This window comes from Protopterus annectens, chromosome 16.part0 (genome assembly GCF_019279795.1).
Source record: "Protopterus annectens isolate FY-2018-M chromosome 16.part0, PAN1.0, whole genome shotgun sequence".
Taxonomy (NCBI): Eukaryota; Metazoa; Chordata; order Ceratodontiformes; family Protopteridae; genus Protopterus; species Protopterus annectens.
Genome location: NC_056750.1, coordinates 686446897 through 686518985, shown reverse-complemented (window position 1 = coordinate 686518985; position 72089 = coordinate 686446897).

Here is a 72089-nt window from a genome sequence, read left to right as displayed (position 1 = left end):
CTAGGGTGCATACTATTGTAGCACAATAATGTATTTTTCCAACAGGACTTTCTGTACAACGTGGATTCTAGATGATTCTCATTCGTGATGGTAAGATTAATGTCCAAAAAACTAATAGTGGTATATGACCATTCCATAGTGAATTTTAAAAATTCAGTCGTGGATTCTAAAAATATTAAAAAATCTTTAAATTCATCATGAGTCCCTTCCCAGAGAATTAGAATGTTATCTACAAACCTTTTATACATTTTAACCTTCTTCTGATAAATATTGTTGTTAAATTATTTTTCTCCCAATTATATAATAATAATATTTATTCATATATTTAGTTTTATTTGTTAAGAATGGATTAATAAATAAATAAATTGAATATATATATATATATATATATATATATATATATATATATATATATATATATATATCATTTTAGATACACTACAGATGTAATTTGATTATATATAATTTTGATAATATATATTTGTGCCATATAATAAGCCTGCCTCACAGGGTTTTAGAACGAATTTACTACCTCTTCTGGTTCAGTGTCTCATATTGGATTCTATGTTTCTTTAAAGAAGTTTTTAAATAATTGATTGTTTAATTGATTGAGTTTTAATTGATTGATTGAATATACTTGACTGACTATATATATTTTCAGTGAACTGCCATTATATGTTAAGATCTGATGAAGCGCACTTTGGTGCGAGAAAGCGCTTGTCTATTTATGAATAAAGGAGTTTGTTTGTGAATTAATGGAAGAGTATTTTCATTGCTCCGGGTGCTGAATCTTGCAGTGTTTTTGTTGGTATTGCCTCTTTATTTGACTGAAAGATTCTATTGGGACTTTTCGGTATATTTTACTTATATTTTTAAATTCTGTTCATTTCTTTTCTCTAGGACCATTGCATCATTTCATTTTGCAGAAAGCATTATATAAGGCTACATTAGAAGAGCAATATATTCCACTCCCCCCTCTCCATCCACATGCAGTGAAGTAGTTCCTCAGGAATAATGTTAATTACAAGTTATTTCCCACAACAAAAGTAAATAGTTCTAGCTTTAAAGAACAATGGCTTAATTATATCAACTCAGAAACAATACAAAATAGCAGTATATGTATATCTTTTAATATGTATGTTAATGCCTTCCTTGTTTTTACAGCTCTAGACACCTACTACTATGAAGTAGACTGTTATTACAGTTTGTGAACTACTAGCAGAGGAAATGTAGTTGTTTTGTTTAAAGAACTCCATCCAAATGTTAAGTTTTTCTTTCCAAAAAGTGATTTTCCTTCCCTATAATTCAACATCTCAATAGTCACATACAGAAAAAGCATTATTTAATAATGATCCCATTTGCTTTATGTCTGAACTTATTTCTGCTTGCCTTTCTTTCCAGTGGTTGTCTCATCTGTTACATCATGAAGTTGAGTGGCAGAGTAATTAGGTTAGATCACTTATTCTAGCTCAAGAGCCAGTAAGAAAATGGCATTTAAATGTGCCCATGGCAGCATCACAACTTCAACAAAGTGTAGCCTGGAAGACAGTAAAAAAGCAAGACTTCCAAGTTTAGTTGTCAGATGCAAAAAAAAAAAAAAAAAAAAAACCTCACACTTGGTTTATTTATCTGTTTTCAAATTAGTTGTCTTTCCCTTTAATCAAACTGAGTGCCCCAAAGAAAGACAATTTTCATCTTATTTTCTATCAATATTTGATTTTGCATTTTTTCTACACTATATTTTCTGTAAAAGTATATGTTTCTTCTGGTGTTTTATTACAGCATTTTTGCATTTCATTCAGTGTTCTGTTGAGACAACTCAGTGAGTTAGGGAAGGAAGAGCAACACAAAACACATACCATTTCAGCCCACATAACCCCTATTAATCCCAGGGGTCAGATTTGTCAGACTTCAACACTAAGTTATAGTTACTTTGTAAAGAACAATTAACTCTGCTACATTTTCAAGCCTGTCATTCAGACATTCCTTAAATTGTAACAAAAATGCCATTTGAAAATGAAAGGAAGCAAAGTAATTGTAAACTGCAGTTTGATGCTGTTAATCAAATGTAAGCAGTCACAGTACTGTTGCATGTTGCTCAGAGACAAAACCACAGTAAATGATCCTCATGTCTGTCCCTCTAAAATGACAGCAGAAAGGCAAAGGTATTGACTGGAAATAAAATTATGCTACCCATGGCAGCTCCATTTTCAGGCATTTTGGGTTGTAATAAATTAAAACATTCCCACTTACTCTGATACAAATACATTAGTAATCAAAAAGTTCATGATATACTGAATTTTATTTTTCAGTTTTGGTGTGCAGTTCTCCTTTTTAACTTTCCAAACAATAGACCTGGCCTGTGCATGCAAGTGGTCTATTATCAGTGATAAAGAAACTAAAGTGAATAGATTCACGAATTTCCCCTTCCTTTCATCTACTTTTACATTTACAAGAGTGTGACAAGGTGGCACACACTTTGGAGACCAAATGGGTTACTAGTAGGAAATAAGTTAAGGATACTATGTATGTTTTTTCTGGTATCAGTCCTAGCACCACAAGGTGAGGAACAGCAGCATCTATAGGGTCTAAATTCGACCACTGTCACCAATTATGTGATTAACAGTTGTATAGGTGAGATTGAAAAGCCATCCATACCACTGGTCATCACAGACCATAGAATTCATCAGGATTTTAGTGATAAGGATTACATCACAAACATAAATCAAATACTGGAAATTGTCATAGCAGGTATTTGGTCCATTTGGCTTTTGTAGGGCATGCCCATGTTTTTATATTGGCAAAACAAATAGGTCATTAATGGAACGTATAAGGGGACCTTCTTATTGTATTAATATTAGAGATGCACGTAATGCACTTGCTAAGTATCACATGGAAAGTGGGAATGAACATTGCTTTGGGTTTAGAGTTATTCAACTTATTAATATTGATAAACGTGGAGGAGATCTTAAGAATTTTACAGAAATTCGTGAATGACACTGGATTATAACTTTGCAAGCAGATAAGCCTCCTGGCTTAAATGGAAGGGTCTCTATTAAACCTGCTCTAAAGCCAAGAGATCTCTTTAAATGAGTTTTTACCTTTGGTTGTTTAGTTTTATTGGCTGTTTTTTATTGGTTAGCTTGAACTAATTGCACTAATTCGTTTGTATATTAGCTAGTTGTTTGCTAGTTGGATTTTATGGACTGGAAAAGCATTATTTTATTGTGTGAAAGCACTTACCTGTTTCATTAAATAACTTGTTTTTTATGCTCCTGGCCATGTTTCTGAACTTTATTGTATTTTCTTGTACTTTGCTGGTTTAATAGCATAGTTCGTTCCTTGGGGGAGTTCTTTTTAACTGGAAAAAAAACTAAAAATCATCAGAGTACCTGGAACCCAGTGGCTTCTGGGGGCTAGTCCCCAGGCTTAATTCTATTACTGTTTCCAGCAAACCCATCTTTTATGGTCTGCCTCAGAGGGTAAACACTGTATCATTGTCTTGGCCACATTTGCAATTAAGTCAAGTTTTTAGCCACACTCCCTTGTGTCCTGCTTGGACCATTGAAAAATAACACCTTAGAAAGTCAATAAATATGTTTTAGGTGCATATCTGTTTGATCTGTATGCTGTTTCCTTCTGTAGCTGCACTTCAAGTGGATTGGTGAATGAAGTAAGATTTAGGGAGCTGATGAGTGAGTAGGAGACTGTCCTAGGGAAGCGAGCTCCATTAGTACAGACAAATGAATTAAGTAAAATGGTAGGTAACATGGAAAACTCTCAGGTTATCCAGTTCTACTGAAGTATTGTTTAGCAGAAATTAGTCCATACAAGTCCCTGCAATTGCATATTACATCAGTTTTTATATATAATTCTGCTTCTGAATACAGTGAGTCTGTAGACAGTTGGATCCAGTCAGTGTGCTTAATTGCAAGACAAACCTGCAGTTTTCTGTCAGCCAGTTCCAGAAATAAAATAGATGCAATTCTGCATTGTATATAGTCTTTGCTGATTTTTGTAAGAAAACTGAGACATTGACAGCAATGCAGTAGAAATCTTTTTTGCTAGCAGCAAGCCTTCCCTTAGTAATTACTTCCCAGCAAATACCACCAAATCACCATAAAGTTTATTTTCTTACACTGATAACTTCTTCTTTCGGCTTTTCCCGGTTAGGGGTCGCCACAGCGGAACTCCAGTCCGCTAATGATTGGCAGTAGATTTTTACGGTGCTGAGGTGCCAGCCCGACACTGATAACTAATCTTTCCTTTTCTGTCCTCTCAATCCATTTTTATTAGCATACCTCAGTGTTCAATTACTTTCTAAAGATCCCAAAGCTAAACAGCATAAAACAACCGCATAAAACAAGATAACCAAATAAGTATGCCGTACCAGATGTCACTTGGACTGCAAACCAGGTTTAATGTTTAAAAACAATGGAGTTTAAATGGTTCATTCCATTCAATTCAAAAGGAACTTCTTCAGAAACAAAGTAGCAAGTCTTCCGGTGAATTGTATAACCTTAAAGGTGCCAAGCCCTATTCCATTTAAAGTGATAGTACTTAAAAACAAGTATAAAATGGGCAAAAAAATTTAGCAGCATACAGCATTAAAACAACTTGGTAAGCTTTAATAAATATATTAAACTTATAAAAACCTTGTCTTTCCTATATTAGCAGCCTTTGTTTTTAAAACTGGCTTAATTGAAATAAGACCATTAATACCAGGGTGGCTGCAATCATTAAGCAATATTTGCCAGTATAGTTCCCTTCTTTCAAGGGCTAGCCCCCAATCACCAGCCCTGTGAGAAGGGGTAACCTGCTGTAGTATAGTGAAGGCAAACTTTTTAAAATTGTGACATTGGGTAGAATGTCTGTACAGTGGATTCACATCCATAGCCTTCTTGATAGCATACACATGTTAATAAATCTTGTTTTTTTAAAAGTCCCATGGTCTTATCAATGTAGAAGGCTCAACAGGAACTACAGAATGCAACATAGACAACCCTTTAGTATTGCAGTTATAATGCCCCTTCAGGGAAATTGCCTTGGGATAACATGAAACAAACATGTGGGTGCCTTACAGTATATACCTGCACTGCACACAGGCACCACATCATTTCATCCTCATGTTGTAGTGCAGTGTAATCTAGTGGTCATTATTTCTTTCCAAATTTGCTTTTAAATTTTTGTTTTTATACACATTTGGGCAGGTTTCCCAAAATATCCAAGAGATCATAAGAGACAAACACAGTGGACCAAGGCATGTTTAGAATCTTCTTGAGAGAAAACAGATCTGTATTAAACTGAATGACAAAACTTTGTGACAAGTTGATGTCCACTTTTCTTTCACTGGTTGCCAGGCAATATAATTGCGGTCTATAATGAGTCTGTTTTGTTTCAGATATCCATTTCAGGACTTCATCCAATAAACTGACTGGGTGTCCCCATTCTCAAAATAGACCACAAAGCTTGTCAGACTCTTAGTTACAAGTCTGCCTAGCCTTTTACGTTGCCCCTTAACTATGTTTTTCTTTTGCCACCTAGGGTGTTGATTAGTAAAGTGCAGATACGTGTTTGAAAAGGTGGTGTTTCTAAATATTGTCAGTTGATATCTGCCAGCAGTTCAATTTTTATACAGTGTAATATCCAAGTAGTTGACAGTCATTTTGTTCACCTGGTAGGCAAACTGCAAAAAACTCATGGACTGGTTGAGGAAGCCTATAAAGAGCTTCAGCTCGTTGATGCTTCCCTTTCATAAGAAAAAATATTGTTCAGGTATCCTAAATAGTGGCTTATGTTGGAAAAGAGGGGGGAGTTAAAATACTAGTTGTTTCCCAAAACCACAATACCATATTGGCAAATATTAGGGCTGAGATAGCACCCATAGCTTTCCTCCTATGTTTGTAGTACTCCCCCTCGTAATACACACAGTTGTTTAGAACAAGTTCCATACACTGATATAAAAAGGATTGATCAAACTGAGTACCCTTACTATTGCCAGTTAAAACCATTCCATACCTCCTTTGTGTGGAATGACAGAAAACACATTTTTGCTGTCCATTGTGACAAATAAATCACCTGGCAAAAATTCACTATCAGCTAAAATTTTGAAGGAAGTGCTACGAATATATATAATAAACAAATTGGCATATTCTGTAAGACTTTCCAGAATTAAGCTCTATTATATCTGATAAACAGATTTTTACATATAAAAGATGTCAAAATTTAAAGAATATGCTCTGTTGTAATGCACACATTTAGAGCATCTAATAAAAAGGGTACTTTTAAATGTGGTAGATGCTCATTCTGTAAGTACATATGTACTTGCAATTCTTTTGTTCATCCTGTTACAAGCATGGTATACAGACTGTGATTATGGTAACTGTGATACCAGGAATCTTGTTTATTTAGCCACATGTCAACTTTGCCAAGCATACTATGTAGGGCAAACTAATCAGAAATTTAAAATGCGTATTGGGAATCATATTTTTGATGATAGAAGGGAAAATCCAGTAAATGCTGCCATTAAACATAGAAAAGAAAAGAAAAAGGCATAAATCATAATTTTAAGTTTCTCTTATTAAACGTGATACCTGATCAATGCGAGGCGTTAATGTACTATACCGCGCAGACACGGAGGAATTTTACTGGATACTTCATTTAGGAGCGCATTTACCACCAGGCCTAAATGGAAATGTTTCTTTAAAGCTTTTATTAGTGAAACTTCAAAAGAAGGTCTAACTGAATGTGTGAGTTACTGCTTTAAATAGTTGCACAGTTACCTACTCAACTGTTACGCTTGATGAATCCTTACTAGGCGAAAGTTTTCTAACTTGCAAGTGAAGTTTGTTATAACAAGTGGATTTTACCTTGCTGTGTGGATTTGTGATTATATGTAGATTTTATTCTGGATAATTAGAGGGTTTAAAGTGGTTTGTGGTTCCAGTGAAGTTTTATTCTTTTATTTATTTATTCCTTTGGAGTTCACTGGATTTGCTTATGTTACTGGCTGTTATTTCTGTCATCTTGAGAAAAATTCTCCTGAAACAACCTTCCTGATCCAGTCAGTAAACCTAAACTCTCAAATTAGATAAACCTGTCACAGATGCAGCAATATTTTTAAAATTAGTACTAACTTAAAACTGATTCTTCTTGTAGACCTAAGAATTCTGTCTATACTAGCAGAGAGAGAAAACTATTTAAATAAGAATTCAGCTCTGATCTGGCCACCAACATGTAACAATTACTATACAACAAGCCCATTTAGTTCACCCACGCTGTTGGACAAAGTCAAGGCTGTACAGTTATCGACTAATAAAGCAAAGTTCCTACTAAGTGCCTCACATACTCCCCTCACAGCTCTGTCTAGCAGAAGTACATATTTGTAACTGTATAATCCTACCATAGTAAAACATGCAAGCATCTTATTCACTGAAACACAAAGCTGTATAATCATATCATCCTTTGGGTGTACATATTTATAAATGCTACCACATAACTTAATAAAACATATGTTTCTCTTGTTTACTGAAACATGAATATATAATCAGAGCATCCTACTCCGAAATGCTGTATTATTTCCAAACAGCCTCTAGAAAAGACGAGAAGACCCCCCCCCCCCAGTCTCATTCATCTATTAAATATGTACAGTCCTGGTTCAATGATACTGATCCTAGACACATTTTAATCTTGCTAGAAATCTCCATATGTGTAAGAATGTTAGTCCCATCATTTCTAAACTTTATTGCCAAATCATTCACTGCATTTATGTAACTTTTTTTTCAGGTTGTATTTCTGAAGTTACACATTGTACTTATAGGTTCATAGGTTCATAGGTTCATACTAGGCTATCTGCCCAAGGGCATTTATAAGCCTAGCCCATAGTTATGTGGCTTTCGCCACCCCTTTAGTTTGCATAAAAACTATGCCTATCATTTTGCTGTGCCTCTGTCAAGCAGTGACGCTGAAGTAATCCCTGGGGTATATCTGCAATCTCCCATCCATTGGTCAAGATTCCTCTTGAACAAGACCAGAGAGGTGCTCTGCCTCACATGTACCGGGATTTTGTTCCACAGCATAGGGAGTCTCTGGGTGATGAATCTGTCCCTCCAGCACGTTCTATTTATAACCGTGTCAAGGTTTAAGTCTCCCGCCCTTGTGGTTCTGAGGGATCTAGATTTTTGAGGTGAAGCATATTCATCAAATCTGGGTTTGACATGGCCTTATATGTCAGGCACAGGTCACCTCTGAGCAAGCGGTATGAGACTGAATAGAGCTGGAGTTCTTTCAGTCGGGCAGCATAAGACATATTTTTGAGACCCTTTATCCTTTTGGTGAGGAACTTTTGGGGCCTTTCAAGCTGCAGCAGGTGTCTGGTCAGATACATTCGAACGGGCATTGTACTCAATCATAGGTCTAATAAGTGATGAGTACAGGGGACGATGACCTCCCTTGATCTAGATGTGAATCCCTTCATGATCAGGTGGGTGATATAGAAGGTTTTCCTAACTACTTTAGCAACATGAGTGTCAAACGAAAGGCTACTGTCAATCTGGGTCCCCAGATCTCTGATGACTTTTTCTGTGCTCAGTGGATTGCCACCTATATGGTAGCTAGGGGTAGCCTTGTTTTTCCCAAAGGGTATGACTATGCATTTTTTGGCGTTTAACTTCAGGCCATGGCTCTGGCACCAGTTATCCATTTCTGTGAGGCCCTTCTGGAGGATATCTGTGTCAGATGTGTTTTCGACTATGGCGCCCAGTTTGCAGTCATCTGCAAACTTTGTCAGCCATAACCCTCCTGTGTTTGCTTGTACTTCAGAAAAGTAGATGCCGAACAAGAGTGGACCCAGGACTGAGCCCTGTGGGGCATAACTGCAGTTACCTTTGTTGTTTTATTAAATGTCATTAAGATTATAATCATATTTTCCAGCCAAGTGTGAGGAAAGCAGTAGTCACTCCTCTCCACCCTTCTATAGTTTGCTATTTTTATTTCATGCATTTGTTAATTGAGTAAGTTAATGGACAAAAGTGTCCATTTTCCTTTGCAAACTGGGAGCAATGCTTGCTCAGTTACGTGCTATAGGCAAATGCAGGTGGAAGAAATGAAGTCCAGGAACTTCTCTTTTGTTTCACCAGAATAGGCTCTGCAAATATAAATTATTAGTGACACTAAGGGGCGGACTCCTGGCAACTTGGGTACTCTAACGCTGAACTAAGTGGCTTTGTTTAGTATGCAAATGTGCAATGATGTACAATTGCCCTGTTACACAGTAGTATAACATTGGTCATTTGAGCACAGTGTGTGTTTACATATGTAAATTAAGTATTCTGTGAGAATGGTCTATGCAATGCTAATTAGGTCCTTTTGCATCTTAAAGACCTACTCTTTAAGAGTCTTGCATAGAGCTGTGAACTGAGAACATTTGTCCTATGCAAAATCTGTGAAAAGTAGAGCACAAAATGTATAAATGGACAAAGCAATTTGCTGTTCTGAACCTTTGGAAAATCTGAGCAGGGTAGAAAAGGTACTCCAGATTATTGATCCATGTAAGTAGAATAGTACAGTGTGCATATTGATATCCTAATTGATAATATGCAAAGCAGACTATCACAGGTAAACAGCCGTACAACTAGTCATCATATATCACACTTTGACAGGTGTCAGAATAGATTTCATACTGTAGCTTATGGAGGTTACCCAAAGGTTAAGCCAATTAACACCTAGCATATTATAAATGAAACTCCTTTTGTTTTGTGATTGTGATATTGTAAATTGCAATAAGGTGTCTCCGCTCTAATCATACCCGCTCACCATCTCTCAGTTCCAGTTTGAAGAGGACAGCATGGGTAGATACCTACAGAGTTTCTTTTAATGCCATAAAAGGTGACATTAAATAAGACTACAATGACAAATACTTAAATTATTGTGTCTCGCCCCCTGGGATTCAGGTTACTGGCTAAGGCTCTTGCCACCCCTATAGTGCCTTTTTTAGGCAAAGTTCAAAGAACACCACCACCACCGTAACAAGCATGCAAAATCTGAAGGTAATGCTACTCAATGCTAGAAGTCTAAACCTCAAAAATGTACTCTCTCGAGGCACTCCTAAAAATGGAGAACATCGATATCTGTGCAGTAACTGAGACCTGGCTCAAGGATCCAGAGAGCACCCCTGCAATACCAGGCTACAACTCTTACCACACTTTTCGGCCACCAAATCAGGACCGAAAACCTAAAGGTGGAGGAGTGTCCATATTCACCAAGGATATTCACACCACCAGGCTAGTTGCCCAACAGAATGCATCTGAAATTTTCCAGGTGCAACTAACTCTAGGTAAGGCTGCAATCCAAATTGTAGCTTACTACAGATCCCCCACCATGCCCCGAGATTCTCACTACACCTTTCTAAACATACTGGAAAATATTACGATACAACCAAACACCTAATACTGGGTGATTTCAACTACCCTGCCATTAACTGGGAAAACTACACGTGTACCAACACCTTTGCCCAACGGTTCTTGGAATTTATAAATTCCAGTGCCCCAGATTAACTAATCCATAGTCCCACTAGGGGCTCCAATATCCTAGACCTGGTCATTATCTACATGAGAAATCGATGCTCCACACCTATGGTCACCCCCTCATTGGTCAGGTCTGACCATAAGCTAATCACCCTTGACATCCACATCCCTCCCCCACCCCACAGTAAGGAAACCACCGTAAAGAACTTCTCCAAAGCCAACTTCATGCTACTCAAGTCAGAAGTGACAACCTTCATGAAACCCAAGCAGACGGAAACTGAAAGTTCGACTGCTGAATCCTAAACTAGTTTGCATGTTCTCCCTGTGTTCGCGTGGGTTTCCTCCAGGTACTCCGGTTTCCTCCCACATTCCAAAGACATGCATCTGGAGCATTTCTCCCCGGGCCTCCGCTGAAAACAGGCTCTGTGGAACCTAGTCGGACTTTCCCGGTCAACAAATGATAAATAAATAAATAAATAAATAAATAAAATAAACTAAGGCACTGTATGAGCACATCTGCTCATGTATGAATCGTGCCATCCCAAATAGAACCAAGATGCTCTCCTCCAAAATGAGGAAGCCAATCTAGTGGTCCCTTGCCATAAACAAGCTTTACAACAAAAGGAAGAAACTGTTGCAGAAGAGGAAAATCCCAGGATGCAAAAAACTCCCTTACCAGCCTCAGTAAGAAGCTGAGATCCCACATAAAATCATCCAAAGCTAGTTACAAAAATAAAATTGCCAAAGATTCCAAAGACAGCCACAAGGCATTCTATAGCTATGTCAAAAATCTAAATGGCAATGCTCAGATCTGCTCTGAGCTACAACAGAATGGCATTAAATATACTGATCCCAAGGATATTGCCAATATCCTGCCAGATCGATTCAGTGCCAACTTCACCCACCTCTCACTCCCTAAAGGGCCCATCTCAATACCAAAAGATTGCCAAATTCCGGTAATGGCCACACAGGTAAAAACTGCACTCTGAAGCTAAGAATACAGCATCCATGGGACCAGACAACATCCCGGGCTGTGTATTACATGAACTACAAAATGAACTGGCACCTCACCCAAGTGTCATGTTTAATCATAGCCTCACCTCAGGCTTCGTGCCCACTGGGTAGAGCACAGCTATAGTTATCCCACTCCACAAGGGGGGATCCACCTTGGATCCTGGGAACTACCACCCCATCAGTCTGACGAACCTGATTTGCAAGGCCATGGAATGTAGTATCATGGAACTTAGACATATTGGCACCCTTCAAACACTGGACCCCACCCAGTTTGGGTACGTGAAGGGCCGATTCTGTCTCCTGAACCTGATTGAATTCTTCAAATCAGTCTCCAGAGCTGTGGATAAGGGTAAGCTGGTCCACACAGCCTATCTGGACCCTCACCAAGGCCTTCGACACCGCCCCCCCACTGAATCATAGATAAACTTACTAAGTTGGGCATTAATCCCTATATCGCTCAATGGGTTGCCAACTGGCTTACTGACAGAACCCACACTGTAAAAGTAGCCAACTCCAAATCCATCTCGTGACAAGTGGGAGTACATTAGGGTTCAGTCCTGGGACTGCTATTGTTTGGCATCTACCTCTCTGAAGTACAGGCTAACACTAAGGGACTCTGGCTAACAAAGTTCGCAGATGACTGCAAACTGGGAGCCATTATTGAATCGCCAAATGATGTGGATATTCTACAAAAGGGCCTTACAGAAACAGATGCTTAGTGCCAGAGCCATGGGCTCAAGCTCAATGCCAAGAAATGTATAGTTATCCCCTTTGGGAAAAAACATGTACCCGTGAATTACCACATAGGTGGCAGTACACTAAACATCGAAAGTATGATAAGAGACTTGGGGACACAGGTGGACAGTGGTCTCACCTTCGATAACCACATCGCCACAACAGTCAGGGAATCCTATGTGGCACACCTCATCACTAAGGACTTTTCATCCAGAAAAAAGGAGGTCATTGTCCCACTGTACTCATCCTTCATCCCTCATTAGACCCATTATAGAATACAATGCCCTGTTTGGTATGTACCTCTCAAGACATCTGCAACAACTGGAAAGGCTGCAGAAATACCTCACTAAAAGAATCACAGGCCTAAAGCAGATGCCCTATGCTGACAGTCTAAAAAAAAAAACCTCCAGCTATACTCTGTTGCATATCGTCTACTCATAGGTGATCTCTGCTTAACATACAAGGCCATATCAAACCCAGAGCTGTTGGACATGGTGCACTTAAAGAAATCCCAATCCCTCAGAGCCACATGCTCCAGGGATCTAAACCTTATCATCATAATGAACAGAACATGCTGGAGGGATAGGTTTCTGACCCAGAAACTCCCCAGAGTGCCTCATTGGCCATCTTCAAAAGGCACCTTGATGATTGGATGGGAGCTAGGAAATTCAGCTCGGGATCATGTCACTCACCCTGCTAGACAGGGGTCCAGGGAAGTAAATATTATGGGAAGAAATAGCCAAAGAATTGTTATGGCTAGGCTTGTATAGGCCCTAGGGCTGATAGCTTGGTACCAACCTATGAATATAGGTTGTGCAGGTTTGTAAGGCATTCAATAAAGCAGTTCTTAGACATGTAAACTAGAACTTAATGTCATTCACTAAAGTGCAGAGGTTGCATGTCTCTGAATCACATTATTTCTGATCTGCACGACTCTCCTTACATCAGCAAGGGAGAATTGCGCTGATCAGAAGTCCTCCTTGTATGAGCAATGTGAGTTGCACTGCTGTGTGGGACTTCTATGAATTCCACTCTATTTCCAAATGATACAGTTGAAAAAATACATTCCTTTTATATGACTGTAATTACAATTGAAGTACATTATTAAATAATTCCACTTAGAACAGTCTAAAGTGTGTCCATCACTATACATTTCAATTTATCATCCTGTCTGCTATACTATATAATGCATTACCTTTTATCACTTAAATAGGTTTTAAAACTAGGAAATTCTTAACTTTCTGATTTTCAAAAGACTTTAAACTCGTACAAAGTTGATCTTTTTGATCATGCTAAATTTTCCAAGCATCTATTTCAGCATCAGATTTGTAAATCGTCATGCTTTATTCATTATTGGGTAACTCATGCTCTTGAATAGTGACTGGAGCTTCCTGAGTGCCCACAAAAGCATCTGATCCATGTGGAAATTATAGTCTGAAAAGTACTTAATGAAACATCTCACAACGTGTAAAGAAACAGCAAACTAAATAACCAGTATTAGAAGAAGCAAGCCAGGACCCACGAACCAATATTTATTGAGCGCTTTCGTTTTTTGGAATAAAAAACTTCATCAGAATGATTACAAATGAACAGTGACTGACCCAACTTATATAGCAATCTTGCTTACAAAAATGTTAATTAGCAATCAGCTTAAAGGTGTAGTCTCTAAAACGCAAATACAATAAATACATACCTTAAAATACATAAAATGTATAATATATAAACATACATGATCTGTTAAAAACATATATATGTAAACTCACAGAAAACGTTTCATTGTAAATAAATATTTGCTTATATATAGAAATAAATATATGTTAGGAATTGCATATTAATCACATATATCCTTCAGCCCTTAGTCTAAGTATAGGGCTGATGGAAATGTTACTATTAAGGCCTGGGTATTCGGTAGCATTAGTCATCATCTGCCACCTTAATTCATAAAACTCTAAAAAGTCATTAACTAGGCCCCCCTATCCCCCATTGATACCTGCTCTAAAACTGTGAACTTAAAATTAAGAGTTTTATGAATTAAGGTGGCTGACGAGGACTAATGCTACCGAATACCCAGGCCTTAATAGTAACATTTCCATCAGCCCTATACTTAGACTAAGGGCTGAAGGATATACGTGATTAATATGCAGTTCATAACATATATTTATTTTTATATATAAGCAAATATTTATTTACAATGAAATGTTTTCTGTGAGTTTACATATATATGTTTTTAACAGATCATGTATGTTTATATATTATACATTTTATGTATTTTAAGGTATGTATTTATTGTATTTGTGTTTTAGAGACTACACCTTTAAGCTGATTGCTAATTAACATTTTTGTAAGCAAGATTGCTATATAAGTTGGGTCAGTCACTGTTCATTTGTAATCATTCTGATGAAGTTTTTTATTCCAAAAAACGAAAGCGCTCAATAAATATTGGTTCGTGGGTCCTGGCTTGCTTCTTCTAATACTGGTTACTTAATGGAACATATGAAAGGTTGTTACTTATTCTCCACTTTCTCATAGGAGTAAAAAATTGTGTTTTTGTTTTACAAGTACTGTAGCCATTTTTAACAGATTTGCCACAGACTTTTATGACTTGCCAACTGTCAAAGAAAAAAAAAACACATTTCTTTATTTTGTTGATCAGTTTAAAATGTCTAAAAATCTTCAGTGATCTAAACCTAATGATCTATAATGTCTGAAGTGTATAACTCAAGTTTACTTGTATTATTTACTGCCTCTGAGCCCACGTCACAAGAGAAAAGGGTCTTTGGAACAGCCCACCTACTCTGTTACCGAACAGTGAATAAACTGATGGGTTAGTACAAGACCCTTTTCAGCCATTACTTGGGCCAAAAGACACAACAAATTAGAAAGCATATAAACAGTATACATAGGAAATAGGCAACATACACATGCAAATATGTATAAAGATATGTAACTTGTGGTAATGTGCTGCCTAAATATCAAATAAAGAGCAGACAATTGAGGTTTAACTACAGATTACATATAATCATTTTATACAGACGAATACTATTTGCACATATGAAACGTATATACATTGAAGTATTCATTGTGGAGCAACAGTTTAGTGAAATTAACAAAATTAATGCCAGGCAGTTGAATTAACATATTTAATAGTTTGTTGGAATTACTTTAAAGGCAAAGGCAGTTATCCAGTATCTTTGCAGAAACTGCATTGATATTCCTTGTATAGAATTTCTTTTAACATTTTCCTAAAAAAAGTCATTTGGTTTTTCCTGGATGGGGTCGCCACAGCAGATCACCGTTCTGCTAATGACTGGTAGTGGATTTTTATGGTGTCGAGTTGCCAGCCCAGCACCCAACCTTCAAAGAAGGAACACCCACACATGCACACATCTATCTGCATGTCTTTAACATTCACTCAGCTGTGGGGAGGACATGCGGACTCCACACAGAAGCACTCTAGCCGAGAATCAAACCGGAGAACCTCTCACTGTGAGGTGACAATGCTAACTGCTGCACCACGGCGGCCTCTTCTTTTAACATTTTCTAAAACATTGAAAAATCCAGTAAATCTGTAATATCTTAGGTAGACTGTCCCAGGAAGTTTGGATTAGTTTTGTAAAAGATCTTTCAGACAGGGTGATGGTAACAGGGGACTGTTTAGCTTATTGGTAATGATGCTATGAAGCATATAAGAAAATTCATGAACTGCCAGTTTATTAACTGAAAGAAGGGCGGTAGCTTTCATGAAGTGACTGTATTATGTATGTAGGTAAGTCTACCTTAAATAAAGAGAAATTTATCTCTCTGGATAGAGGTGCAGTTGTATTCTTTACAATTAACTGGGTTTGTAAAAATGGAAGGCCATGTTTTCTGTTGTCTGAAATAAGGATATGTGCATAGAGATGCTTGCTATTGGGGTAAGGCTTATTCTCATCTGGGGTTAAGACATTTATTGCAAAGGCAATAATATACAGGCAAAGATATACTTCATATGTGAGTAGATTAGAAACGTTTGCCATTTTAGTTGATGGGAGACTGAAGGCTGTGTTGATGTAATAGTGAAAAGAGAGGGTTATCTAGTAAGATTAGCAAATATTTTTGTTTGGTGAGCAGAGCTCATTGAGGATGATAAATGAGGGGTGCTGATATGTTAATTTTCTTGGTGAACTAAAACTCATGACAGTGGATGCTACTGTTGACATAGATTTTATTATCTGTAAGCCAGTTGAACTGAATGTAATGTTAATATAATTTCAGGGTATTTTTGTGAGCTGAGGTGAAAACAGTATCTGTGTACACTGTGGTAACTGGGTGAGAAAGGTCTCATGGCAGACATTTTATAAATAAGAATGGTGGGGGTGACTAATGCTTTGGGACCTCTAGATATGGTGTGTCTAGCAGGTAAAGGTGAGTTAGGTGAAGAGACAGAGATTTTTTTTTTGTTAAATAGCTGTTAAAGCACAATACCAGAGGGGAGAAGCCAAAGTCAGATAATTTGTTTCACAGAAAGTTGTGGATTTCGGAGAAATGCTCCAGTTTCATGTCCTTTGTCTATATTACAGAACATTTCTGAAGTGAGAGTATAAATTGCAGTCCTGATACTGTACTTTGAATGAAAGCCATGTTTATTAGTGAAGTGGTCATATTTTTGTATGCAATCGAGCAGCTGTTTATAAAATATTTTTTCCAATATTTTAGGTAGACGGCTGTGGCTGGCTATGGGTCTATAATCAGGGCAGATTTTGGGTTTGGAATTTTAAACCTGTTTAAAGTTGGGTAGCAAGTGTATTGTAATCAGTGACAGTGAAGATATGGGACAGAGGTTCACAAAGAAATGTGGCTCTTTCATAGAATTTTCAGAATGGAAAAAGTGGGTTAAACTTAGTTTATTGTCAAGACATTTCTCAATTTGTCATGTATAGCTTTAAATAAACTAATAGTAATCACGAGGCTTATGAAGAGAAGTGGATGATCCTGGACAGTGGTTAAGTAGAAATTGGTTGTTGGCCTGAGGGGAGGATACGTCTGTGGTTATTTCATATATCAGTTCAGGTTTAAGAAAGGTGGTAAGCTGTGCTTTAGGAAATTTACTGGAAAAAATAGATTTGATGGCGCATTCTTAAGAAGATGCCATGTGAACTCATTGCTTATAAAATGATGCATCCTTTTAAAACATCTAAATTCCTAACGCACATCTTTTCAATCTAACATAGCTCCAGGAACACCTAGTGTGCAATCTTTTCCTCTCTTTATCCAAACTTCATTTTCTTTTATGTCCCACTCCTAGACTTGTTTGCCAGACTCCTGCACTATTGCCTCTCTCTCGCCTCCATTTTCTATCTGCCATTTTTGACAGCATAAATATTGGCACATTGCTGCTATAAATTTTGCAAAACTTTTGTCACCACAGGCTATAATCCCATGTTTCTAGAGCTGCCTCTTCTGTTGTTGCTGCAGGCTGGTTTAGATCCTTATTTATTTTCTTGATATAAGCTGAGGTTTTACTTTTGGGTAGGAGGGAGGAGACATAAAGCTGAATGGCCGAAATGCCAAATAGAAAATACCAAAAACAGAACAGTTCAGGAGATTGTGCTACAGAGGGTCAGGAATTTGCCTTTTCACCACTGTAGTCCGATCTTGGAGTTGGCATGCATAACTAGCAGTGGGTGTGGGAGATGCAGGGGTGGGGTTGGCTCTCTGCTTAGAATGTTTGCCAAGTTTTTGTCTTTTGGAGTTTTGTCATTTACTGTTTGGTGTAATGTCATTTGGAATTGTATTTCTTTTTTTTTTCTTTCCATAATCAGCCTTTCCACAGAACATTAGTGCTGATGTGTATGTATGCTGATGATAAGGTTCTATAAATTTCACTCCTCTCCACTGCTGGAGTTTCTTAGTTCAGTAGAATTATGACAGCATTTAGCACTCATTCCAGTACTGTCAACTGGCACTCCATATCATACCACCTTTTTTGCATAATTGTTAAAGGGCTGTAGAAAATCTGGTTTCCATTGCACACTTTTCACAACACAAATGGTACACAAGTGATTAAGCCTAAGAAACATTTTCGATCCCTTTTTCTCTTCCCAGGCCCTGGGTGATGCACTGATTGCCCATGTGTACCACATTTTTCTCGTGTCTGGAGTAAACACTGATGGGCAGAACCTAGAGCTCATGTTGATAGGATGGGTTACTGTGTTTCCAGATTTTGCTGTCTTAAGGTATAGAATATGTAGGTTTCAGTGCAGAAATTTTGTTTGTAGTTGGTCATGCATGCATTACTAGATGTCTTGCAAGTACACACTTTATTTGCATGCTCATATCCAGACAGGCTTGCTTGTTACCAAGACAGCAGAAGGACGCTGCTGTGAAGTTCATGTACTCATTTCTTTACCTGCTGTCCCGGTGAATCAAACCCAGTTCACAGGAAGCATGCAATACACACCTGCCTTGCACTATCAAGTCAGGCACTGCTTAGTGGCTTGGATGAAAAATTACTAAATGCATTCTGTCTTCTTTCAAGAATGTGATTCACCTCCTTATCAGTGGGGTCTCTTCTATTGCAGTATCAGCTACCATTCATCTATTAATGCGCTTCTTGTCTGAGTTAACAGCTTCAGCCATATTCTCCATGACTTCCCAATATGGAAGAGTCCTTTGGTGCCATATACCAACCAAGGCACAGGTAACCAGGGTTGAGTGAGTACATGATATGTTCACTGAGTTGTTAGATGACTTAAAGACTAAAGTACGGCAACTGGATGTTCTCAGTTTGTTCATCTAAATACTGAGAATTTAATGGAGCTAAGCCTGTGTGTTATGGAAACATTTTTTTTTTGGATGTCATTTTCAAGACAACATTACTTTGTGAACTGTTCTATAATTTGATTAGCCACTTGTATTTGTAAGAATCACTTGTATTAGATTTCACTTTACAACACTAAATGGATTTTAAATACATCAAGCCACTTGTTTTTCAGGTATTGATTTATTTAAAGATGTACTATATTCAATTGATGACTTCAAATGGTTGAAGTTGTAATGAGCAATACAGACTTGTCCTAAAGTTTGAATTATCCTGTCTTCCTCGCCTCATATGCATTTCAGATATTTCTCCTTTCAACTTCCTGAAAGATGGCACTCTACCGCCACCCTTTCAGCTAATAATAATAATAATTTTCCATCATCTTATCTTCCATGATCTAATTCCTCCATTCTAGCTCATACTTGTTTTCTTCGCTCTATACACACACTGTCCTGTTCCTTACATCATTAAGATATCATCATGAATCCATCTTGCTATGCATGTACACACACTGTCCTGTTCCTTACATAGATTCATAGATTCATAGATTCATAGATTAGTACTAAGCTAACTGCTCTTGTGAGCCCTTTGAGACTCAAACCCTGCACCTTGTGTTTATAAGGCAAACACCTTAACCATTAGGCCACCCTCCCAACCCTAAAAAGTTCATTGAAGCTTCCCTGACCGGGAATCGAACCCCGCCACGGGTGTGAGAGCTACTAATCCTAACCACTAGACCACCAGGGATATTAGATATCATCATGAATCCATCTTGCTATGCATGTTCCTTTCTACCACAACATTCACCCTACAGCTCGTATCTTATAAAATGTCATTTCATTTTTATTTCATTAATCTGAAGTTGCTTTACGTACAATCTACTGCTCTACCTCTTATCTGCATTTTTTTTTCCTTTCACAGTATTCAAACCTGTCGCATACAGTCTTGATGATATCAGCATATGCCATGCCTGTGCTGTTCAATTTCTTTCACTAATTTTATTTATTAACTCATTAAAGTCTTATGACATCTCCAGGTATTTTTCTTAAACCCTGATGCCTCTAAGGTGAGTAATATTGTCATTTCATATTTGCATGAATTCCAAAAACAGTGTTACATGCATCTTGTTGAAAGCTTTCATCTTAAAACTTGGGATAGTCAATGCACCTGATATCTGACCTCTCTCTAGAGTGGCTGAAGAGTTAATTATTGGTCATGTACTATTCATTTATATTCATGTACTTTTCATTTATATTATCATCCTTTTCATATTGTAAATATCTCCACAATCAAATGAGACAGAACTGCTTAGCTTCCTATGATTGCCTAAAAGATATGCTGTGCTCAGTACCATTACCATAGGCCCAGATTTTTCCAAGCAATTCTTGGCGCCCTCAGATACCTCAGAGGTAGGCATGGGTATAATCTTGTCTGATGTTACAGATGGGGATGACCATTGCATTAATTCAGCAATGTTAACAGATGATAGTGCAGAGAGTGAGAATGCCTTGCCATAAAATGGTCCCCCACCATCTTAAAATGCTACTTGTTAAAAAGAGACTTTGTATTATTACTGAACATGCCCCTCTACCGGGACTCTGCCAGCAGAAAAATTGTAATAAAAAATTGTACAGGTAGGATATGACACCTCAGCATTACACATTAGAGGTCCAACACCTTCCAGGCCACAGATGCTTAAATCTGCGTGGGCTATGTATAACTTGCACCCCATCTGAAATGCTAGAATTAGTGGTTCTGCTCTTGGCGGGAGACAGGGTGACATGATTATTGCTGAGGTTGGCGAATACACTGCTCACTGTGGAGCTGTGTATGCTATTGCATTTAACAGAATTTATGTCATGGAGAAATAGAGAAGGCTGGTATATTTAGAGGAGGCAAGTCTATGTAGCAGCCAATGAAGAACACATGAATCTTAAAGGATATAATGGTCACTCCCTCTGTGAAAGGTTAGGTTATTCAGAAACAATGTAGCTGAAACACTGTCCGTAGCTGGTTATCTCCCATGGGCCTCTATTACTGTAGGTTTAACATATAATACAGTGAAAATTGTACTTGTCTGGGTTTTTCTTGTAGTTTTTAGCCTACTGAAACACCCATGGGATGAAAATTGCAAGAATAAATTGAAGACATTCTTTAACGGGCATAAAGGAGTATGTCTTTCAAATTAACAAAGATAAATGTGAACTTTCCAAAGAGGACAATTCCTCTGGTAGATAATGATTGATAAAAATGTTTCCTGTAAGTTGCAAAACAAAATGTAGGCTCTAAATGGCTTTTAAGAATGTTTGTGCCACATCTGAGGTTTACTTCGGGTTGGTCAGCTACCTACTGTCATAAATCACTCCGTGGTACTGCATTCAGTGAAATCAACTGTTTCAAAATATGAAAACACCCAAGGGCAACAAACAACCCTTCCTTTCAGCCCTTAAAATGATGATGTAGGATGAACTGATTACAAACGTTATCACAATGCTTGTTGATGCTTCCCATTATGAGCTGCTTTATTACATAAGCTTCCAGGCGACACAGATCACTGCATTTGCTTTATCATTGACAACAGCTGTCTATAACTCATCAGAGATCCTTAACCAGTTCTTTCTTCTTATTCACTAAATTTTATTGTATCACAATTCAGTGATGGCAAGCCTAAGTACCAAGTGGCTACCATATGCCTCTTTTTATCTAAATTTCTAATCATATTGTTCAAGTTCAGAATTACTTCCTTCCCTCCATCCTTCCCAGTATTATTTTTAAATCTATGACAATTGTTCAGTGTGGTTCTGTTTATGTACTGAATGCCTGGCTGTGTATTTACTTACTGTATGTCTGTTCAATTCCATGTAAATTGAGATATACAGCTACATGTTTAGCTATGTTTTATCTTTACTTCTGGCTGTACAGGCGAGGATGACCAGACTACCCCTCCAAAGTTATCCGTCAGTCGATGAATTAATTTACATCTCTATAAACTATTGTAAGTTTCTGTAGTAATGCATACAAGAAACCTGGGTTAAATGCAAGCTGCTCTATTAAGAGTATGCTAGTGTTTAGAAAATTGTGAGACAAAACATACTCCTTTGAGATTCTGGAACAGTCCCTAATGTATATGGACATCTTCTGTGGACATTTCTGAACAGACAATTCATGGATTTTGCAAAATGGACAATGGCTTTGCTCAGGCACTTTGATACGAATGATTCACTTAAATGACTTTGTTCTACTACTGCATTTTAACTATTTTAAACTGACAGCATACATGGTCTAGGGTTAATCCATCATTTTATATGCCCCCATAAAAGCAGGCATGGTTGTTTTTAAGTGCTGACATATAGATTGCTTGATACTGCTTTTCCATGATTTTGGTGTTTTATGATTCACATAACAATGGGCACAGTAAAAGCTCTAGGCAGGTGTGGGCCTTGAGGAACTGACTAATACTAAAAATCTTGATTCATCATTATGCTGAAGGCCCATATTGGATATTAGATAAGGTATTACCAGGGATTACCTATAGGCTTTTATGATCTGATCTCTGTGAGAAAAGGCACGCCCTGATTTGTATATAGAAAGCAATATATCAGAATGGACCTGATAAAGCCCACAGAGTGAAAACCTTAACTTAATGCATTTAGACATGCATTGTAATATGGTAGTAGGTTTGCAGTTTTGATTTATTGGTGTTACATTTTAGCATTTGTTTGATGTGAGGATTAACTACTGTATTAAATTCAATAGACTGGCTGTACAGGGAGCCTGGTCCACATTGGAGCACCATGCAAATTAAGAGCAAGCCCTTCTCCTCCAACTGGTTGAACCTTATGTTCCCATGTAAGTTAGCCAGCAATAGGCACTTAAATAAGACTAAGGTCTCCTCCTGATTGATGACCTATAGGTTATATGCAAATCAGTGATAGTTGCAACCCCACACTGGCCAATAGGGAACAGAAAAACATACCATTTCAACATTTCACTGTGGCCCAATCAAGGAAAATACTCCACCCCCAAGAAGTTTGGTGTATAAGCAATTGTAACTGCTGTGATCCTCACACTACAAGATTGCTTGTCCATTAGCTTCGATACAGTTTCCTTACATTCTCTTCTAGTGGTGGCATCCTCCTTCAGACAGGACACAAACCTTTTAGAGTGCATACCTACCATAGAGGAACTTTTTGGGTAAGCTATTTGATCCTTTGTCTGCATGGTCTATAAGCGATTCTGCAATGAGAACTGCGTTTGCCAAAAACTGTAACTCTAATATGCCAGGATTATCAGTGATATAACCACAAAAACTAGTGAGGCTGAACAATTCGTACATATCTAGTATATATTATAATGCATGAAATAATTAGCATTGTTTCTTCTGTGTATCACACAATTCTGAAGAGTTCTCTCTCAGCCCTTTAATCTTGTCTGATGACTACAATATCAAGTCTACTTAATACCAGATGTTCCAGTTGGGTGTATCTTACCTAAACTCTTCACATTACTCAACATTAATTTTAATCTATTTATATTGTTAGTTACAGTTAAGTAGTATGATATTTTGGTCAACCCCCAGTGGGGCAGCACAGATATCTAATTACAGAGCCTTTGCTCCGAAATATGCTTAATCGGTAGTTACATGAAATATAATGTTCTTTGTCCAGCTACATTTTTGTGAAAACAAATATAAAACTGTATAATGGTATATATTTTTCTGTCCTAGTCTTCCAGGAGGAAGGAACTTTGGAATAACCCAGTCCTTACACTAGCCAGAGAAAAGAAGCAAAATTAACTTATTTTCTCATGTGAGCAAGCCTCTGTTCTTTTGCAAAGTTGCCTGAAATATATTTCACAAACTCTTGTTGCTCAGGGGTCTTTGGGCTGAACTTTGTACTCTGTCTTTTTGTTAAACATATGTTACAGAGTGGGTATCCCACATGAGTTACAGTACAGAGCTGGGTTAATTAAATTGCTGATGCATGGATTTGATTCAGTGTATTGGGCAGTACTGGCATGTTAGCAGTGTCATTATGGTGAGCCCTGGGGAGAAAACTGTAAAAAAAAACTCTTCCACAGTCCCAGGACTGGCAGTATCTTAAAACAAAATTTTATTTTCCTGTGTGGCCTGAAGAAAACTTCATTTTGCTCAAACTGCAGATATGTTCCTTTAGTGAGTCACAAAATGCAAGTTAAGATTGTCATACAGCTTCATTCAACTGGCTCTTCTCACTAATTTCCAGCTTTTTACTGATGCCACAGTCCTGTAATAATGCTATAGAAAAGTAAGATCTCCTAGTACTAAGGCAAACAAGCTGTTTCCTTAATAGCTGCTTTTATATGAATGCCATGTCTGTGGTTATTTTTTTTAAGCCACTACTCTTAGGTCCGCCCTGTTTTCTTATCTTTATTCATTGACGTTGGCGCACACACACACATGCGCACTTAATGCCAAAATCCAATCTGCACATTCATTTATCTCAAAGGGTTATGTATGACTGAATACAGCTGCTTTTCATAGTGATAGTAAAATAGATTATACTGTGCCAGGTCAGTATGCTAGACCGTCTGTTCATGTATTCTGAAGATGTTAAATAAGAGCAACAATAAAACAAGAGAAACATTGTAAATATAAAACTGACAAAAGGTATTGTCTGTGAAGGACCATTTGTATGCCTTCTTTTCATGTTACATACTAGTAATCAAAAAAGCACAGCCTTGAAATGGTGAGTTTCTGTGGCTGGAAGTTCATTTGTGTGGGCGCATTAGCAAGGCACCCTTCCATTCTGCACTGATACCCATGAAGCATCATGTTTGCTACTAGCTATCAAGATAGAAGTGAAGACACCTTCACTGACAGATTTAGCCTGCAAAAGAACATTCCATCATAATGTAATAAGTGCGTTTTACATTTTGGATTCCTATGTAAAGACTTGAGACAAAGGGATGTTTACTAGTCAGAAAGATGTAGGTTAAATGCAGTACTGACTAAAAAGATAACATAAAAAGCCGAACAGAACCTGACCAGCATGCAACCACAAAGAAGTTTAGCAGTAAAGTAAAACAGAGCAATTAGCGCTTTAGTCCCACAAATGCAGTAACAAAGAAATGAATCAAGTAACAGTGCTAATACATGATCCATTTAAATAGTGAACATATCAAGTAACAGCGCTAATACATGATCCATTTAAATAGTGAACATATCAAGTAACAGCGCTAATACATGATCCATTTAAATAGTGAACATATCAAGTAACAGCGCTAATACATGATCCATTTAAATAGTGAACATAATAGTGAACATATCAAGTAACAGCGCTAATACATGATCCATTTAAATAGTGAACATATCAAGTAACAGCGGTAATACATGATCCATTTAAATAGTGAACATATCAAGTAACAGCGGTAATACATGATCCATTTAAATAGTGAACATATCAAGTAACAGCGCTAATACATGATCCATTTTAATAGTGAACATATCAAGCAACAGCGCTAATACATGATCCATTTAAATAGTGAACATATCAAAGCAGTAGTAAGCATGACTGGCAGGATGGAGGGGGGGAGAAGAGTGTCAGGAGCGATTTGAGACAGACGAGTACCAGTAAGAGTGAAAGGGAAGGTCTACAAGAGGGTAGTGAGACCAGCTATGCTATATGGGTTGGAAACAGCTGGAGTCAGAGCTGGACGTGGCAGAGTTAAAGATGTTAAGATTTGCACTGGGTGTGATGAGTGTGGACAGGATTAGGAATAAGTATATTAGAGGGGTCAGCGCAGGTTGGAAGGTTTGGAGACAAAGCCAGAGAGGCAAGATTATGTTGGTTTGGACGTGCTGAGGAGGGATGCAGAGTATATTGTGAAAAAGATGCTAAGGATGAAGCTGCCAGGTAACAGGAAAAGAGGAAGGCCTAAGATAAAGTTTATGGATGTGGTGAGCGAGGACATGCAGGTGGTTGGTGTGACAGAGCAAGATGCAGAGGACAGGAAGAAATGGAAACAGATGATCTGCTGTGGCGACCCCTAACGGGAGCAGCCGAAAAAAAGGAGTAAGCATGACTGGCTTTCTATTGATGTGTCCTATTTTTCAGAACCACAAATATTTGCATTAGGATAATCTGTGTCATCAGAGTTTATTCAAAGTTGATAATTAAAAACTAAAATCGTCCAAAAACTAATAGGCACAAGACAAGATGAGCGTAACATGTTTCCTAACGAAAAGCACTTTACACTTTGTGACTTCTGCAGCCAGATCGTTTTTAACTTTTTATTGCTTGGCAGTTACCGGAGTGTGCACCGGACTACTGATTGCTGTAAACTTGTTTTACTCAGCTATTAAACCTTGTTGGACTTTACAGTGTACGCTCGTCTTGTCTTGTGCCTCAAAGATGATAATTCTTAGATCACCAAGCCCACTGTGAGAAGAACATAACTGCCATTTTAAAGAGCAGTATATAGATTATAATTGGGTTGTCAAGTGTAACAAAAGGAGATACTGTTAGCCCAGCTGTCTGGAATTTTGTAAATATGTCATTCATGAATATTAATAGGATTTATATAGAAGTGTGACAGATGGAGATAATGCCATCCCAGCTATCTGGAATTTTGTAAATGGTTTTGTGTCATTTGTGAATATCAACATGATTCATATGCCTGTGTTACAAATGTGTTAGAACTGTCTGTCATATTTTATAGATGTGTGTTAAAAGAGATTTTGTAAAGTACTGAGCAGAAATGTATATACACTATTGTAACTGTTTAGATGTATATATTAACAATGGGAGCTGAAACACAAGAAGTTAACTTCAGAAGAATAGCTGAAAACTTTAATTACTTTATAACTACATAAAAAAGGATGTTATCTTTCAGTTTCAGTCAACAGGAGAACAGAATGTCTGTACTAGAGAAGTTTTTGTATTGTCTTTAAGTGTGGAGGAATGTAAATTATTTTACGACTGCCACAATTTGTCAAAATATCTAATGTCTATGTATGTTCGCAGGTAGATGCTAAAATCAATGGTTGAGAGTCTGGGAGCTGAAGTCAGATGACAAGAAATGATGTCATCCTGCAAGCTGACCCAGCAGTAATTGAGATATTAATTTAATAAACTCTGAGAGAGTGAGAGCATTCTGTATTTTGTCTTTGACTGTCAACAAGACCCATTCACCACCCTTGCCTTGCTCTGTAAGTAGGTTAACTAGGGTACAGTAATTTCTTTTAGATTAAGTCAGGAATATAGCTGAGCTTAATTTTAGATGTTTTTCTTTGAGACTGGCCTGCAAGGTTTTACATATTTCCTGTGATTTTGAACTCTAATGTAACTGTGATTATTTACCGAGTATTTTCTTGTTCTTTTATTATTTATGATTAAATATATTTAACCCTGTCATTATGCCTGATACTTGTGAGAGATATTTAAGTTAGAGAAGTTGCATATTTATTTGACACTGTGAGCCACTCCTAATATACTTGCTCTTAGTCAAACTAACATTTGTATTGATAGTGACATTACCCAGTAAGATTGGACACCATTTGTTAAGGGCCTTAAAGTAGCTGATAAGGAGTCAAAACTACATTATAGTCTGGACAGAAGGGGGCATAGCTTGTAAACCTGTGCAAGCATTTCATGTGTGTGTGTATGAATCAAATCTCAGTGTGTGTCATCTACTTGGGCAGGGACACGCAGTACTGGCTGGACAGAGATGGTGCTGGAAGTCTTGGCTTGGCCACACAGCTGAGATCTCAACCCTACAGCTGTGCCAGTTGGAAGTCTTACTGGGGATCTGTAGAAACAGGGAGAAACCAGCCCCAGACTGTGGTCTCTGTGCTCTTAAGGGAAATTGCACTTTACTGTGTGTATATTTGTCATCCTCCTAGTGTGTTTGTCCCCCCACTGTTGCCAGTGGTGAGGATTGAAGCTCCTTGCTTACTGGGCCAGTGGCGGGGTGTCACATAAAGTTTAACCAGCTTATCAATATATTCAAGAAATGTGGACTTTTCAAGATGACTGTGCATTAATCAACATCTTAACTTCAGCTCTCCCACTGTGAAAAAGGAAACTGAAAGACAAGGGCCAGGAACTTGGTCACTTTAGTACATTCATTTACTAAAAACTGGTGATCAAATGAGAGCCAAAGTAGATGAACACAGTTTATTCACACAAATTCCACAAAAATGAGCGCTACTAATGGTACAATTGCGTTTTCGTATTACCACTTCTTCAGATACAATAAACCCACATTAATCATCTCATTTATATGCTGTGGCAATGTTCAAACTAAATTTGCTATTGGACAACCAATTACATTCATTAATAATAATGAAAACATTTTTTTAAAATCAACTCTTTGTTAAAATTACTGAACTCATCCATTAAAATAAAATAATATTTATAACATACTTTATAAACTTTTAAAATCTTGAATTAAAATGTTCTTAAACAAATATGTATCAAATTGATTCACTGTCTAAATATTCTATTATAAACACAATACATTACTACCCTCTGATGGAGATATAAAAAACAACATGTAATTTATAATATTACAGTTTAGCAGATCTGAGCTTTAATACTGATGTAATAGACAACATGTCATTAAGTCCGGGTTCCTTGGTGGCTTCCAAAATTATTTGCCAATATAGTTCCCGTACTCTAGTTTTGCTTCCCACATACCTCCCCGTATCTCTTTTGGCACAATTTCCAGAACAATAAAGAGAAAATTTGCTTGTGTACATGTTAGCTTATGTCGATACAATACATTTCTGGAATTGGCCTTCCTGATTTCATAGTGATGTTCATAAATTCTAGTCCTTAGTTTACGTTTTTTTTTTTTCCGACGTAAAAGGAAGCACATTCCTTACATATAACTAGGTAAACCAGACCACTGCTGTTGCAGTTTGCATACCCCTTACTCATAATTTGTCTGTTTCTACTGGGAATTTCAACTGAAGAGGCATTCATAATATGCGTACATTGGAAGCAAGCTCCGCATTTATATGTACCACACTTTATACGGGTACCAGTGTACCCTTTTCCACCCCTATACTTAAAAAAAATTTTAAAATTCATCCCCCTTCTGTAGGTAAACTGTAAATGTCCTAATATTGTTGGTGTACTGTTTTCTTTCTAAAAATTTTGGAACAAAAATTTCTGTTTTCCTTTGAAATACAAACATCCAAAAAATGAAGAATGTCCTTGTCCATAAAATGAGTAAAATTCAAAAAATTAGTGGTACTTTGTACATAGTTCAAAAATTCAAAAAGCTTTTCCTCAGTATCCATCCATAATAGACAAATATCATCTAAAAAGCGTTTGTTCCAAAATTTTTAGAAAGAAAACCTTTTCAAATTCATACCTTCACTTCAACAGCGGACATCCCTATTTTCAAAAGAAAAGTCTTATTAAGGGACAGTTAGTTAAGGTAAGCATAATGACTTCAAAAGAAGCAGATCATATAGCGGAGTGTCAAAATATCAGTGATATATTTATTAACAGAGGTTACCCATTGGAATTAATACAGCAGTTAATCAAGGAAGTGAGCGTAGGTAGGAAAGGTAGGTTTGCACCCATTTTGGGTCAAGATATAAGTGAACCTTCATCTATTGGAACTTTGGTTTCCCGTAAAGAAACAAATCAGCAAAAGGATTCATTTATTTTAGATTATAATGGGGATTCAAATATTATAAGAAGGGTAGTTACCCAGGAATGGGACAAATTTATGCAAATCACTGACATTACACCAACAGTATTAGGACATTTACAGTTTACCTACAGAAGGAGGATGAATTTTAAACATTTTTTTGAGTATAGGGGTGGAAAAGGGTACACTGGTACCCATATAAAGTGTGGTACATATAAATGTGGAGCTTGCTCCCAATGTACGCATATTATGAATGCCTCTTCAGTTGAAATTCCCAGTAGAAACAGACAAATTATGAGTAAGGGGTATGCAAACTGCAACAGCAGTGGTCTGGTTTACCTAGTTATATGTAAGGAATGTGCTTCCTTTTACGTCAGAAAAAAAAACGTAAACTAAGGACTAGAATTTATGAACATCACTATGAAATCAGTAAGGCCAATTCCAGAAATGCGTTGTATCGACATAAGCTAACATGTACACAAGCAAATTTTCTCTTTTTTGTTCTGTAAATTGTGCCAAAAGAGATACGGGGAGGTATGTGGGAAGCAAAACTAGAGTACCGGGAACTATATTGGCAAATAATTTTGGAAGCCACCAAGGAACCCGGACTTAATGACATGTTGTCTGTTACATCAGTATTAAAGCTCAGATCTGCTAAACTGTAATATTATAAATGACATGTTGTTTTTTATATCTCCACCAGAGGGTAGTAATGTATTGTGTTTATAATAGAATATTTAGACAGTGAATCAATTTGATACATATTTGTTTAAGAACATTTTAATTCAAGATTTTAAAAGTTTATAAAGTATGTTATAAATATTATTTTATTTTAATGGATGAGTTCAGTAATTTTAACAAAGAGTTGATTTAAAACATTTTTGTCATTATTATTAATGAATGTAATTGGTTGTCCAATAGCAAATTTAGTTTGAACATTGTCACAGCATATAAATGAGATGATTAATGTGGGTTTATTGTATCTGAAGAAGTGGTAATACGAAAACGCAATTGTACCATTAGTAGCGTTCATTTTTGTGGAATTTGTGTGAATAAACTGTGTTCATCTACTTTGGCTCTCATTTGGCTGCTCGTTTGATCACCAGTTTTTAGTCTTCTTGGATCCATCCTTGTTGGGTCACATTCATTTACTAGCTAGTAAGTGCCTGTATTCTAGCAAAGACAATTTTTATATCTGGGTTTCCTCAGGTTGAAGAGAAAACACTGGGAAGAATCCTGCAACTGTTCAGCAAAATGCAGTTCAGGCTCCAGCTTTGGTGCAATATATGTATGTACCTTCAAGTAATCTAGAGGAAAAAATAAGTTGTGTCCTCAGAGCTGATTAAAATAAAGTAACAAAGAACATCAACTCAAGCAACAAAAGGCTGGTAAAAAAATGGAAGAAGCCTTAAATGGATATTTAGATGAGCTGATAAAACTGCAAAAATCAGAGGGTGAAATGAAAAGGCTGGCTGAGTGTGAGACTTCTCAAGAAGAGAGGTTTCAAAAAATGATAGAAATAGAGGACAGACTAAGTACGAAAAATATGAGATTTCTGCTGTACCAGAAAAAAATAGAAGGAACAGACTGTATTCATTTTATGAAAGTACAAATAAGCAGCTGGACTGGTATTTCATTGCAGGCTCTATTAATTGAAGGGTACACCATGTCTGTACCATCTGGCCAGGATAAAGCTGCTAAGACCTGAATTAGTAGAGAGACAATCCTACCAGCAGAAAGTGTTAATCCTGACAAAACTGTGGCAAAAGGGCAAGGTATTAAAAGCTGAGAGACTTGAGTATTTGTGAAAAATTCACCATACACCAGGCAGAAGAGAAATTTATTCCAGCAATTAGGGAATATCAAGAGGCAGGTGTGAAATTCAAGATGGTGTATCCAGCTGTTATCAGAATTTTCCTGGAGGATCAAAGTCTTTTTTAGTGTACAATAGGCTAAGAAGGAAATATAAACTTTTGTCAATGAAAAAGTGAGCTATCAAGCAGAAGGGGATTCTGCTGCTTATTCTTCTGACAATAAAGCACTCAGACTTTGCCAGTGAAACTTTTCCACTCTTCCAAAGGAAAATGCTTGAGAGCCTCAGAGAAGCACAAGAGTTAACTAGAAGAATTGGGAGTACCTTGGAATTTAACTGGATCCTGGAGTTGGGAGATTGAGATGAACTGAAAAAAGACCAGCAACAATTGTGAAACAGCAAAGCATCACATTTATGCAATATGGCTGTATGAGAAAAGGGTGGAAAGAGTGAACTTTTGTAGACTTTTAAATTTGTGGGGAACTAAAAGGCATTTGCCTCACTTTGTGTCATTAATATTTCGAAGGGCACTGAGGGGAGGGGAACAAGAAGGAAAAATGTAACTGCTAGTAAAAATGCATCTTAACACTATTTCTATGAACCATTAAATTATATAAATTGTATGTTTTATTGTAAAACACTTTTCATTGCTCTCACATGTGGTAAGGATACTAAAGTAAAAAGATACTTCTTTTCCTTTTTTAGTATTAAATGTAGGCATTACAAAACAAAAGCAGAAAAAGCATGTTTAAGTTAAGACTATAATTGGGAAAGTATATAGATCATTATATATGTAGAGCTGATATGTTTTCTCTTACTTTAGCATAGGTTAATGTCTGGATTAAGACCCTTGGCTTAATCTAATACATTTTAAGTGGAAACAAGTAAATAAGAGAACACTGAATATAATGAAAAGTTTTCCTTTAGCAATAAATGTATCAACTTGTCTTTAGAAGCCTACAGCTGATGACTACATTATTTCTCTTGCATTTCCATGGAGACAAAATGCTTATAGACTATCAGGATGTTCTGGGGGGGTTATTTTTGGTTTAATGGTTTTCATTAAGACAGTGTCTTGTAAAATGTGATATAGATTCCAGTGTTAAACACAGTGTAAAGGATCAACTTTCCAAACAACAGTGGGTGCATGCATCACAAAAGCTGGAAATGGACATTTTAAAAACCTGTCATATATAAGAGGTGGGAATAATGGCTATTTATGATGACACTTTCCATATTGTTTTGGAATGTGAATGGCCTCACAGGTATATACAAAAAGGAAAATAATTATATTAAGACAGGCATAGTGATGATTGCAATGCTACAGGAGACAGATTTGGAAAGAAATGAGCATGTGAATTTGGTAAAGGATTTACAGATGTATATTCAGTAGAATATTATAGACAAAGGAAAAGAGGAGTACTTGTATTAATTACTAGAGGATCTCCAATAATAGGGGAGGAAAAAGATAATGGCAGATTTGTGGTAGTAAGAGACTACTGGCAACAGATGAGCATTACACTGGCATGTATTTATATTCCACCTAAAATGGTTATTATGCAGCTTAAATTTTTTTTGGGAGAAATAATCAGCTTTCCATAAGGAATATTACTTGTAGGTGGGGATTGGAACTTCATTTGCAACAATAAGCATACATCTGGGTGGCCTAAAAGGGGAAATGGAACAAAGGATGGTAGATTTGTGAAGAAATTTATGTCAGTGTTTTGTATGGAAGACATGAATTCAGTAGTAGGACTTCAGAGAAAATTTACATACTTCCCAAGGTACATAACTGGGCTAAACTAGGCAAATTATATTTTACAGGAACATGTGCATTTAGTTGAGAACTTTGACACATCCAATAACTGTTTCAGATCATGCACCAATAAGAACAGACTTCAGTGTAGTGGTCATTGTTGGAAAGGTTAACATGGTCTTCTGACTCGACTGTCTTGTAACTTTCCTGAACCTACAACATAGTCTGGTATGAATCCTCCAAGCTGAGGCAATTGAAAACACATACACACACACACACACACACACACACACACACACACACACACACACACACACACACACACACACACACAAACACACACACCCTGGCAAGACTACTATATCAAAACTACAGGCATGAAAAGCCATAGTTGTCAATCACAATGAAAAAATGCTGCTGTGTAAGAAACAGTTGCAAGGTCTTTCTCTTACTCAAGTGACAATCAGTACGCTTAACAATATGAAAGTGGTGATTGACACTTGGTAGCCTTCAAGTCTGGTTAGTTAAATTTCATGTAACCCCTGTAAAAAATAAAACAAATATTTCATGCTGTTTCAATTCTCTTCTGTACTTGATTATTCTAGTTCCAAAACTACAGCTGCCACTGAAGCAGCACTTTACTGCCATGCACCATATCTCTTAAATGGCAAACTTGTGTTCATTTCAGGGTCTATATTATATAGTCGAAGTTTCAAAACTTCGAACCTCACATGAGTGAACTCATATGAGCGAAGTTCAAAACATCAACCTATATAATAACATTTAAAAAAAAACTTACCTTACCGCACCCCCACACCCCCCTACTTAAATATACCAACTCCGAGAACGCACTTCAGTGCAGAAAAGGAAAATGTCCAATTCTGCGTGTGAAAAGCCGTTGACTTTCACCTTCAACCTTTCTGACGTTCAATCATATGATGTCGACCATCTATGATTCGAACATCTGAACAGTCGCCCATCTAATATAGACCCTCATTTCATACATAGCCATATATTTACACTTGCATATCCATATACTAAGTTGCAGACTAAAACGTGTGACATCATCCAAAGATTTACTTCATCAAATATTTCACTTTCATTTTTCATTTTTCAAAAATGTGCTCAGTCACTTGATTTTGGAGAACTATGTGTTAGTATTGTTAAACACCAGTAGGTATCACTATAAATAGTAAGGATCTGAATTCTTGTGCAGATTTTCCACAGAGCAGTTAGTGAGGTAGCAGAAAGCAGAGAGAAAAATATAGTTGTAATAGGAAATCATTAAATAAATCATAGAACATAGACTTCATTTTCACCTCTTTTGCACAGAATTCTTTCACATCTGTCAGATTTAAAATTTGCAATGCATGTTTAATAGCACAGTATTAACTTTATATCTTGTTACCCAGGAAGAAAATATTTAATTGAAAGCACATGCAAAGTACATTACCTAACATTTGTATGACAGCAGGAGATGACACTTTGCCTCTGTAGTCCATTTTACTTCAGACCTCCTGTTTTATTCCTCTCTCCTCCCTCACGTTTTCTCCCACTGTCTCATGTAGTTTTGAATGACCCCATGAATTTCACTCATCACCTGTGTTGGTGGTTGATGCATTGGCTCCACAAGAGATTTTATGAAGAAGTAATTTTGTAGTTACAGGAAGTAGCTGGTCCCCACAGTCTTACATGTGACTCCCATCCCTTGACTTGATCATAATAGCCTTTCACATCTTGCCAACACCTGTATTATGCTCATCTTATTTTTTTTCTTGTTACTGGTATGAAGAGTTCCACTCCTCCTGACCCTTGTCATACTCTTCCATCCAGCACACCCTGCTGGTGACTTTCCTTTGGACTCTTTAGCTGATTGATGTCCACCACCTTCTATGGCCTCCATAATTGCTTGCAGCTTTTGAGTGAGGCCCTATACAGTCTGAGTTTTACTACTCTGTTTGTAATGTCGATTACCCTGAGCATTCATCCATTCATAGATACTCCAAGGCTACAAAGTTTTATAACCATTTATGGTTTACCAGTACCCTCCCTCACACTTCACCTCCTTTCTCCAGGATGGCCGTGCCAGCATTTCTTAACCAAATTTGTGAAAACAAATCCAGGCATCTGCATTATATTTAAAAGAAGATGATTGCTGCACTGCTCAACATGCAGGGGAGTTTTATTCCAGAGAATAAGAAGTCACCGGGCTATTAAACTCTCTCTCTCTATCATGTCTTTATCTTTTGGTGAAGATTTAGATTCCTAGTTTGTTGGTGTAGCCACTGGACTTGTGAGAATCTTGAACATCCTGGTCTCTAATGGATTAGTAAGCTGGACTGAGATCTCCCTTAAAAAGTCTAAGATGCTGAATAAAGGGCCAGACTCTCCTGACAGCTCAGCAACCTTAGGCCTGTGTTTTTTTAAGGAATATTTGTTTTTTTTCTAAATATTTAGTGAAATACATTCCTGAAAGGGGCACTGTACTCATTAATTTGTCCAATGAATGCCAATTATAAGGATGTGATAAGCTCTTTAGACCATGTTGATATTCCTTTGGCAATTAGCTGGACTGAATAGGTGGTTTTCAAGGCAGGCATTGTTATATATTATCTGAAAGAGAGGGAGTGATCAACCCAAGTTCCTTGGTCCGTAAATACATTCTTATTTTGTATTGGTGTGTTGTCTATACAGTATAATGAAAGGAGGGGTTTCTATTAAAAGTGATGCTGCACTTTTTAGCATTTAGTTTGAACCCATTTTTAGTAGTTTGGTTGTCCTACGGTGACATAACCCCCAGTTTCTAATCATCTACAAACTTTATTAACCAGAGGTCTTTGTTCTCGCATGGAGGCCTGAGATGCAAATATCAAAAAAATGGAGGTCCAAACACAAAGCACAGTGGGACAGTGTTGGTTACTTTCATACCTTCTGATGAGACACCTTCATGCAACTTGCACTGTGCTGGTACTGTCTTTTGGTTTATCTGTCTTGCCATATATGGGTTGATTTTAAAGCATTTAACTTTTGTATGACACCAGCAGGATGAATAGTATAGAAAGCCTTGGCCAGGTCAAGATATGTGTACCACAATGATTACCATCTACAGCCTCCATAGCCTTTTCAAAGAAGTTTACTATATTCAGTAGACAGGATCTACCCTTTACAAAAACAAACTATTGGGTGTTAGATCTCATAATTTTAGTACCATCATTTGAGGTTATAATGCATTCAATGGCTTTACAGATAAACCTTGTTATACTTATAGATATGAAATTCATTGGCTCAATTGTAAGGCCACCCTTATAAAGGGATTCACCACTGTAGTGTGCCAGTAAATGTGTGACAAGACCTAAACTTGGGTTAATCAATTTAAAGAGTGGCTCTGTAAGGGCATGCTTAACACTATTAAGCAACCAGGTATGTTGTCAGTTTCCATGCGGGAGATATTTTTGGTCTTGGTTAACATTTGCAGTTAATTATCTTTAGAGTTAGTTGGGGAGGGTTAAGGGATTCTGGTATTTTGGGGCTTTGGATTGCAGCCATGGGGTGAAATTGGCACTAACCTTGTTTGTAAGGATGTTGTCAATGTCTGTTGAGTGAGAGTAGTAGGTGTCATCATGGGTAGGTTCAGAGGAATGTATAGTAATGTATAGTATCGTTTCTTTACTTAATAACTTAGCTAAAGATGACTTTATAGTCTTGAGCCCCTCATGGGTTCCTAGAGTGGATCTCAGTTTAAAATTTTTTCTAACCTTTTTTGATTGCTCTTTCCTTTTAAAAGAGGGGTTTTGGATCTGCTGAATAGCTTAAGGAGATTTTCAGTAATTGTAGAAGTTATCTATGGTGGTGGACCCCTCGGGTGGTTTATTTTTGAATTTTCCATCATACTTGGCTCTAGTAGGGATTGCTAGCTCTATGCATTTTTCTAAATGGGAGTAAAATTTCTTGGTGAAGCTTGCTGTTTTATGAAAATCAGGGGTTGTGCAGTTATAAACTAATTTAGATATTTACAACCAAAGAAACTTGCCACCAGCCCAGATAAACGCTCCAAAACGCTCCAAACCAAAAAATGTAAATCAGAAAAATAGTGAGTGCAGGAGCGAAGCAGAGTCCAATTGTTCCAAAACAGCTTTTATTCAAGGTATAACACTGCAGTCAGATAAGCGCTTTCACTCGAAATGAGCTTCATCAGATCACATAACTAATACCCATACATCCTATATATACATGGATGATAGTCACTACTAGCCTATCACATACAATACCTAATTAATCTAAAAGCAACACAGTTGTATATGCAAATAAAAGAAGTATATACATAAATAAAAATAGAAAGAGCATATGTATAAAAACATGTGTATGGGAATACATATATAAAAAAGAGACATATATGCATAAAAAATGCGTGTAAAATACATATATTTAAGCAGTTAAAAACAGAAACACCTATACCCAAATACAATATACATAAAAAATGTATATGTATATATATATATATATATATATATATATAGATAGATATACAAGTACCTATGTACTTGTATGGGGATCCCTAAAATCTAATATTCCTCCGTTTCTTGAGTACTGGTTTTATAGAGGCTCTCTCATTCAATCCAGAGCCCCTATCTGCTCTCAACCTAATAATCCATTTACTCTCTCTATCTTCGGTATGGTTCCTAATGTCACCTCCTCGAATGCTAGGCTTAATAATCTCTAAGGCCCTGAATAGAAAGTGGTGATCCCTACCAACCTGGACAACATGCTTGGCTAGGGCATTGTGTAAGGTTCCTTTCCTTATATGATACACATATTCACGTATCCTTTCCTTAAACTGACGATTCGTTTTACCAACATAAAACGCACTACAAACCTGGCACACTGCCAGGTATATAATACGAGTGGTGTCACAAGTTGCATCCACCTGAGTACTAAAATTAGTCTGTAGATCAGGATGTACAAAAACCGTGTTATTGTCTATAAAATTACAGTAATTACAGTGCCCACAGGGTTTGCTATAGGTGTATTCAGAAGTGCGTCCCTGCTTCTTAGAATAACAAAGCATCCTTCTTAGGTTGAGTTTATTCCTAAAAATAAATCGAGGTTTATCCCCTACCACCTTCCTAATAGTCTTGTCAGTACAAAGGACTGACCAATGTTTATTAATAATGTCCCTCAAGACAGAGCAATCAGAGGTATAAGGCAAAGAAACTTTAACCTCAGGATTCCTATCACAAATATCTTTCTCAACAGTTACCCTTGGTCCAAAATAAGGGGCTGCTTTATCAACTCTAAGTTCATTAATATTTGCAAGGTTAGATTCAACTTCATGGGAACTATAACCTCGTTCCACCAATCTCTGTTTCAAATTCGCTACTTCAGTTGTAAAACCTGTATCAGTAGCATTCAACCTAGAGGTTCTCATCCCTTGTCCTCTAATGATGTTTTTAAAGATATGTTGTGGATGCATACTAGTGCGCATCAACAATGTATTGTGATGGCAAGGTTTACGATAAACCCCTGTATTAATTAAACCACTATCCATTCGCTCAACAAACAGATCCAGGAAATCAATCCTATATCCAGAATAATTCATAGTAAAATTTAGATATTCTGTTAATTGGTTCATTATATTGTGGAATTTAACAAGTCCTTCTATATCTCCTCTCCATAAAACAAAAACATCGTCTACAAAACGTCGGTAGAATACCACATGTTGTTCAAACTCATTAACTCTAAATAGAACTTCATGTTCCCATTGCGCCAAAAACATGTTAGCATAACTATTGGCGCACGGCGTACCCAAAGCAACACCACCCTGCTGTTGGTAAAACTTGTCCTGAAACACAAAAATATTATTCTCCAGAATTAATTCTAGAAAATGAGCCAGCAAATCTATCTGTACTGGTGAATAATCACTATGCATAAATAGATAATTAGTGATATAAACAATACCTAAATCATTCGGTAAAACAGTAAATAATGACTGGATATCAAAAGTTACAAACATTAAATTACCTGTATCAGTTGAACTACTCAAACAGTCATAAAGATCTAACAAAAACTGTTTAGAATCTCTAAGTACTATATGATTATTGTTGAGAATAGGGCGTAAATGCTACTCAACATAAACTGACAAGTGCTCAGTAATCCAACCTTGTCCAGATACAACTGGTCTCATTGGTGGATTCCTATTATCTTTGTGTATTTTAGGAAGACCTTGTATCATGGGAATCAAAGGAGCTCTAATTAGAAGATAATCATACAGTTCCTGATCTATAACCCCTCCTTGAAACATATCCAACAAGGTATCACTTGCATATAAGATAGTTTTCCGGACTATCCCCTCATTCACTACTATATAAAACTGATCATCTAGCAAAGCACACATAGCAGTAAAGTAGTGGTCAGTATCCATAATAACTATCTGCCCTCCTTTGTCAGCTGGCCTTATAGTTATAGATTGTATAGCCTGCAATTTACGTAAACTCTCCCTCTCTGATATGGTTAAATTGCCCTTCCTTCTATGGACATTCCTGCTAAAATATTCATATAGCTCATCCTCTGTCAATTTTAAATAAGCTTCAACCAGAGGGTGATGTGGAGGTATAAAACTACTCAATTTCTTAAACCTCGGTGGTTCACCGGAACCTCCCAAACCAGTATTAACATTACCGGGGAAAAACAGCTTAAGCATTACATTGCGACAAAAAACTCTCATATCTATGACCATATCAGCAAAATTACTATGGCCACTGGGAATAAAGTTAAGACCTTTATTAAACAGATTCACCTCATGTTGTGTCAATATATATCCTGAAATATTACAAAAAAAAAAGAGCCTGTATTAGCTACACATGCTGAAGCACTAGTGATGCGCACTAGTATGCATCCACAACATATCTTTAAAAACATCATTAGAGGACAAGGGATGAGAACCTCTAGCTTGAATGCTACTGATACAGGTTTTACAACTGAAGTAGCGAATTTGAAACAGAGATTGGTGGAACGAGGTTATAGTTCCCATGAAGTTGAATCTAACCTTGCAAATATTAATGAACTTAGAGTTGATAAAGCAGCCCCTTATTTTGGACCAAGGGTAACTGTTGAGAAAGATATTTGTGATAGGAATCCTGAGGTTAAAGTTCCTTTGCCTTATACCTCTGATTGCTCTGTCTTGAGGGACATTATTAATAAACATTGGTCAGTCCTTTGTACTGACGAGACTATTAGGAAGGTGGTAGGGGATAAACTTCGATTTATTTTTAGGAATAAATTCAACCTAAGAAGGATGCTTTGTTATTCTAAGAAGCAGGGACGCACTTCTGAATACACCTATAGCAAACCCTGTGGGCACTGTAATTACTGTAATTTTATAGACAATAACACGGTTTTTGTACATCCTGATCTACAGACTAATTTTAGTACTCAGGTGGATGCAACTTGTGACACCACTCATATTATATACCTGGCAGTGTGCCAGGTTTGTAGTGCGTTTTATGTTGGTAAAACGAATCGTCGGTTTAAGGAAAGGATACGTGAACATGTGTATCATATAAGGAAAGGAACCTTACACAATGCCCTAGCTAAGCATGTTGTCCAGGTTGGTAGGGATCACCACTTTCTATTCAGGGCCTTAGAGATTATTAAGCCTAGCATTCAAGGAGGTGACATTAGGAACCATACCGAAGATAGAGAGAGTAAATGGATTATTAGGTTGAGAGCAGATAGGGGCTCTGGATTGAATGAGAGAGCCTCTATAAACCCAGTACTCAAGAAACGGAGGAATATTAGATTTTAGGGATCCCCATACAAGTACATAGGTACTTGTATATATATATATACATATACATTTTTTATGTATATTGTATTTGGGTATAGGTGTTTGTGTTTTTAACTGCTTAAATATATGTATTTTACACACATTTTTTATGCATATATGTCTCTTTTTTTATATATGTATTCCCATACACATGTTTTTATACATATGCTCTTTCTATTTTTATTTATGTATATACTTCTTTTATTTGCATATACAACTGTGTTGCTTTTAGATTAGGTATTGTATGTGATAGGCTAGTAGTGACTATCATCTATGTATATATAGGATGTATGGGTATTAGTTATGTGATCTGATGAAGCTCATTTCGAGTGAAAGCGCTTATCTGACTGCAGTGTTATACCTTGAATAAAAGCTGTTTTGGAACAATTGGACTCTGCTTCACTCCTGCACTCACTATTTTTCTGATTTAATTTAGATATTTAACCATAGAGTAGGTTGAGGTTAGTTCATCTGTAGTTGCTGAATTCAGTGGAGTTTAAGGACTTTTGACAGTTTAAATGAGAGAGTGATTAGCTTATGATCAGAATTCACTCAGTAAGGAGATACCAGAGTAGTCATACAAGATGTGGCCATACTTGTAAGAAATGTGTTAAAAATGATGTGTCCCCTAGTAGGTTTGCTTGCCAACTATTCAAGGGAGTTTGTTTATATAATTTAAGAATTTATGGGCACACCCTGCAATGTATTGATGACACAGTTTATTGAAGGGTAGTTAGTTGACCAAAATAATGGATTTTTTGTTAACAGGCATGTAATTTAGAACACTGAGGAGTTGTGTGTGGTCATTAGGGAAACAAGAAGTTATTTAATATGCTGTTAATTGATGATTAATGTATGATCTGTAGTTCAATTAATTCAGTTTGAGTCCATAGGGAGCTGCCTGATGATATGCTCCTACACTAATATGGAGAGACTATCACATATGCCATTAGATCTGAAGACATGAGAAGGGCAAAACCTAGATATGGATAAAGTACTCTCTTGACAACTCTTTTTTTTTTTTTTTGTAGCTGCCCTGCTATTTCTTCCACCTTTGTTGGGAGAACAACACAATTGTCTTGGTACTGGTGATGTGGGGGCAGTAGGTTTACTCTATAGAAGCTCTTATTTTATTAATGTGCACACTGTTTGTCCTTTCAAGGATAAAGGGAGACATTTCTATTTATTTCTTTTTGATTTGCTTTCCTGATGAAGTGTGTTAAGACAGTTTTAGATGCACATGTGTGTGTAACCTTACTTGGCAGCCAGTCTAGAAGTAGCTGCCTCTGTCAAGGAGTTGCAAAGATTTATTTTATTCCCATTGGTGGTGCTTTTTCTTTGGGGGGGGCCTAGCATTTACCCAAGTTCAGATTTAAAAAAATGTAATAGGTTCCATGTGTGTTGAATTTAAGGTAGAATAGAAGAAAGGAATGAGTTTTGTCTTAGTGACTTAGTTGAGTTTAACCCAATGCCTCAGGTTCAAAATGTACAGTAGGAAAACGCAAGGTTGGGGGGAAAGTAATTCTATTTGTTGTAGATGTTGTAGTGATATAGTACACAAGGGGACTGATTCCTTCAAATAAAGAAAATGAGGGTCCAATATCATTTCACCTAACAAGTGAGAACCTTCTAATACTGAACTACAAGACAAAGATTGTCAAACAATTTTAGGTAATACTGTTGTGATGTGTATTAAAAACACCCATGTAAACTGAAGGGTGGTCAAGATGCAACATTAGGATACAAGGTTATCACAAAACGCCAACTTTAATGAACGAAGCTTTCGGGTACTCTACCCTTCATCAGCATATACAAACATATTCTAACAACATTTATATAGAGGTTCAGTTAATGTCACATGTTTACACCAGCCACTAAAATCACATTAATAAAATTTATATAAAGCTAATTAGTTTTAAAACATACCATACATTATATTTTGCGTTTTGAAACACAATAATGTCCATTTAAGCCATAAAACTAAAATAAAAACGTTAAAAATATTCAAAGTATGCATTTATATAAATCCTAAGCAAATCTATTCATCATAAGTTATCATACTGTCGTTTCACTAGCACTGGTTTTATACTAATGGCATTGTTAAGGCCAGGATTCACATCTGCCTGCAGTCTTATTATCCATTGTAACTCCCTAACTTCCAAGGCATTATTTAGATCACCACCCCTTACACCCAAGTCAACTGTGTCTATGCATCTAAATTTAAATCTATGTGTAGTTTCTTCCATAATATGCTTATATAAAGCGTTAGTTTGAATTTTTCTATTAATTTCTGACTTATGCTCGACCACACGATCTCTAAGTCTTCTAATTGTCTTACCCACATAGAATTTTTCACAGTTATTGCAGGTGGCAAGATATACTAATTGAGATGTATTACAGGTTGCTCTGCATTTAAAAATATAACTAACATTACTTATCGGGTGTCTAAAGGGTTCATTAGATTGTAAAATATCATCACAACAGCTACAATTGTAGCATTTATAAGTTCCTAGTTTAGTTTGTGATGTACATACTTGTTTAGAAAAATCCTTGTAACACAAGATGTTTTTTAATGATTGTTGATTTCTATAAGCAAAGCTAGGTTTAAATCCTGCTATTTTCTGTATTTCTGGCATTGCCATTAAAATTGGCCAGTTTTTTTCTATTATTTTACAAATCACACCACTATATCCATTATATGTGGTTACATATCTAACCTCATCATATTTTGTCATTTTTTGTACTGTTATTAAGGTTGATTCCCCACATACTGTGGAATTAAATACTGGTTTATATTCATGATTTCTACCTTTATTTATTTCCTCAATACATTTGTCTATCATGATATCTGAGTATCCTCCTTTCTTAAATTCCTTTTTTATATAATTCATCTTCAGTTGTCAACCTACTCACTCTTATAAATTGAGACTTTACTATGCCCCTATAGATATGTGTCGGGTGCATACTAGTTCTTTTCAAGTACCGCATCACCTGTACGTCTTTTTTATGTATCCTAGTTTCAAGTTTCTGATTTTTTATATAAATCTCTACATCTAAATACGTTATATTTAGATGTTAATGTTAGTTATATTTTTAAATGCAGAGCAACCTGTAATACATCTCAATTAGTATACCTTGCCACCTGCAATAACTGTGAAAAATTCTATGTGGGTAAGACAATTAGAAGACTTAGAGATCGTGTGGTCGAGCATAAGTCAGAAATTAATAGAAAAATTCAAACTAACGCTTTATATAAGCATATTATGGAAGAAACTACACATAGATTTAAATTTAGATGCATAGACACAGTTGACTTGGGTGTAAGGGGTGGTGATCTAAATAATGCCTTGGAAGTTAGGGAGTTACAATGGATAATAAGACTGCAGGCAGATGTGAATCCTGGCCTTAACAATGCCATTAGTATAAAACCAGTGCTAGTGAAATGACAGTATGATAACTTATGATGAATAGATTTGCTTAGGATTTATATAAATGCATACTTTGAATATTTTTAACGTTTTTATTTTAGTTTTATGGCTTAAATGGACATTATTGTGTTTCAAAACGCAAAATATAATGTATGGTACGTTTTAAAACTAATTAGCTTTATATAAATTTTATTAATGTGATTTTAGTGGCTGGTGTAAACATGTGACATTAACTGAACCTCTATATAAATGTTGTTAGAATATGTTTGTATATGCTGATGAAGGGTAGAGTACCCGAAAGCTTCGTTCATTAAAGTTGGCGTTTTGTGATAACCTTGTATCCTATGGTTGAAAATCTCTGACTCCTACAAGATGCAACATTAACATTCATCAAAATAACTTTTATCCCCTAAGGAGAAAATTAAAGTTCTGAAGCCCCACTGGAAAACTTGAAATCACCTCAAGACATCCAGTTCCATAGACAAACCTTCAATTTCCAGATTAGAGACCAATTGTGTGGCATCAAATAACAGAAGATCATGGAGTGAAATTGTCCAAATGATGGTAGTGAACCATCCCAGGCAGTCTAGAAGAAAAAAAAAAAAAAAACAAAAAAAAAGAGTTTTAGAGAGTGTAACAGTAAGATATGTAGAGCGATAATGAACACGTTAAGGGCTCACCCCATAGTACCCACTGTAATCAAGTACTAACTTGGAGAAGATTCTGTGTTGAGAGCAGGGGCGGCTCATGGCATCGGACTGCCAGACTGCAGCCCCCTCAGCTAAATTATAAGTGACACAGTGAGACAATCAAAATGTAAAAAAAAAAAAAAAAATACCTTTTTTTTGGTTTAAAACAAAATTCGAGTCCGCGACTCGGAAGTACGCGCATGCGCACTGTAACCGCCTCGGGTTGCGGCGGTTTTACACATTTTTTTTTTTTGATTGCAGCCCGGTGGAGTCAATGAAGGCATCATTGTGATGCCCAGAAGTCTATGCAGTTCCAAACCGCATAGAATTGGAAGGGGCTCGGACTGCGACGTCCGCAGGCACGTCATGACGTGCTTGCTGGGCTAAATGCTGCTGATTGGTTGTCGCTCTCTTCCCGGGCTTTATCATGAGCTGGGAAAAGAGCGAGAATCAATCAGTCAGTTGTCGGCTTGACTTGTGGATTGTCGTGACCTTTTTTTAAACTTTTTATTGGATTATTTTACTTTTTTTTTTTTTTTATTTGGGTGGATTGTCAGCTGTGCTAGAAGGAAGAACAGAACAACAAGAAGAAAGAAGAAGAAAGAAGAAGAAAGAAAAGAAGAACAGAGTGAAGGTGCAGAATTAAAGTAAGTATTGTTGTAATTAGGGCAGTAATAGACTGGTGATCCTTGAACATGTGAGTGAAGACTGTCAGTAATGATAATCCATCTGGCCTGTGCAACATTGCAACCTTGCTTTCATAAGATGAAAAACAAGTCCACAACTAGACAAAGCAGTAGAAAACAGTATGATACAAAAAAGATGTCCCTTTGTTGAGTGTGTATGAAAAGGACACCATGTACTATATCACAGTTCAAAGAAACAGGCAGTCAAAACTATGTTATCTCATTTATAAGGGAGATAAGTACAGTTCTTATTGTAAAAAAGGATATGCAAATGTCAAGTTTAAGTCATAACATGAAACGATTTATTAAAAGATGTGTTTCAGGTTTTTCTAACACAAATGTATACAACAGAAAAACATAATTCTATCAACTATGCCATATATGTTGGGACATTCAGATTTTCAGCATCACTATGTTGGGAGATACAATTGGAGGAACCATCAGGGAATGATCAGGATACTTGCAGAAAGTTAATGTGAGGGAGATTAAGAGGTGCTTGTTAGCAGTATAAAGAGGTGTACTCTTGTTGAAAAAAAAAACAAAAACAGAAAAAAATAGCATTAACACTGGGAATACAGTAGTTCTGTAACTAGTTATGTCACGGCATGGTCATCTGCTTCAGGTTGTAATGCAGCCCTAGCCTGCAGTCCCACAACTCCCAAGTTACATCAGTCGGTGCAGTAGTGATTAAATCTTCCTAGGTAAATAAAAGAAAATTAGATCTGGATGAAGTGCAGCACCACTAGTTGGTCTGATGTCAAACAAGTGAGCAGAACCCAGCTCAGAAACTAAGTCTGCACATTTCTCAAGGTTATTCGGCTTACATTTGTTAACATATTTCAGAACTGTTACTGCATCATTGCTGTACTGATGAGGATAGTCTTTCTTAAAGCCACAATTGCTATTCATCAGGTATGCAAGATTTTTAAATGGAAGGCAGTACTTATTTACAAATATCTTGATTTGTGATAGATGTGCTATAATCCAGCATTGTTATTCCACAGACTTTTCTAACTAGAAAGCATGTGTCCTTTCCCCTTCTCCCAGGAGAATAAGACTGCACATCATAATCGCATCCCAAGCAATCAACTGCACTTTTATAGTCATAGTTATTAAGTCCTGACAGGTGGCAGACAACTACAATTACAAAGCATTTAAAAAAAAAACCTTCCTGGTTAGTGACATACTAACCTTACTTGAAACATGAAAGATTTGACCTACTGAAACATCAGAATGTTTTCCTTTTTTGGTAGGGTATCCTACTAAGATCCAACTTGAATATCTTTTCTGAAGAAGTACACTGGAATGCACATGCTACTCATGAAGTTGTGTTTATAGATATGAGTCAGTTTTATTTTGTCAGTCCATCTGAAGGGAAAATCATTTGACATATTCCTAGCATAAAGAATTTCATGATGTATCTAGTAAATGGTGCACAGAGAGTAAACGTTTGAAGTTTCAATGAATTTGCTTTGAAGTGCACAGTGCTAATGAGACTTTGATTTTTAGCACTGATATAACTGTTAATTCAGTTACTTGATGCATGGTTGCAATGTTAAGCCGATATGAAGTGTCATTTTTCTTGCTTTAGTAAGGAAAGATAAGACATCTGATGGAGAGTTTCCTTACTATCAGAGCTAGTTATATAAGTAATTAAGCAGCCTGATATCTTTTATTGCATATGGGGCAGGCAGCCAGTTGTAGACAGACTATGTGAAGGGATGTCAGAACTGGTAAAGGAGTGCTGCCGACTTCAGTGGATATCCAGAGTAAATAATCTGACTTTTTGTATAACTCATTTTAAAGTTAGCATTACTGGTGCGGGTTTAGCAGAGGATGAACCTCCCAAATAGCCTTTAGCAGTGAAATGTAGCTTCAGTGTGTGTGTGTGTGTGTGTGTGTGTGTGTGTGTGAAATGCCCCATTTGCTACATGGTGGTGGGTAGAGAATAAGGCTTGAACCCTGTACCTTGAGGCCAAGTGGCAAGAGCCTGAATTCCCTACCCACCACCATTTATAAAAATTTGCAGATTTTTACCTCATATTTGTTCTGTTCCTCATAAAATCTGTGGTATCTGTATTTTTGTTTCTTAACACAATCAGTAGTGCAGTAGTGCAGTGGTAGCATTGTTGCCTGACAGCTACAGGTTGTCTGGTTTGATTCTTGGCCGGGGTGCCTTCTGTGTGGAGTCTGCATGTCCTCCCTGTGTTTGTGTGGGTTTACTCTGGTATCCTCCCATCTTACAAAGACATGTGTCTGGAGTGTTTCTGCTGAAAATTGGCTTTTGTTCTAAGTCAGACTTTCCTGGTTAACAAATGTTAAATAAAAATGACAAGCATTTGAATTTCAGACTTCATATTCTTCAGAAAGTACATGGTAATGCAAAACCTATTATAGCAATTTTCTAAGTTTATAAGATGGATATTTGAAATTTGTCCCTATGTTTGGGACTGTATTCCCACATTATTGGCTTCATCCAGGTTTTTTTGTGCCAAGGTTGAAAGCTATGGTGAGAACTGAATTCACTGAATATGTTTGGGAGCTGTATTCCCCCATTATTGGCTTTGTTCAGGTCTTTTGTGCTAAGATGTTGACAGCTATAGTGAGAACTGAATTCACTAAATGGTACCCATTTAAGTTTCAGTCTTCCTCACTTTCATAAAACAGATGATTTGGCATAGTGGTATGTTGTTCTGACTATTTTGCACAGGGTCCTGGGTTCAATACTTGGCAGTGAAATTTATGGTGGTAACACAACATTTTATTCTAGCAACTTTCCAACATTATATAATCAATGTTTAAAACGTGTCCCTGTTTTTTGGTCTTTTGCCCCCCCCCCCCTAAATTTTGGCTTTTTCCAGATTTCTTGTGCTGCAAAGTTCAGAGATACAGCTGAGTGTCAAGTAGATTTTACAAGAAGCTGAGAGCTGTAGAGGAACAAAAGTTTAGTGCTGCTTATGCTGAATCTGCTTGCATTGTTAATAGGATAACAGGTAGTGTACTTGCTTTTGATGCAGAAGGCTGTGGGTTCTACTCCCACAGTAGGTAGATGCATTACTAATAACTGTATTGTATTGTAAAGGGGGTAGATGCTGCAGTCCTTTTTGGTGAAGATACCTAGTAACTATATGAACGTGTTATCAGTTTGCCATCCATTCCCTATTGCAATATTACTAACTTATCATTTTTTAATGCAACATAGGCAATTTATTCCTCAAGGGCAACATGCACTTTATTTGTAGATGAAACAATGAAATATGAAGTTGTTTGCTAGCAGCAACCTCTTCATTAGTTACAGATTTCTTTAATGTGGAATTATTTAGATGACTTTTACTTCTTCATAGATTGTGCATATTTACTGATACTGGTGGACTGTTGAAGTCTGAGTAGACTTTTATGATAGAAATGTTCTGAACTGGGCAGTTTTGTCATTACTGGTGCATGCATTTTGTTTCATTGTTTACTGGAAAAATGTTCAAAACAACAAATTTAAAACGCCCTCTAACAACTGCACTATATTGTACAAGGAATATAATTTAATACAATCAGGAAGGTGTATCAAAGAACACATGTATGTTTCGTGTGCAAGGGGCCTATGATTTAAAAACAGCCCAAAGTTAATCTTTATCTACCACTGGCAAAATGTATTTTCTTTGAATGTGGGTTTCAGTGCTGTTTCAGTGAATGTGAGTTTCAAGGGCAGACAAGTTTTAATGCTAATAAGTCTGTTTTCACTGTCAGATTGCATCGCTTTGTTTAGCAGATGTTTTAGTGTTTGTGCTGTAAAATGTAAAATAAAACTTTCAAATGAAGTCCAAATCATTGTAGAAGTAAAGCAGCATGCACATTAATGTTTATGGTAAATGGGGTGAAATAGCCAAGTAATGGTTCATTGGAATGGCTGCAGGGGGGAGGCTCCATTCGACCATGATTTTATGAGGGGTAAGAGTGGCAAACTCAATGACAGCCCCGGCTGAACTATACCTCTCAACTGTCCAGATTTTAACAGAATGAATAGATTTTTGCTTCTTATTTTTGGTTAGCTCCTCATAAAATGTGTGGTTTTCTGGAAAATAATTTAGAAATTAAGTCACTAAATAATGACAATGAGTTCAGACTTCATAACCTTCAGAAAAATGCATGCTAAAGCAAGACCTGTTATTCTATCAACTGTCTCAGTTTATACAACAATTTTTAGTAGTTTATATGTTCCCCCAGTATATTTGGCCTTGTCCAGATTTCCTGCATTAACAGGTTGAGAGGTCCATGCAAATAAATTGCTTTATAGAATTAGGCATATCCAAACCTCTCAACTGTCCCCAATTTTGGCTCAAAATGTTGCTGTTCCCCTAATAATCCTGCCACAAAATGGCAATTTTGAAAGAAAACGTGGAGGGTTTACAATTAAGAAATAACTAATAATCAGAGTTATAGATTTCTTTTATTTCAGAAATGCATGTAGATTCTTTTATTTTGTCAGCTGCTCAAGTTAGCAGTACTAATATTAAAAAAGTGTCCCTTCTTTGACAGGTTCCCAGCTGTATTGTGTGGCTATTTTATATTTTTGCATCAAATTTTTGGTCCATTTTTCATAAAATTGTGTTTTATTGGCAAATTAGTGGCAAATCATTAAAGACTGAAGTTAGAAAATAATGACAGACATTTGAGTTTCAGATTTCATACCCTTCAGAAAAATTCATACTAATGGAAGACCTACTATTCTATTATGTTTCTAAATTTATAAGAGCAATATTTAAAAAGAGTCCTTATTTTTGGGCCTCTGTCCCACTTTTATGTATGGCTTTGTCCAGATTTCTTGCTCTGAGGTTGAGAGGTATGACAAATGTATCAGGGCCATCACAGTCAGCCAGAGACGTTTCAAATTGTGACGTGTTGCACCCCACTCCCCCATGTAGTGACTCTGTATGTGTCCAAGCAAGGCAAGGAGCAGTTATGCAGTGTAAATGTGCAGAGTATCCCCCCATCCAAGGTAGACACAAATACTACTTTTATTCTGTCCTTGATTTTGCAGAATGATCTGGTTTCTGTCATATTTTTATACTGTTGATTTATGCTTATTATTACTCAGAAAGTGCCTGTTCTGTGTTTAAGTAGCAATGCTTTAATGACCATCAGGTAAGCTTGTCTGAGATTGTAAGCTTTAATAAGCATACTGCTAACTGTTAACATTGAAAGCCTTTCTGTTGTTACCATGCAGAGAATACTTACATAACTAGATAATGTATAAGCCTTGGGTATTGAAATGCATATGACAGTATTTGTAATAAAGAACAAGATTACATTATTTTAAGAAGCTCATTACATTTGTTGGAGACTTGCAGTCATATTGGCAGGCTTTGCCTGTAAACCAAACAGAATGCCAGTCTATCATGTGTGGTCCATTACCTGTACAATAATCCTTAAAGCAATGTTTCTTGAGCTTGTTTCTTGTTTGTGTTTCATTTTTTACTTTGATCTTGTTTTCCCCATGAAACAAGTAGATAGTTGTTGTCAGGCAGCAGGTCTTTTTTGGATAAGAAACATTTTTACAAGTGGAGGTATCACAGAGATTGCTACTTTCAGCATGTTACTTGGTAGTTTAATAAAGATGAATATAAATTATAATTAGAAAGTGCAAGGAGAAGTGGTTTGAGTTGAGTGCTGCTTGTTTTTCTTATACTTGATTTTGACTGGCATTCCAGTAATGTATTTAAGAAGTAATTTATTTTTTCATGCCTCACAACCTTGTTTCCATCTAGATATTAAATAAGCTGTCATGCAGCCAATGCAATGAAATATTTTTTTCTTCTACACTTCATTTTGTCTTGATTGGACTCTCATAATGACAGTTTGGCACCCAGGGCAGCGTATTTAAAGTTCCAGTTTTTGTGGTTTTGAGAATAGCTCCTCCCCTTTCTAGTTGGCCACACCCTTCCCATTGGCCCCACCCATTCAACTGTCTCCTGCAGCCCCCCTTTGATTTGAAGTCACCAGCCACCACTGGTTGAGAGTGTTAAGAAATATTATCCCTAGGATACAATATTCATTTGATAGGCAGTAGAATGTCAGACGTGGCAGATGCTATAAAGCTGCAATACAGAAAATCCTTAAGGTATGACATCATTGTTACCGCAGGGAATAACGTGGAGATGGAATCAGCAAAGAACTTCTCAATACAGAGGTTAAGAAGAAGCCAGATTATGGGCTTTGAACTGATATTTTATGATATTTTTTTCAAACCATTGTCAGAAATGCCAGGCTAGAGAAATAACTTGTATTAGAAGGGAATTTTGCAAACTCTGTTGAGGTCATTACCCTATGGGAAGATTTAGAAGCAGAGTATGTTTGAGGGGATAATTTGCTCTTAAACCACCAGCAGAATAGTTTACTTGGCATTTTTCTGACAACTTGGCTAAATCTTTTTTAGGATGGACCCCAGGAGGAAAGTAATTTGTTTTGAAAAGCCTGAATTGTTTTAATGGTAGGAACATGAGCAACTAAATAAATGGCCTAAAAGTAAGGAGACCTGGGGAAATGGATATTTTATTTATAACTGAAACTCATTTCGGTGTTAGAAATAAAACATTTGTTCTAACCTCATCTTGAATGGCAACATAAGTTAAGAACCAACAAAAAAAGGAGGGGTGTCTAAACCTTCGTCTCAACATCTGTTGCAGTATGATATAAGGATAACCTCAAGCTGCTGGTGATTAGGCTAATTAATGGTAGGGTGAAATGGAATGTTACTCTCTCACATGGTCCCCACAGTTTAGTCTGAGCAAGATCTGTGGTGTGGTAAATGTTTTCGCAGCCATTTAAGTATCTGCAATTTTACTGAGAAGATATAAATGCGCATGGGGCTGTCCGTAGTTTACCATTTACCAGAACTACTGTGATTATACAAAATGCTATACTCTACAACATTAATAACTCTCATTCTATTAATGAATCAGCCAGAGAAAATGAAACTCCTGATGAAATCTGACTCAACAATAAGCATCAGGTTTTATGCTGTACTCCAGAACCTGTTCTTGGAACATCTGATCACCTATGTATAAATTGTGAACCTACTCCTGGGGCAGCTGATTGCCTTTGTATAAATTGTTAACCTGCTCCTGGGACATTTGATTGCCTTTGTATAAATTCTGAAGTTGCTACATTAGTGAGCCAGTACTGCAGTGGTTATGACTTCACCAGGAAACTTCATAGATCTGATTTTGCAACTATTAACAATGGGCTAGTGGCTCAGCAATGGTATTCTATGATGGAAGGGAAGAATATTAAAGAAAGGTGGACATTTCTGGGGGAATTTTAGTCATGATCTGATTAACAGGCTTTTAACAGGCCTGTTCTATTGGGTAAAAAAAAATACACTGATAAGAATTAACTCCCTCCATGGTGATCTAAGGATCTGGTACTCCATAGGACAAGGATAAAATATTTGTGGAGGAAGTTTAAGAAAGGCCCTAATATAGAAAATAAAGATTTAATGGGTCAAAAAGAGTTTTTAGGAAACTGGAGAGCAAATGGTGACAAAGAAGTAGGATTATAAGAACTCACTAGCCCAAATAGTCCACTGTTTAAACATCTGTATTGTTGAATACAATCACGTTTGATGTAATGTCCTGGAAATTGAGGTTTTTATAAACACTAGCGACGCCAAGCTTTAAAAACGCTAGCTAGTACAACCTGTGTTGAATACAATCACGTTTGATGTAATGTCCTGGAAATTGAGGTTTTATAAACACTAGCGATGCCAAGCTTTAAAAACGCTAGCGACCACATGTTTTTGTTTATGGTCCTATAAGGAATGTATTTTTAATACAACCTGTGTAGGAAACAATTCAATTCAATTAATTTAATGACTCTGAGACTTTAAAAAAAACGCTGGCGACCACTTGATTTGTTTGTTGTCTTACAAGGCTATGTGTTCTTAGTACTACCTGTGTAGGAAACAATTTTAATCTAATTTAGGTCCTGGACTATGAGTTTTTGTAAAGCGTTAGCATCTACTTGGTTCTTAGCATCTCCCACGTGGACTGTTGTTGCGCAGTTCTTTGGAGTGTGAATCTTTACCATTAAGCGGTATCTTGCCTACCCTCTGTGGTACTTACTATCAATGTACCAAGTGGCTGCTATGAGCTTTTGGGAACCTGCCTAGCCCTAGCATCTCACCTTACATAACCTGCTGCTTGAGACTGTTCTTTTTCCTGACATTTGTAACCTGTTAATGGCTCCATCGCTAACGTTTGTTGTTATAACTTTTTGAACATATTACCCACTGCAAACTGCTTTATACTGATATCCACTGTTAAGCTTCTTATTCTATTCTATTCTAGGCCTGTACCTATGTGATATTTCAATGTTAGAGACTGTTTTTACTGACAGTCTAAATGCTTTTAACTTAGCCTTAGTAGTGCAAGTGTTTTTTATGTTCACAGTTGAATATTACTATTAGTCTAATGATTATATTAGTTGTTTGGTAGTACTTTTCCTAATCCTAAACAGTTGACATATCTACTTTTTTTTTTTACATACTAGAGCTACTTGTTATTTTGCCTCATTTTATTAACACCCTCTCTCCTTACCTTTTACCCTCCTAGCTCTCTATCCAATACCCAGAACTGAGGAACTCCCTGGCTATTAAGGATACCCTCATCCACTTCAAGCTTTGCCAATTTGGATCTACTTTTTGTGCTGTCCCAATACTTTACTACTGCTTTAGCAGCATTTTACAAAGTACGTCTTACCACTTGACCTTGCTGATAGCTATTCTCAGCTCTGTTTTTTTTATAAGTGTACTAACTTATTTGTTTAGCCTCTGTGTCAGGAATACTAGCAGCCAGACTCCTCTCTAAGACCAGTATTTTCTAAGGTCTTCCTTCCCTTACTGCCTACCTTACCCTTCCCAACTAGAGTTATTTTTTCTGCCCTTAGACACCTGTTGTAATACCACCTTTGAACTCTAGGGGTCAGTCTACCCTGGCCTAATCCTTACCCTCCTTCCATTCGTACTAGCTTAGCTCTTTACACTACTCTTTCCTATTTTATCCTCCCTTGCCCTGTTCCCCAACTATTCCCCACACTCCCACTCTCTCCCCCTAACCTGCATTTCTCTCACCTTCTACCCTTGAAGACTAGTAAGGTATATATTTTTCATCTTCTTTGCCTTTGTCTTGACCTTTACCTGCTCAACTGGACGCTACTCACCAGCTTACCTTCTCTAACTGGGCAGCTCTGCTCACTGATTGTTTCCCTCTACTTGCTGTTTCCGCTCCGTTCGCCCCACGGGCACACTCCGCTCGCCTACCCTACCCCCAATTCCCACCCACCCCCAGTGCTGCTACACTTATACCTAGCAAGTTACACCCACTTTCCTACCTACCCAATCACTCTCAACATATAATTCTCAACTCCTCCCTTCTTGCTCTTCTCCACTCCACCTCTTTTACTAGAACTATACCTCTTGACTTCACTCCTCAGCTTACTCCTTACCTACTTCTACACATAATCAGTATCTATAATCACTTATTTTACACCTATTTATTTATCTTATACTCCCTCTCCCTTTTTCTAACTATCTTTCTAAACTCTTAACCTATATCTTTCCCTACATTTGATCCACATTTTCAGCTTCCTATCTCCTGTATATAACCTCTATATTCCACTCCCCAATGGCCCATTCTCTCAAACCTTCCCTGAAAACTGTCTTGTCTCCTCTTCCTTATTTCTCCTTCTATCCTTAACCCACTCTCTCACTGCATCTGAACACTACTCTCTAAAGCTCAATGTGACCTATCTACAAACACTCCCCATCACAGATTCCCTCAGTCTTTCTCATAGTAACATTACCTCTACCTCAGCCTATTTGCTTCCCAAGTTCCATAGGAACACCCATGTTTCTTACCTCCCCAATAAGCTATCCCCACCCAAGTACTATAAATACTTAAAGATTTCATCCATTCAAACCATAAACATTTTAACAGGTGGAGATATTCATCCCAATCCTGGTCCACCCTTACCAAATACCAATCTACAGAATCCATCATTTAATAATGCTACCTCTTCTTTCATAATTCAGAACTCTCTCAGTATAGCACATCTTAACATTCGTAGCATTAACAACAAAGTTAGTCAACTGCATGCTCTCCTTCAGGTTTATCCATTTGATATCCTTTGCCTTACTGAAACTTGGCTAAAACCTTCTACTCATGACCTACAAATACCCGCCCCTGGATATAATATATTAAGATATGACCGTACATCAAAAAAAGGTGGCGGTGTAGCTATCTTGTTCAAATCTGATCTTCTGGTTTCACTACATGATGTATCACTTCCCTCAAATACCAATGCTGAGACCCTTACTATCAAACTCCAATTGAATAGCTCTAAAGCAATCTATATTGTCTGCTCTTACATCCCTCCAGGAAGTAATATTAGCACCCTAGAAAACATTCTCAGTAGCCTTTCTGCCCAATTACCACAAGAAACAATTGTCCTAGGCGATTTTAATATAGACTGGACCTTATGTAATTCCCCCACCCCTAACACCCATATTAATCTATTTGGTTTCAATCAAATAATAAACTTCCCCACTAGAATCCACAAACCAAATAGCAAAGAATCTACTCTTGACTGGATCCTTATAAATAGTCACCCAGATACCTATAAGGTAGGATCTCTCCCAGATGACATTAGTGATCACATGCTAACCTTTATCACTAAACAAAAGAAATATAGCCCAAAAAAGGACAATTTTGTCACCTATCGTTCTAAAAAACATTTCCATGCTGAGAACTTTATTAATGAACTAAATGCATGTAACTGGTCATCTCTGAAACTACTTACTCTAGATGAAGCAATCTCTTACTTCAATTCTACTTTCCTTCATATTCTAAATAACCATGCTCCTTTCCGCTCCTCTAGAATCAGGACAAAAATAGCCCCATGGCTCACAAAAAATACCAAAGAAAAAATGTTTCTTCGAAATAAAATATGGGCAAGATGGAGAACCTCTAAAAGCTCTGTTGATCATCTACACTTTAAGCAACTAAGAAATGCTGTCAAAAAGGATATAATCGCAGACAAAAAAAACTACTACTCCCACCTGCAACATTCACACTCCAATAATCCTAAAAAATTCTGGTCTGGCATTAATAAACTTCTCAAACCAGGACATGCCACAACTCCTTCCCCCTGCTCTATTCCAAGTAGTAATCCTCTGCAAATAGCTAATGCCTTTAACAATTACTTCATTGAAACTATTCAAACATTAACTCAAACTCTAATTCCCATGTCCCCACTCCTACACAACACACAAATTGTCCCTTCCCTCCCTTCATCTGCAACCTGTTCCCATCTCCTTTATCTGCAAACTCCTTCAAAAACTCAAACCCTGCACTCCCTCTGCTGATTGCCTCCCAGCAGAATACCTTCAAATTGGAGCCAAAGCCATAGCATACCCTGTTTCTATCCTGATAAACAGATCCATCTCTGAAGCCTACATCCCTCTATTTGGAAATTCTCACATATAATCCCTCTGCACAAAGGTGGTAAATCTACTGAGATCTCCAACTACCGTCCTATTGCTCTACTCTCCCACTAGCCAAAATCATGGAAAATGTATTCACCATCAGCTACTCCAGCACCTTCTCCAAAACAACTTGCTTGCTAACTGCCAACATGGATTTAGGCCCTTTCATAGCACTACTTCTGCCCTTTTAACTTTTACTGATTGCATAAATAGGAATCGTAATAACTGTCTCTCAGCTGCCCTATTTATTGACCTTTCCAAAGCCTTTGATATGGTCAATCATAACCTACTTATCAATGTGCTAACAGCCCAATCTCTTGACCCACAAGCAATCCTTTGGTTCAAATCTTATTTGGAAAACAGACAACAAGCAGTACTCTGGGATAATAATCTATCCACATACCTCCCAGTAAGCACTGGAGTTCCTCAAGGTTCTATCCTAGGCCCTCTTCTTTTCTCCATCTTTATTAATGATCTCCATACTGTTTTTCCACAATCTACCTGTATACAATACGCTGATGACTCTACTCTTATCTGTACTGCCAAATCTTCTTCCTCTCTCCACACCCTTACACAAAATGTATTTAACACAGTTGAAAACTGGTTCACACAACGCTGCCTTCTTCTTAACCCTAAGAAAACTAAGCTACTACTCTTTACTCCCACTATAAAATCTCCTCAGTTCCACTTCACTATTACCTCTGACAATGGAACCTGCATTTCCCCCGATTCTACTGCCCAACTACTTGGACTAACTATTGACCATAACCTCACCTTCGATGCCCATGTTAATAATATTATAAAAACTGTTAATAAAAAATTAGGCTCCCTGTATAGAATAAAACCCTTCCTTACACCTCTAGCTAAGAAATCCATAGCCCAGACTCACCTTACTTCCACCCTTTTCTATGCTTCTGCCATTTACACCAATCTATCTAAGCATAATCTCACCAAACTTGAAACTAGCTACAATAACATAACCAGATTTGCTAATGGCTCTCCATACAGAACTCATCACTGCCTTAACCTTAAACAACTCAGATGGTTAGAACTACAAAACCAACTACAATACAATCAACTTGTGATTGCACAAAAATCCTGCACCATCCCTCTAATACTCCCATCCTTACTAATCTGATCTCCCCTTATAAAAATCTTTCTACACTACGCTCAGCTAATAAACTTCTTATTGCCTGCAACCCTTCTAATAACAAAGCAGGCGATTCCCTCTTCTCCAATGTTGTGGGTAGAATCTGGAACAAACTTCCAAATACACTCACCTCACTCTCATCCTCTGCAATCTTTAAAAAACATCTTAAAGACCACCTTAAAATACATTGGCTTTGCCCCTGCTCAAAGCCTGATTGAATCTACTTTTCATCTCTCCCCTCCCCTGGTTCTTACTTTCCTGCTTCCTTAATCAATTACCCTCCCATATCTTATGAACAACACTATAACATGTTTCCTAATGTTAAATTGTTTTAGTTTTGATTGACTTCACATGAACCCTACTAAAGCATTAAAACTTGTTTAATTTTTTTTTATTTTATTACTTCTACTCAAATGAAACGTTACATTATTCACAATTTTTTTTTCATGTCTTATTTTGTAATGTAAAACTAATTTTTTTATAATATTTTGAATGTATTAATTTACTTATGTTGGAGCTTTTCTCCTCGGGCCTCTACTGAAAAGGGATATGTATCCAGCTAGACTAGCCCGGTCAACAAATGTAAATAAATAAATAAATAAATAAATTCTACTACTTGTATCATTTTTATGGATAGATTGTAACAGATCCTAAAAGAGTAGTCATTAGTTAACATATTCACTGCTTTGTTTTTGTTTTCCTTCAATCAAGAGTAATACACCAACACACTTGGACATTAAAGTGAGATCCATCAAATCAAACTTTGCATCAGGCCCTGATGGCTTGAATGGATTCTTTCTGCTTACTGTGTTTATTTCAAAAATCTTTGGAAGATGGTTTTATGCCAAGCTGTTCCCAAAGGTCACTTCCACTTCACTGATAATTTTAAGTCAATTAGCTTGACCTGTATTCATGGTAAATGTTTTGAGCATGTTGTCACTTTATCCAGTATTATTCAAAGCATGCTGTTGATATATTCTAACATTTTTTTTGCTGAGTGCTCCTGTTTAGTCTAATTTTTTTCCCCTATCTGCCTTTTTATTTTTAAAAACAAGTTTATTGTTTTTAACATACAAAATAAATATCATAACAATCTTATACAAGCAATTAAAATGTAAATAGTTATAACATTTGATAAAACAACCAAAATATTTACAGAGACATCCACTACAAATCAAATCAATTGATTAAACTGTAATGTCTTACTAACGAAACTAAGACTTTTTAACAGATTTTGTAAAGTATCCCATATAGTATAGTAAGACATTTTTCTAGTAGTTCTTGACTTTATTGTCATTAGTTCCATATGACACACTTCAGTCATAACATTTTTAAATTCATTAAATGAAGGAGGAGTATCTGAAATCCAATTTCTGGTTATTATTTTTCTAACCACTGCTAGAATAGACCATAATAAGGGAAGTTTAACTTTTTTAACACTTTTAGGATCAGGAGTGTTAAATAATATAAGTGATTTAGAGACAATAAAATTATCTGTGAAAAGAGCCTGCAAAAAATAATTGATTAACATTCAATATTCCATCAATTTTATACAGTCATAAAACATATGTGCCCAATCAGCATTTATTTCTACATTACATCTCTTACATAAGTTGTCTTTATTGTTTATTTTATTCATCATTAAAGGTGTATAGAAAGATCTATGTAAAAATTTCCAAGTAAAAAGTCTCCAATTAATGGAATAAGTAGTTTTATAAGCAGATTCCAATATATATTGTTTATCTTGTTGTTTTGGTGTTTCACCATTAATGGAAATGAAATAATTCCAATAAGTATCTGAACTGTAATGAGTTTCTTCTCTAATAATTTTATGTATGTGTGAGAGCTTACCTTTGTCAGAAACCTTATGTTGTAAATTTAATATCAAGTAATCAATCAGAATTGGGACAGATTCTTTAACTGTTAAAGACATTAAATCAAGTTTATTAATAAGATGTTGTCTAAATGTCTGAATTTCTAACCAACATGTTTCTCTCAAATCAAATTCTTGCTTTAAGAAGTCTAATTTTTTTTACTTTATTGTCAGACAGCAACTGATACCAATACTTTAAATCATTCTCTGTGACTAGAAGAATTCTTTCAGAGGTGGATGATAAAAGAATACCTTGTGTATACATTATAGGGAATAGGATAAAATTCCATTCCTTATATTTAGGATGCATAAATATAAAATTACGATATCTAATAATAATATTTAATGGGTAACTAGCTATATATTTTGGTGTAATAGATGAAGTACAAAATTCTTTTAGTAACCATAACATGGGGTTATTTACAATAGTATTTTTATGTATTAATGATATTTTCATGAAGTGAATGCTAATTAGTTCCCAATAATCTTTTCATTTTGCAACATATGACTGATCTATTAACAAAGTAATAACTTTTATAATAGAAGAGATAGTATATAAATTAAAGTCTGGAAATGAGATGCCCCCTTGAGACCAGCTATTAATATGTTTCTTTAATGCAATCCTAGGTCTATTAGGTGCCCATAAGAAATGTAACATTTGTGAATTCAATTTCTTAATAATTATTTTTGTAGGTGGGAGTATTAGTGATTGTATTAAGTATAATATCTTAGGGAATATTATCATTTTAATAATTGTGAGTCTCTCTTCCGTGGTAAAAAACATATTGTTCCAACTATTGAAAATATTTTGTATATTATGAAGACAGTTACTATAATTATTATGTATAATAGATTTAATATCTTTAGTTAATATTATACCCAAGTAAGTTATCTGACCTGAGTTGGGTATGTATTTGTGAAAATCATTAGTGAGGACATTTTTTCGTGTGTATATTGGTAATATTTTATTTTTTTCTTCATTAAATATCAAACCAGAGATATTTTTAAAATCTGTCATTTTATCAAATAATGACTGCATAGAAGAGTTAGTTCCTGCTGACGTAATTAAAACATCATCTGCAAAAAGCTGAATTTTAGATATTGTATTTTCATCTATATCAAATCCTTCTATATCAGTGCTGTTTCTAATCAAATTAGCCCAAGGCTCCATTATTAAAGTAAATAACAGTGGAGAAAGTGGACACCCTTGTTTTGTACCTTTTAATATGGGTATTTTTTGTGAGACATATGTTCCTATCTTAATGTAAGCCAATGCTCCTTTATATAGATGTTCAATTAAATTCACAAATGCATCAGAGAAATTTGTACACTTCAATAAGATAAACAAGTAGTCCCAACTTACTGAGTCAAAAGCTGAACTTATATCAAGACTAATAAGTGTTAAGTCTTTCTTTTTCCTGTTTGCATAATCAAGTAGCGTTAAAGTTCTCCTTATATTATCAAAAGTATTTCTATTTATAATAAAGCCTGTCTGATCTATATCTATTATACCTGGAATGATTGTCTTTAATCTGTCAGCAAAAATACTCATAAACATTTTATAGTCAACATTAAGTAATGAAATAGGTCTATATGAAGTGCATCTGGTTGGGTCTTTATTGGGTTTTAAAATTGGTGAAATAAATGTGTATTGCCAGGATGGGGGAGTTGTTAACTCATTTTGAGCTGAAATAAAAACCCTATGTATTAATGAATAAGTACTTTTAGGAAGAATTTTATAAATCTCTGGTATAATACCATCATTACCAGATGCTTTGTTTGATTTAAGTTTGTTTATTTGTGTAATAACCTCTGTATATGAAATATTTTTATCTATTAATTTAGTCTGTTGTTAAGTTTTTTGTTCATGTTTGTAGTTATAAATTTATTTTATCTTTAGAATCCATATTAATGTTATTGTGGTTAATTTTATGAAAGTGATTTCTAAATTCATCTAATATTTCTGGTAAATTAGAAACATTCTTCTTTTTCCCTGGAGAGAAAATTTCTTTGATATGATTTTGTTTATTCAGCCTTTTTGTTTTATTTTTAAGTCTATGTAAGTATTTGGGACTTATTGAGTAAGACAAAAACTTATATTTCTCTAATGTTATTTTGACTTTATGGCTTAAAATTTCTTTGTATTTCTCATTTAATTTATTTATTTTTTCAATAACTTTTTTGTCCATAATATTTTCTTTATTATTATGTTTATAGGAGTCTAATTTGCTTTGAATATCTAGTAATTCCTTGTCCCAAGATTTCCTTTTATTATTATACCATCTGATACTTTGTCCATATAAATATGATTTTAGAGCATCCCAAATGTAAATAATGGAGACATCAGGTGTAGTGTTTAAGTCTAAGAAATGTTGCACCTCTGTAAGTATATAATCTTTATGGTCCTTTAGTTGAGTTAAGTATGCTGGTATTCTTTTGATCTGAACATTATAAGTACTCTTTATCATAAATTCAAAGACAATTGAATTATGATCTGATATAGGACATGAAATGATTTTGGAATTAATTAAGTCTGTTACCATTTGGTTAGAAATAAAGACTCTATCTATTCTTGAATAAGTTTTATATCGGTTAGAAAAAAAGTGTATGGTAATGATTTAAAATCTATCTTAATAAATAAAATCCTTTAAATGTTTTGCATTAGATGTAATTTTCCTTTTTCCTATAGTAGTAGTATCTTTTTCATGCAGGATACAATTAAAGTCACCTGCTAAAATAATATCTCCTATAGAAAATGATATAATCTTATTGAGATGGTGTTTCACTGTATTAATGCCAATTCCTGGTATCCACTATACATTGATTAATGTATATATTTTCCCATTAATCTGTATTGTAACCATACAGAACATTCCTTTATCATCTTTATAAGACTTAATAGTTTTAGGTATGGGCATATTTTTGTTCCATAAGATAGCCACTCCTCTTTTTTTCTGTGTGTGTTCTGAGCTAACTAAGACTGTATATTTATTAGTGGCTAATTTATCCATATCCTTTTTCAGGAGATGTGTTTCTTGAAGGAATATTAAATTGGCTCTATGCAAATTAATATATCTCATTAAACTTGCCCTTTTACATGGGTTATTCAATCCATTAATGTTTAAAGAAATTCCTTTTAGAGATACCATTTAACTTTTATAAACATATAAAACATATAATCAGAATAACAATTAGTAAAATAAGTATTATTATGTCTCCTCCTTTAGGTGTTCCATTAATTATAGCTGTATTTAATGAAAATCTTATGGAATTTTGTGTAATTTTCACTTTTATTTGTAGTGATAATGAGTTTATAAAATGTGATGTGGATGTCAAAACTATATACACACAACAATAATCAGGTGAAAATAATGTTTGGATTAAACATTGCACCCAGCCTGGAGTTGAAAACTCCAACTTTGAGTAGCAAATACTACTCAAGTTATCCCCCTATCCTAAGCAGCAGTACTTCAGCTGCCACCAAATTAATTTGATACTAACTATTATTAACTAAAGTTAACCTCATTTAATTTGATTATCTACTATAACAAGGCTAAACAATTTATATAACAGCTTTATATAAACATATAAAACATTTAGAAACAACTAATATAGCTATGTACATCTATTCTATATAATAAACTCATAATCAAAATAGCATTCTAACAATCTTGATAATGGGAGCAAAGAAGAGAGAGAGAGAGAGAGAGAGAGAGAGAGAGAAAGGGGGAATATCCATATGGCAGTTTAATAAAAGTTTGTAAGAATAAGTTCTTATTATATGTTTATGCTTATTTGAATTCAATAACATTTATTATCTTAGGCTATTATGACTCAGACATTACTTATATTAGGGTATTCCCACATTCTGCCATAGTAATACAGTTAAAGGCTTTAAAACTTTAAATTACTTGCACCAAAAGCTTCCTTCTCATATTTATTATTGCCAATTAAATAAAATAATTATTCTCATGCATAAGTTAAAAGAACATACTGCACAGCAATATTGATTCCTAGTTATACATAAATCATTGTGATGAAAGCCATCTGTATTTTATATATCTGAACTGCAGCTTTAAAATATGTCACATGATAATTTCTTCTGAAATATAATCATAATGATACATATACTTGTCTGTTAGTCAAGGCAAATGATTTATAACATTACATATCTTTAAATCATAAGCATCTATATACATTAAAGTGCAGCAGTCATATAAGCTTTCAAAAACAAGTGTACATGTGTTTTACCTTCTATGCCTTCTAAAATATCTCATTTGTTTACCATGGCATATTAAGTCATTTAAAATCATTATAACTTTTATATTTTATAAGTTACATCTTAAATACGTAAGTTATTATAAAGAAAAACTCACATTTAGATGTCATAAAGTTTGTTTTTCTTCACAAAATCGCATTTACAGCAGTTCTACTTCCTGAAACAGTTTACTTCTTGAATTTGCGATGTGTCAGTGTGAAATCAGGGGTCAAAGTTCAAAATGGCTGCTTTCAGCTTCTCTGCGTGTATTCTGAGTGTTGAAGCTTTTAAAACGACTTGAGGACACTATTCACGAGGAAACCCACATCCCAGATTGTCTCCCATAACATTCTGGTGGGAATTTTAATAAAAGCAAGTGACTGACATTCATTTTGTAATACAAATGGATCTAAACAGTGCAAAACCTTCTCAAAGCACTTTACAAGTCATTACAGTCTCTATGACAGTGAAACCAAGCCTACAGTTGTTTAACATAAACACAACTTATTTTTATATGCCCCATTTCATTTTCTCATTCAGATCTTATTACATACACATATCAGTATTATCAGAAGCATATAACTTTATAAATAAGAGAGAGAGAGAGAGAAAAAAAAGGACCTACAAAGAGTATCTACAAAGATATTTTACTTGCTGTTTGTTTTAATAAAGTAGAACATGAGACATATTACTTTCAACTACTTTAGTTCTAGTTAACTGCAATTATATCATGACATATTATTTGAAATCATGTATTAAGCAATTAAGTCATGGTATAATATTTAGCAACAGTATTTAAACAGCATAAATAATTTTAAAGAAATAATAAATTATTTTTCCCCTTATTTCATATTTTTCATCAAACCTCTCTCCCTGCCCTCCCCCACCCCTCACTAAATGTTTAGCTTAAAGAGAATGCCATTATTTAAAACAAGAAGAGAAAGGAAATGTAACAAATTACTAACCTTAGGTCTCTTTATCACAAAGAGAAACAAGTTGATTCATATCAGGTTATTTGTTCCTCAGAAAGTTTGATTATTTATAAAACAAAATCAGTTCTTTGCATACAAAAAAATAACTTTGAATAAATCCTTAAGATATTTGTGGCTTTCTTGAAAATGTACTAACTGTAATTATAGAGTTCAAAGGAATATAGAACATGTCATTTGTTTTTTAGTCTTTTTTGCTTCTCTGAAGTCTTCCAAGAAGTTCCTGTAGCCATCCTCTTTAGCGAAGGGCTTGCCCATTCCATATCTTCTATTTTATCTAATATTTTATTTTTTTTAATATACAGCAAAGCAGAGTCCAAGTCTTCAAAAATTCTAGGGCCATCCGGTAAAAAGATTTTTAGTTTGGAAGGAAACAAAAGATGAGTTTTAAACTGTGCTTTCTTAAGCTCTCTTATTAATGGCAAAAAAACTTTTCTTTTTGTTATTACCAAGGAAGAATAGTCATTGTCAAAACGCACAGTTGCCTCATTAATTTTATAGGTGCTTTAGCCCATGCAGATTTTAATACCATCTCCTTGTCATAAGATGATAAAAATCTTACAATAACTGATCTAGGATACTTTTTATTTATATTAGAATTAGATAAAGACCTATGGGCTCTTTCAATACCAAAAGAAAATGCTTCTGACAGATCTAAAGTTTTGGGAAGCCAAGTATTTAAAAAAGGAAGTAATGTTGTTACCTTCTATATTTTCTGGCAGTCCAAAAATCCTTATATTATTGCGTCTGGATCTGTTTTCCAAGTCATCTAGTTTGGATTGAAGGTGTGTGTTCTGTTTCAATAAAAATTCAATGTTAATTTCTTCTTCCTGAATTCTGTTGTCCATATCATTAAGAGTCTCTTCTATACCTGTAATCTGAGCTTTCTGGTGTTGTAAATCTTGATGTAACAAATCCATTTGTTTTGTGGTTTTTTCTATAAAGTTATCAATTTTAACATCCAGTCTGTCCATTTTAGTTGTTAGTTGCTGAATAGTTGATAGTAAAGACTGAAGCTCTTTCTTGATGCTGGAATCCTGACTGTTAGCCTTACTGGAACTCATTCTGAACAGAGGTGATGAAAGAGAAATTTCCAAGAAGATTTCTGACAGGAAAATTATTTAAATTTTCTTTCTTTTTTAGATATTATTCAAGATACTGATATTCCAAACGTTTTTAGAAAGAAAATTATTACATTAGTTGAATTTTAAAGTAATTATTTCCTGTCAGTATAGTTATGTTGGTGGAGCTGAAGAAATCTGCTGCTATCCTGTGTTCATCCTTGGCCACGCCCCTTTAGTCTAATTTTTGAGGACACCAATTCCCTGGTCTCGCTGTTGATATAATTTACTTGTACTTTGCAAGAGCATTTGACTTGGTGCCCCATGATGTCATATTAAATGTTATGATTACATAATCAAACATTGTGCGGTGACTGTCAAAATAAAAATTACTAGAAAATGGGAATCTACGTCTAAACCAACCATACTAGAAGTAGTGAATATAGTAACAGAGAAAAGAAATTGAAGTGAGACCTTTAGAAAAGGGTAGGAGCAAATTATATATGAAAAAAAGGAACTGTGGGAAAAGTACATGCAGAATGTTTTGGAAGAAGAATGAGGTTTAAGGGAAGGCAGGATTTGAATGAGCTATTTAATATGTCTGAATGACCATGACTGGGTAGAAGACTATAGTTGATGTATAATTGCAACTGAAAATGTCAGTATGGTTTATTTTCATTTTATAAATACATGATTGTCTATCTCATGACAATAAGTGATAATTCAATAAAGATGTTTCTTGTTTTAATAAAAATGTGGTGAATTGGTTGGATAACTGGTTGTCAGGAAATTTATGGTAAAGATCAAGAATTGTCTATAAAAATGGCATTTGTATTGGTGTCCCACAAAGATCAGTATTGGGGCCACTAATATTTGGCTTGCTAATGTCTGTATTTCCATCTCATGAGCATATGTAACTTGGTAAATGGGTGACTCCACTAAACAACGTGCACTTCAAATTTATTTGGATAGCATTCTTCAGTTCTCTGCCAGCAGTGGCATTAGGTTTAATGCCAGAAAATATACCATGATGACTTCAGAAAAAAAAAACACTGGGTATTCATATGCCCTGCACAGTGTAATTATAATCAAAACTCTCTCTTGTATGTCAGGATAAAGCAGACCAGCGGTTGTGGGTTTGGTTCAAGCAGCTTTATTACACACAAACACATCAGGACTGAGGCTTTGTAACTTAAACTTAAATTTGTAAACAGACTACCACACTCATACATGTTAACACTCTGGCTGTTCTCTCAAAGTGGCACTGCTGGGGTTTATATCATATGTTTGAAGACTTAAAACGTCGACTCACCTTTAGTCGACACAGAAATGTCGAAGCTGCAGTTCATCGAATGGCTAAATCATAGATTTCCTTCCAAGGGAAAGAAATTGGTTGCATGTTCCGTTACATATGTCATTTACCCGACTAGTGCAATCTCGGAGTTAGAATATTTAGTTAGGAGGGGTGTGGGGGGCACAGCTCCCCACTTTTCTTTTTTATTGTTGTGTTTACTGTTGGCCTACCAATTTCTTTCCCTTGGAAAGAAATCAGTTATTTGGCCATTTGATGAACTGCAGGTTTGAGGTTTTTGTGTCGACTAAAGGTGAGTCGACATTTTAAGTCTTCGATTATATAATATAGACCCCACTGCTGCCTGCATGTGCTCTGTATTTATATGCACGTGCCTGCATCAGGAAATGCTTCTTAAAGGCACAAAAGGCTTTCTTCTACATCCTCCCTCTTTGAGAGATGATTCATAAATGAAATGACAGTATTCAATAACATGCAATTATACAGAACTAATTCACTGACATGCAGTTATACAAAATGAGATGCATATAAAACAATCATGTCCAGGTTGCTGTGTATTTTCGGAGTCCTCTCCTATTTTAGGATATCCTCCTCCCCCTCTGTGCCTAAATGTAGGTTATAAATAAATACCTACATCTAAGGTGCCATTTTCAAATGCATCTTCACTCCCGTAGGATTCCCATACATGGCGTCTCTCCCCAGTGTGCACATTCAGGTAACTTTAACCACATAAAAATAAAACAACAACAGAACAGACTTGTAATGTTTTTTCTCTCTCCATTCCAGTTCATAATTGAGGTAGTGGAACTAAGTGTATAGAATTTGATACATGCTCTGAAACGCTATCTCAGTTTACCACTTGATCAGGAATGTATTTGATGTTTGTGATAGGTGCTATTGCATTGATTGCTGTGTTTGAAACTGTATTACTAGCTGCATGTTATCAACATCTGAAAACTGTAACTGGTAGGACATTTACACAGTTAAGAATACTATTGATAATACCATCAGGTTATTCTTTTTTTTTTTTTTTTTTAGGATCTACACAGTCCACTTATCTATCTTCTTCCCTACAGTTCTACAGTTTTTCTGTTTGTTACCGACGGCCTGCTATATAATACCATCATCCGGAACATTCCACTCCAAGAGGGCTTTGTCTCTGTGAACCACCTCAGTGGGGACCTAATTCCCTATCAAGTAAAAAGTGCCTGCAATGCCCAAGCCTGTCAGACCATAAAACGGTATGTCTACAGTTATGTTTATTTCATAGTTCCTCCTTGTGTACAAAAAGATTTGCTTGATAGTGTGCACTGGGAACAGCAGCCTGCCTCTAGCCTTGTTCCCCCCACACTTTCTTTACTGGCATCTTTGAACTTGATACACAGCCACAACTAATCTTGTATCCCCCAACTCCATTTACCAGTAATTATAGTATTTCATGTTTAGCTGCTACTAGCCTGTTCCTCTATCATCCCCCCGAACAGCTAGCACAACTTAACTACAGTACTCTGGTTAAAACTTGCACAACCCCTTATATGAGTCTTCCTACTTCTCTCACTCACTTCTCTATCATGCCTCTTATCTCTATATTCAGATAACCACATTAACCAGATACTTTTCAGTCGGAGGCACTGACCTGGGGCTGCATTCCCAGTTGACTGAGTCTCTTTGTAATTGGCAGCTCCTCTGACTAGTGGCTGCAACACATTCAGTTTGCCTTCGCTACACTTGGGCTCACTCCACCACCCCTACCCTATTCCCATCCACCCCCACATCAATTACACTTATACGCCTTAACCACACTCACTCCTTCTTCACATCAAATCACAAAGCACCACATCACTTCTCTATATATCTCAACTTCCACCTCCACCCCACCCTCTCCTCCTATATTACCTCTAATATCACCCTCACTCTCCCACTCTACTCTTACATATACCACTCCACGTCCCTAACACATACTACTTCTCATCCCTCCACTCCTCCTGGCATCATTTTACAAATCCTTCCTTCTATATACTACACATCTTTCCAACTCCACCTGTGAATAGAATTCCCAGCTGCATAACTCTCCCTGGCCTTCTATTATAACTGAACCTCACGCATTATGACACTACAAGGTGTTACTGTCCTTGCAATTCTTTCATTACTTGCACAAATTACCACATATCATACATACCTGGCTAACTCAACACCCCACCATGTCACTTCTTCCTCTATTGCCCCTAAATCCTCCCATTTCAATTCTCTTCTCTACCCAGCTATCTTCAATCTATGCAAATATCATTTTATCCCCACCTACACCATACCAGAACATTACTATTCTAAACCTTGCATGATCACATTCAAACAACTCACTACCCACATAACAGCTAAGGTATCCCTCCGAGGAGATATTCATCCCAATCCTGGTCCTCCATCCCCTACACCTGCCTCTCCAACCTAGTACCAAAATACTCTATTCGCAGCAAGAAAACCCACTGACTTACTGTCCTAAACATTAATATAAGAAGCATTAGAAATAGTCCATGAACTTCATGCCGCTCTCTCTCACTATACCCCAGATATTATTCTCTTAGCCAAAACTTGGCTAAAGCCTGAAATCACAAATAATGAAATCCTACCACCTGGTTTCAATAGTTTATGTAATGAGAGGAAAAATAGAAAAGGTGGTTATGTTGCTATATTATTTAAAAATTAGCTTAATGTTGAAACTCGTGAGCTACCTACCCCTTCTCTTGACAAAGCTGAAATAATACTTGCCAGATTAAAAATCAATGCCAGAAAATTTATTTATAGTAGGTTGCTACATTCTACCAAGCAACCATATGCGTATTCTAGAGAAATTACTTAATTGGGTGACACATTCTTTCTCACATGGAACACTCATCATGGGAGACTTTAACATATGGTTAACATGTTCCTTGAATAATCCCATCAGCCACATAAGTCTGCATGGATTTAGTCAACTTATCCACTCACCAACTAGAACTGATAAATCTTAGAAGTGAGAATCCATTCTAGATTGGTTTCTCATATATAAACCAGCCCCCCCATGCCAATCTGGTTGTCTACCAGACATCCTGAGTGACCATCATCCTACCTTTCTAGTAAAATGCCAAACCAGCAACCTACTGCTGGGTAAAAAACATAAACAATTTTAATCCTAACCAATTTATTACAGCCTTAAAAACTTCTATATGGGGACCACTTAAAACCCTCCATCCTAATGATGCTGTCCAATATTTCAACTCGGTATTCCTAAATATCCTAAATTCTGCCCCTGCCAGAACAATACGGGTCAAATCTAAGTATGCACCCTGGCTTACTAAACAAACTAGGTCCTTAATGAAGCTATGAGATAAAACTTGGACTAATTGGCATAAAACAGGCTCTCATGTTTTCAAAACATAATACCTGGAACTCAGAAACAAAGTAAAAAAAAAAGCAGGTCAAATAGAAAAAAATAACATACAGAAAAAAGCATCTAAAGAACCCTCAAACTTTCTGGTCTGCTGTCAACAATGTTCTTTCACCTGGTAAAACTAGTAGACCTCCCCCAATCACAATAGACAGTAATGAAAATATAGCCACTCAGTTTAATAGGTATTTCAAGAATCCGTTCTTGCCTTAACCAAAACCCAGCCTTCTCCCATCCTCTCTACAACATGTAATGCAAGTAATAGCAACAATTGCTTCTCTCTGCAACCTGTACCAGTGGTGATAATCAAAAAACTACTAAACAATTAAGACCTGCTACTCAGCAGCAGATAAATTACCACCTGACTTTGTAAAACTTGCTGCTGAAGCCATAGCCTATTCTGTAACAATTCTTATTAACCAATCTATAGCTGAATGTCTAGTGCCAGATACCTGGAAAATTCCTTACATAATCCCTCTCCACAAAGGTGGTACTTCAAAAGAAATAGCACATTATCGCCCCATTGCAATCCTCGCCCCTCTAGCCAAAATTCTTGAAAGGTGCATCCATATAAATCGTGGAC